The sequence below is a fragment of the Gossypium arboreum genome, chromosome 9 (assembly GCF_025698485.1).
Source record: "Gossypium arboreum isolate Shixiya-1 chromosome 9, ASM2569848v2, whole genome shotgun sequence".
In the NCBI taxonomy this organism is placed as follows: domain Eukaryota; kingdom Viridiplantae; phylum Streptophyta; class Magnoliopsida; order Malvales; family Malvaceae; genus Gossypium; species Gossypium arboreum.
Genome location: NC_069078.1, coordinates 70,330,453 through 70,402,541, shown reverse-complemented (window position 1 = coordinate 70,402,541; position 72,089 = coordinate 70,330,453). Strand labels below are relative to the sequence as shown.

Sequence of the window (72,089 nt, the reverse complement as noted above, 5' to 3'; positions counted from 1 at the left end):
CATAATGGTCCTACAAATTATATGCATATATAAAAACTTTTAAAAATAATTATTTGTAAAAACATAGAAATACAATAAAGATATTTTATGACAAATTATATAATAGTGATTTGAGAGATATATTATGTAAGATTATACAATAAAGAGTGGGAGTAAATTTAAGAAATTATATACGCAAAATAATATAGGATTAGTAAAATGAGCCTTGTTATAATATATATATATATATATATATATACACATATAGAAGAACACTTTAAATGAAAAATTTAAAAGAAAATAAATAAATAGACATATATAGTTACATATGGGTATATATACATATATATATATATAATAATAATTTAAAAGATGTATTTCATAGGATTATATAATAAAGTACAAAAATAAATTTAAGGAATCATATGACAAGAATAATATGAGGTTGATAATAGTATATAAAAAGACTTTAATACAAAGTATATGTGTATACATAATAGCGTACATAAAACAGTTACATGAAACATACAAAATGTGAAGATGACATTACAAAAAAGATTTACAATAAGAACGAAACAATTTCCTAAGTATTTTAAAATATGTAAGTGAATAATTAAGGATAAAAGGCTACAACAAAAAAATAAATAAAGAAATAAAGAAAACGTAACTGGAATTAAACTAAAACTGCAGGGACAATTTGAAAATAAAACAAGAATAATAAAGGGACCGATAATTAAAGCGCACAAATGTAGAGGGACCTAAATTGGAAATATACCGGCTTCCAAGGCGCAGCGTTTAAATATGGGCCAAATTGTAAACGCACACAAATTGTAGAGATGATTTTAAAAAACAATGAAATGCATATATGGGCTCATTAAAGTGCGGCACAAAAGGAAGGGATTTAATGTGCAAATAATCCCTCACCGTAAAAAACACGCGGGTCATCGGGTTTGTAATCGAATCGGGTCGGGCTTAGATGTCAATGCGACACCGTTTAAGGTCTTATAAAACGGCTCAATCAACAGAGTAAGCCAGCCCCCAAACCCTAGCCTCTATTTTTACTCCCCTCAAACGAACCTTGACCCTCCATCTGCCATGCCAATCCACCGCAATGAACGGAGATCAGCCTGTTCGAGCCTCAAGGTGGTTTTCTTTCCGCCTTACACTCCCCTCGGACCCCGATTTCAACGAAGCAGAGGAGATCTCATGGCGTATTCACAAGGTAAGGTTTTATTTCCTCTCTCTTTTGTACAACCCAAAATGCGAAAGAACAAAAAGAAATTCCAGGAAGAATGAAACTAAGTCAAGAAGAAAAGGAAAAATCTCAGAAATTTTGAATCGGAATCACCTTCGAATGCTCGTTGCTTTTTTTTTTTTGTATTTCAAAATGTATCGATTGTGTCTGTATAGCCTATTGTGCGTTTATGTTGCGTTCGTATTGCTTGTGTAAAAAATCCGAAGAAGTTTACAATCGAAAAATACCCAGCTTTATAGCCGAGAAAAGAAGAAAATAAAAATATACAATTTTTTGCTATTTCTCTTACGTCTGTTGTCTCTTTGTCTTTGGTGTGTAGGTACGAGATACGTTGTACAAAGGTGCAGGCGTGGCGTACGAGGGCTATGCGCTGGTCGTACGGTGCTGAAGGCTTGGCGTGGCCGGAGGCACTGAGGGACTCGGACTGCTGCGACTCTAGCAAACAGCTAGGGTTCTGCCTTGATTTAGCTTTTTGGGCTAGGGTATTAGGCCATTGTATTTGGTTTTGGGTCTAAGCAATGGATTTGGGCTGTTGTTTCTGTAGTTGGGCTGTAAGGGCTGTTATAATATTTTTGATTTTCTTGTTTTGTTTGTTTTTTGGTTTTTGGTTTTGTTTGCTCGGGCCGGGCAAATTCGGCCCACTACAAATGCCCATCTTTGCTCATTGTCGTGTAACGAGAATGGAGCAAATACTATCAGTGGGCCAATTTTGCCAGGATCTGTTGAGTCTCAATTTCTTTTGGTGCTCCTTTTCTTCAAGTAGCTTCAATATGCTCTGCTGCAACTTTAAGGAGACATGGTTCATGTGTTTTTTATCATGCTCTATTGCAACTTTAGAAAGATTAAGGTCGTGACTTCAATCTGCCTCACCGCAACTTCAGGAAGACAAGATCTTGCAATCTTCGGCCTGTTGCCCTAACACTTAGGGGGTTAAGGCTCATTTTCTTCGATCTGCTCCATTAGAGATGAGATCTGCAATCTTCGACCTACTCCGCTATAACTTCAGAGAGCTAGGTTAGTGGCTTAAATCTGCTTCACTGCAACTTCAAGAAGTCAAGATTCGCCATCTTCGATTTGCTTCACTGCAACTTCAGGGAAACAAGACCTAAAATTTCAGCCTACTCCACTACAACTTTAGGGAGCTAGGTTGGTGGCTTAGATCTACTTCACTGCAACTTCAGGAAGCCAAGATTCGCCGTCTTCGATCTGCTTCACTGCAACTTCAGAGAAACAAGACCTAAAATTTCAGCCTACTCCACTACAACTTTAGGGAGCTAGGTTGGTGGCTTAAATCTGCTTCACTGCAACTTCAGGAAGCCAAGATTTGCCGTCTTTGATTTGCTTCACTGCAATTTCAGGGAAACAAGACCTAAAATTTCAGCCTACTCCACTACAACTTTAGGGAGCTAGGTTGGTAGCTTAAATCTGCTTCACTGCAACTTCAGGAAGCAAAGATTCGCCGTCTTCGATCTGCTTCACTGCAACTCCAGGGAAACAAGACCTAAAATTTCAGCCTACTCCACTACAACTTTAGAGAGCTAGGTTGGTGGCTTAAATCTACTTCACTGCAACTTCAGGAAGCCAAGATTTGCCGTCTTCGATCTACTTCACTGCATCTTCAGGGGAATAAGATCTGAAATTTCAGCCTACTCCACTACAACTTTAGGGAGCTAGGTTGGTGGCTTAAATCTGCTTCACCGCAACTTCAGGAAGCCAAGATTCACCGTCTTCGATCTGCTTCACTGTAACTTCAGGGAAACAAGACCTAAAATTTCAGCCTACTCTACTACAACTTTAGGGAGCTAGGTTGGTGGCTTAAATATGCTTCACTGTAACTTTAGGAAGTCAAGATCCGCCGTCTTCGATCTACTTCACTGCAACTTCAGGGAAACAAGACCTAAAATTTCAGCCTACTCCACTACAACTTTAGGGAGCTAGGTTTGTGGCTTAAATCTGCTTCATTGCAACTTCAGGAAGCCAAGATTCACCGTCTTCGATCTGCTTCACTGCAACTCTAGGGAAACAAGACATAAAATTTCAGCCTACTTCACTACAACTTTAGGGAGCTAGGTTGGTGGCTTAAATCTGCTTCACTGCAACTTCAGGAAGCCAAGATTCTCCGTATTTGATCTGCTTCACTGTAACTTCAGGGAAACACGATCTGTAGGATTCACCAATATTGCTACACCGTCTTCTAAAGACATGATTTGTAGAATTGGTTTCCTGTATCTGTGTATAACAAATAATTAGGGTGCCATGATAATAATGAATCCAATGCCCCTGACTATACATGGTGTTTATGTCAAGTAATTAGAATGCTATGATCGAAATGAATCAAGTGCTCCTAACTAAATGAATGATTATGAATGTAGAAATGTTATGAGAGTGATTCCTTTTTAAACGCTTAAGGTATCATTGCTCATAATTCGTCCGGGTTCCATCATTGATGTGCTATCGCGTCTTCTTGCTTAGCCGTTATCTCTGACAGAAAATTTGAAGAAATAGTCATAATTTGGACTACTCTTTTCTCAATGTTCTCCAACTTTGAACCTAGTTAGTCCTGACTAGCGGCCCTGTTTTAGGTTCTTGTACTATTTAGAGACTTTCTAGAGTAATATGAATAACATCTTTTGTGTGAATATTACATGTTCAAAAATCGCGATTTCAACAAAAATGCTCGAAGGAGATTATCATAATGGACAAAACAAAATTTTATTGAGTAAAACTCGAAGTGAATACATCAAACAGGATAGCAAATCTGCTAAAGCACAAAAGAAAAATGAGAAAAGAGGTGCCCCAGATATCGCAGCACGAGTTTCACTATTCCAATTTCTTAAAGGCTCCTTCGAACCAAATGTGTATTCAGGAGATCCTGTGTATTTTGTTGATGCTCCAAGGTGTACTGTTCTTCTGTCTTACTGATTTCGAAAGGACAAGACTACCATATGCCCCATATTTAAAATTTGAGCTGCCCGTTTTCGGGTTTTCAACTCAAAAGCCCCTTTGGTCTCAAAGTGCCCTTTGTGGGTTTTCACCTTGGCCTCTCCGTTTTTCCTTTTTTTTTCAGATTTCAGAGCGCCCTTTGCGGGTTTTCACTCTGGCCTCTCTTTTTTCAAGTAAAATACTTCTTGACCAAATTCGAGTTTACAAGATTGGGCAAGTTTCTACCGTCCATCTCGGCTAGAATCAATGCTCCTCCGGAGAAAGCTTTCTTCACCACGTAAGGCCCTTCCCAATTAGGCATCCATTTCCCTCGAAAATCTTTCTGTATGGGAAGGATCTTTTTCAAAACCAGGTCTCTTTCGTGGAATTCTCTAGGGCGAACCTTTTTGTCATAAGCCCGCATCATTCGCTTTTGGTATATCTGACCATGACGGATAGCTCTTAGCCTCTTTTCCTCAGTTAGGTTCAATTGATCATATCGAGACTGGATCCACTCAGCTTCTTCTAACTTTAACTCTGACAACACTTGAAGGGACAGGATCTCGACTTCAATCGGCAACACCGCTTCCATTCCGTACACCAAAGAGAAACGGGTTGCCCCGGTTGAGGTTCTGACTGACGTTAAATAAGCAAAGAGGGCAAACAATAACTTCTCATGCCAATCTCTGTAAGTCTCAGTCATCTTCCCCATGATTTTCTCAATATTTTTATTGGCTGCTTCCACTACCCCATTCATCTTCGGGCGATATGGTGACGAGTTGTGATGTCTGATCTTAAATTGACTGCAGACTTCCACTATTGTACTATTGTTCAAGTTTAATGCGTTGTCAGATATGATCCTCTCCGGCATTTCATATCGACATATGATCTTTTTTTTCAGGAACCTGCTCACTGCTGATTTTATAACACTAGCATAAGAGGCGGCTTCTACCCATTTGGTGAAGTAGTCGATAACCACAAAGAGGAACCGATGCCCATTGGAAGCTTTCGGCGATATTGGTCCAATCACATCCATGCCCTACATAGAGAATGGCCATGGGGAAACCATGACATGCAACGGTGAAGGAAGCACATGAATTTTGTCTCCGTAGATTTGGCACTTATGGAATCTCTTGGCGTAATTGACACAGTCTCCTTCCATGGTGGACCAATAGCACCTGAATCTCATAATTTTCCTAGCCATTGTAAAACCATTAGCATGTGTCCCACAGACGCCTTCATGGACTTCTTCCAAGATTTTCTTAGCCTCTACAGCATTTACACATCTTAGTAGCACTTGATCCTTTATTCTTTTGTATAGGATATCCCGATCTAGAACATACTCGATGGCCAATCTTCTCAGTGTCCTTTTGTCATTCTTGCTTGCCTGGTTGGGGTATTCACGATTCCTCACGTATTGCAATATATCATAATACCAAGGGTGATCATCTTTTTCTTCATCCTCTTTAAAATTATAACAGTGCGCCGGAGTTTCATAAATGCTCATCCAGATGGGTTTGACATCTTCTTGTTTGTTCATATTGATTATGGAAGCTAAGGTAGTCAAAGCATCAGCCATCTGATTTTCGTCTCGTGGAAGGTAGTGGAAGGTAATGTCCTCAAACTCTTTAACCAATTCCAGGACCAGTTTTCGATAATCGATCAACTTGGGGTTTCTGGTCTCCCATTCTCCCTTAAGTTAATAAATCACTAGCGCAGAATCCCCATACACCTCTAGTATTTTAATCTTGCGTTCTATGGCTGCACGGATTCCCATGATGTACGCTTCATATTCTGCCATGTTATTCTGCAATCAAAATCCAATTTACTAGTGAATGGATAATGATCTCCGTTTGGGGACACCAAGACTGCCCCAATTCCATTACCCATGGCGTTTGATGCCCCATCAAAGTTTAGTTTCCAAGGAAGTTCTTCTAGAGCACCTTCTTCAGTGGTAGCAACACTCATTAGGTCTTCATTCGAAAAGTCGAAGTTTAAAGGCTTGTAGTCTTCCAAAGCTCTACTAGCCAGAAAATCTGCTATTGCACTCCTTTTTACTGCCTTCTGATTCACATAAACTATGTCGAATTCGGAGAGCAGAATCTGCCATCGGGCTATCCTTCCATTCAAAGTTGTTGACTCCATCATGTACTTTAAGGGGTCCAATTTTGAGATGAGCCAAGTGGTGTGATACAACATATACTGCCTCAGTCTTCGGGTTGTCCAAATTAAGGCACAATACAACTTCTCTATCGGCGGGTACCTTGCCTCACATTCCGTGAACTTTTTACTGAGATAGTAAATAGCTTTTTCTTTCCTTCCTGACTCGTCATGCTGACCCAGTACGCACCCCATGGAGTTCTCGAATACTGCCAAATACAGTATCAACGGCTTATCAGGGTTAGGTGGCATCAGCACTAGGGCGTTGGACAAGTACTGTTTGACTTTGTCGAAGGCCCTTTGGCATTCTTCATCCCATTCACCTGGGTTATGTTTCTTGAGGAGGCGAAAGACAAGGTCACATTTCTCGGTCAGTTGTGAAATGAACCGAGCAATGTAATTTAACCTTCCTAGAAAGCCTCGAACCTCCTTCTGGGTACGCGGCGGAGATAGCTCTTGTATGGCTTTGACTTTGTCTGGATCAATCTCAATCCTTTTCTCACAAACCACGAATCCGAGTAACTTTTCAGACTTGGCTCCGAAGGTACATTTGGCGGGGTTCAGTTTTAGCTGGAACTTTCTCAATCTCAAAAACAATTTCCTCAGGGCTTGTATGTGCTCTTTCTCTGTTCGAGACTTAGCGATCATATTATCGACATAAACCTTGATTTCTTTATGCATCATGTCGTGAAAAAGGGTTACCATGGCTCTTTAATAAGTTGCCCCCGCATTCTTCAGTCTAAACGGCATCACCTTGTAGCAGAATGTGCCCCACACGGTTACAAATGTGGTCTTCTCTATATCTTCAGGATGCATCTTGATCTGGTTATATCCGGAGAAATCATCCATGAATGAAAACAGTGAGTGTCCTACTGTGTTGTCCACTAGGGTGTCGATATGAGGCAATGGGAAATTGTCTTTCGGACTGGCTTTATTCAAATATCTGTATTCCATACACATTCGAACTTTTCCATCTTTCTTAGGGACGGGGACGATGTTGGCTACCCAATATGAGTATTTTACCACATTCAGGAATCCGGCGTCGAAGTGCTTTCGAACCTCTTCTTTCATTTTTAGGAAGACATCGGGCCTCATTCTTCAGATTTTTTCCTGAACTAGCTTACATTCTTCTTTTATGGGGAGTCGGTGTACTACGATGTCGGTGTCCAACCCGGGCATATCTTGGTATGACCATACGAACACATCTTTGAATTCTTGAAGTAATTCAATGAGGTCTCGCTTCATCTCTGTAGTGATACATGTTCCGATCTTCACCTCTTGTCCTTCTCCTAAGCTCACAATTTCAACTGATTCTTTGTGAGGTAGGATTTGTTTCTCGTCTTGTTCTACCATCCTCAACAAATCAGGAGATAGGTTACAGCCTTGGTCATCTTCAAAATCCTGAGAATCCTCCATTCACACATCTCGATCGAAAGGAAATTCTGAGTCGCTAGCAATGTTACTCGTATCATTAATGTCTGGGGACTTGTTTTGAGGATGAAGGCAGATACAAAGAATCAAAAGAATTCAAAACATTTATTTGCATGGTATGATTATGGATGATGAATGAAAGAATATTTAGAAGAATGTTTCAAGAATAAAAGAATCCGAAAGTAATCATTTGTATGGTTATGAATGAAATTGAAAGGATGAGAGAACATTTGCTCAAAAATGATAATAACCGTGCATTTTATTGAAATAACATTTTTAAACATCGGCCTATTTCACAAAAGATTCTTATTACTCCTAGGCCTAGAGCAATAAGTGTGTTTTGGACATTACTCTGAATCCGTTCTAAAAACTACAGGAATCTCTTCCGCAGTCCAGTTGTCTAGAACACTTCCAGGTGTGTAGGGGCAAATGCCCGACAAATTTTCTCTTCCAGTCTCCTCTTTGTGCATGACGTTGATGTCTAAACTTTCCAGCCTTTCTTCTATAGCTCCCGTCATTGGCGTGTCTTTCTCGGGATGAATGATTCCCCCGGACACAAATGTTCTCGATATATGGGGGAATGTCATTAGTTCCCATTTGATTTCCTCCCCCGATAACCGTGCTCTCCTTCTTTCTTGCTTCTTTTCTAGCTTCCTCCTCTTTTGTTTCACATCCGGCTTAAATCCTAAGCCGAAGCGGTCTTTCTTGTCCTTTAGCATTAGCATTTCAACCCTTCCTTGCAGATGTCTCCCAAGTCCTCTTCCGGGTAGGGCCCATTTTCCAATCGTCAACTGGATGCTCATCCTTGTGGTTTTGGACAATTTTCGCACCAGAATCTTGCTTCCCTTGGCAATGAAGGTCACGTTAAAAAATTCCAAAGATCGAAATGAACATTCGATTGCTTCGTCATATGTCTCCAAATAGGGCACATTATTGCTCACAGTTGCAATGATATCCTCCTCAGCCTTGATCGTTATCAACCTCCCCTCCGATACTAGCTTCAATTTTTGATGCAACGAGGAAGGCACTGCCCCAGCTGAATGTATCTAGGGCCTCCCCAACAAGCAATTGTATGAGGGCTTGATATCTATTACGAGAAAATCCATCTCATACGTGTTTGACCCGATCTGAAGAGGTACCTCGATTCTACCCATCACCTTCCTCTCTGTGCCATCAAATGCTTTCATGATGTTCTGGCACTCCTTCATGTGAGAGCTGTCTATAGGTAACCTATTCAACGTGGTCAATTACAGGACGTTCAAAGCCAACCCATTGTCAATCAGTACGCCTGGCAGCGTATACCCTTTACAGCGCGTGGTGATATACAAAGCTTTAGTAGACCCCATGCCCCCGGGTGGTATCTCATCGTCATTGAAAAAGATATAGTTTTCGGCACTGATGTTGCTAACCAAGCAGTCCAACTTGTTAACGGAGATATCATTGGCAACGTATGTCTCATTCAAGACCTTCATCAGCGCGCTACGATGAACTTACGAGCTTAGACGTAAGGCCAGCACTGAGATACGGGCTGGTTGTTTACGTAGCTGTTCTACCACACTGTATTCGCTATGCTTTAGGAATTTTAAAAACTCCTTGGCCTCCTCTTCGTTAACTGGCTCGTTAACAGGCTTGGTTGCTTTTTCCTTCATTTCTTCGACTATTGGGGCTTTTCTTTTTGTGGGTTGTGCCTCCTCATTTGCTGTATCGTAACGTCTCCTGCTACGTGTATAGGAGCCCCTATCTTGGTCCCCTCTTGAAGCGTCAACCCTCCTTTCCCGGTATCATCACACTGCACTCATAATTCTATGAGACCTTTTTGTTGTCTTTGTTGGGGAAGACTGCAGGTCTTTGGATTATGACACTCGGTGGCATTTGTACTCCAGCTTCATTATTTTTGGGTCTCAAAATGATCACCACGGAATAGTTAGATGTTCGATTCTGTGCCGTCGATTCTCCCTCCGATGCGCATATATCTCCCTCTACGGGGTTTTTGGTCTCTTCATAAAACTCAATTTCCTTATTGTTCATCATGTTTTGCACTAAGGCTTTGAACTCCATGCAATCTTGGATTTCATGCCCCACCTCGTCGTGAAACCCTTAGTAGTTTCTCTTTTCTTCGAATTCTTTTCTCGAATCCAACGCGATCAATCCTCTCTTTACCATCTCCTTCCATACCCACCTCAACGGGGTCCTGATTTCTGCCACCTCATACTTGGTCTTTTTGTTCCTACCTTCACTTATCCCATGCACTCCTTGGTCGGTATGATTGGGGAGTGGGTTTCCTGCTACATTGGGTGTGGCTGGGTCATCAAATCTCACGATCCCCACCTTAATGAGTCTTTCGACTACTTTCTTGAACGTAGTGCAATTTTCAATTGAGTACCCAGTAATTCCTGCATTGTATTCAAATTGGGCGTTTGTGTAATACCATTTAGGATACAGGGGCTGCAGTGGCTCTAGGTAGAAAGGAGACACCACATGAGCATTGAACAAGTTCTAGTACAACTCCCTATACGTCATGGGTATAGGGATGAATTGTGGCCTTTCTGTGTTCTTCCTTGCATTGGATTCTTGTCTTACAGAGCTTTGTTGATTGGTGGTCATCGTTTTGGGTTGATTTACGGTAAATGACTTGGACTGCCCCTTGTTGAATGTGCTCGTGTTGTTCACTTCATTGTCTCTTTTCCTCGGGGCTGACTTCTTAGCACTCTCTCCCGATTCTATCTTGCCGCTCTTTACAGCATTTTCAATCATTTCCCCCGTCATCACTATGTCAGAGAAGCTCTTGGTGGCGCTTCCCAACATATGAGTGATAAAAGGGGCCTTCAAGGTGTTTATAAAGAGTATCGTCGTCTCCTTTTCTAAAAGTGGCGGCTGAACTTGTATGGCCACCTCTCTCCATCTTTGTGCGTACTGTCTGAAACTTTCATTCGATTTCTTCTTCATGTTCTGGAGAGTGATTCTGTCAGGGGCCATGTCCTTCACATGATTGTATTGCTTCATAAAGGCCTGAGCCAGGTCCTTCCATGAGATAATTTTAAAGCGGCTTAATTGGTTGTACCACTTAGACGCTGCCCCGACCAGACTATGTTGAAAGCAGTGGATTAATAGTTGGTCATTGTAAACATATCCCGTCATTCGCCTGCAGAACATAGTGATGTGGGCTTCAGGGCAGCTTGTTCCATTGTATTTCTCGAACTCGGGCATTTTGAATTTGGGGGGAAGAACTAAACCTGGGACCAAACTCAGGTGCTTGGCATCAATCCCTTGATGATGATCCGCGCTCTCTATGGCTTTGAATTTTTCCTCAAGCCATCTACACCATTCTTCCAATTGTTTTTGCGAATCCATCCTCGTATTTTCTTCTTCAGCAACTTCATCCAAATCGGGAACGGGCGGATAGTTCGGGTTGTTGACAAAGTTAAAGCCTAAGACAGTTTGGAAATTCATCAGTACTGAAGCTCCGGCCTGAACCTCCTGGGGCATGATCTTGACCGATGGTTTCGGTAGATTAATCTCGGGCTTCATCGATACATATGTCGGAGTGAAGCCAAGGGGGTGTTGAGGATCGTCATTAGTTTCCTCGACTTTGTCCATAGGGCCCTTTCCCTTATTTGTTTCTCCCAATAGCAATTGGGATAACTGACTCATCATTTCCCTCTAGGACTCCATCATTTGCTCTTTCATCTCTCGCTGAATCTTGGCTACTGCTTTTGCATCTGAGACTGCATTTGTTCTTGCATGTCCTTTTGCATTTGCTCTAATTTCTCGAGTCTCTTATCCAATAATTTTTTTCTTGTATCGTAGGGGTGTGTGGTTGGTTGTTTTTCATTGGTTTCCAGGTTACTAAAATAATTTTTAATTAATTAATTAGAAAACTCTTATGGCCTTTAATGCATAATGGTATGATGTAATGCACATGCCTGAATGCAAAGGAGGCATCAATTTTGATTCAATTGCCCTTAGAAAATTTCACTTGAAAATAAAATCTTTTACATAAAGTTAAGTTATAAATAAAATTTCGCTCTAACACTCAAAGTCCTAATTTTTCTAAACAACGAGGCCAGCTCTTGTCCACGATCCGACTCTAACTCATACTTCATACTCAGTGTGTCCACCTGAACCGCTAAAGTTTTCAAGTAGTCAGCTACCTCCCGAATCTGGGTTATGGCTTCCCCCATAAGGTAATCTCTGTTTCTGACTTGGTCTTGCGCATGGTGAAGCTGCTCTTTCCAACGATCCTCGTTTGCCTCGAAAAACTGGATCCGCATCTCACAGTTTTTTAGTGACGCCTCTAACTCTTATATTTTTCCTTTCATTTCTTCTATCTTGCTCAAGCTTGCCCTCAATTCCATTGTGGTGTTGCGGTTTCGGTACTGATGCAGAGACTTCTCGAGTTCTGCCACTCTAGCCCTTAATCCACCTCGCTCATTTCTGCTCTCCGACAGACTCTTCTCTAAATCTTCATTTCGTGCCTAAGCTTCTCGAAATTTCCTTTCCTACCGGTCAGTATTGGCCTTTTCCTCTCGAATTTCATGGCGCCATTGTTCGGAAGTCTTTCCTAACCCCGCAGTCCTGATAGATAGGCGCAGCTTCTTATAGTCCGTTTTCAAGCTGTCTAGATCTTCTTCGGCCTTAGTTTTTCCTTTTCTCCACTTCTTAGCCTCTGACCTTTGGACATCAGCGTCTAACCTTAGGTACATCTTTTTTTCCTCCAATTGTTTGATCTTCTTCCCAAGCTCCGAACTCTTCTTCTCGAAATCTTGCCTTATAATCTCTAATTCTGACGGGACGACTTGTAATTGTTCCCCGATAGGTCGAGCATTCTCCAAGCTTGGCCTAGGGACATTATCATTAACCCTCTTCTTAAACCACTCGATATACTTAGGCGTTACCATGGAACCGACGGCTAACCTCTTCATCCAACAAGTTTGCTTCCAAGCATCCGATAACTCCCAAACTCTCTTTTTATAGTGAGCACCTTTAAACGAGAACTCACTCTGAGCAAGTCCATAGGTCATGGGTACAAATTGCCTCGATTTATATTATCTCAAGGCTAGCAATGGAGTATACCCGGTAGCTCCCCAAATTCTTAACAACGGCACCCAATCAAAGTTACCACATCGGTACATGATCTCATCAGGAACCATCCAATAAGTTCTCCACTCGATATCCCCCCTTGAAGTTCTGAAGAATGTCTATCCACCTCTCTTCCGAGATATCCTCTCTCCTTTGTTAGCTGCCTCTTCTTTTAACAGGGAATAACCCTCGGAAAAGACCCGATAAGAAACCTTGTCTACCTTCCAAAAGTGCCCGTGAAATCATGCCATCAATAATTGTGCACATCCGATGAACCGTCCTTCGCCCGTCTTCTGACATGAGCTCAAAGATCTGAACATTTCTGCCAATATCACCGGTATAGGTGTGATTCCCTTCTCAAGGCGATCGAATAAATCAATGACTGCTTCGTCCACGTGCCTCAAAGCCTTAGGAAAAATTACCAATCCGTAGATGCTTAAGGAGAAGATGTCGACCCTCTTTCTTTCGTCTGGATGCGTCAAGATCAAATCTCGTAAATTCTCCCAATGGATACATTTGCTATCTCTTTTTTGCTGAATCCGAGCAGTGACCCAAGGCTCGCTCATCCCAAAAATGCTTATCAATTTCTTCACGAAGGTCTGACTACAAAAAACCCGGGAAAAAGTCTTCCGGACTTGAATTTTTGGACACCTGAGCAGAGTAGTGTATTCCTCTATGGTAGGTACTAAATCCACTTCTCCAAAAGTGAAGCACTTGTACGCAGAATTCCAAAACTGAACTATAACCCGGAATAGATGCCTGTCTGCTCTAATGTCTAGCAAGTAGGATATATCACCATAGCTTTGGTAAAACAACTGCTTGATCCCTTCATCCCAACAAGCCCAAGTGTCTCTCAACTCTTGCAGCTCATTCTGTACTACATTGACGCGAGTGAAATCCTGCAGCTCCGATATATACCCTTCTGCCAAGCTATCCCCTCTCTCTGATTGTAGCCTCTTCGACCATGCACGAACGGCCGCATTATCCTCGACTTTACTAAGAAATTCATTCTCCATGTCAAACTTTCTAACTTAGTAATTGAATATGGATTAACACCTCCTTTAGTATGCAATGTCATGCAAAAAAGACAATTAAAACAAAACACCGGTTAGTATCAAATAATAGCGATAAGATACAAGCACATAAACGATAATTATAACGCATATACGGGTAAGTACTAAGGCTCGACGCGGCTCCACCCAAGGATAGCTCCTAAGGTTCACTGTAGCGACGTAAAAATTTTAGTTTCGCTTGGTCGCTAATTGTGGCGATTTATTAAACATTTGAAAACTAACTTTCGATTTTTATTAACAAAGGGAGTCGCCACCGATCCTTTTTATAGGTGTGATCAGACACCTAGTAAATTTATTTTTAAAACAAAAAGAAAGCCAAGTTTAGGTCTACGTGAAAGTCCAGAGAAAAATTAGGATTCGAGAGTCGGTTACGTGCGAGGAAGGTATTAGCACCCTCACGACGCCCAAAAATTGGTATCCCATAAACGTGTTGTCTAGATTTTCAAAAATACGAGTTCAATGTAATGTTTAGTCGTGATCTGATTGAAAAGACAAGAAATTTTAGTTTTTTTGGGTTTTCAGAAGGACATACCGTTTTAACACTAGTCAATGGAGTTTCACCCAACATAGCGATGAAATTCGATGACTTAATGTCAAATCGATACGTTACCTTATTTTTGAAATTAATTAAAACATAGGAAAAAAAATATTCCTAAAGCAAGAATTTAAAATAAATTAATGATGCAAATAATGACATTATGAATGAAAAATATTAGCATCGGATACTAGAACATTCGAATAACAATAACAATGACATTTGCAAAAGAATAAGATTAAAGACAAATCATGAACAAATACAAAATATACTTAGTAATAATAATATAAAATAATAATATGTATATAAGGTAACACAAAAAATATATGTTCAACTAATAACATGAGAAATACATACATAATGTAAAATTAAAATAATGTGCATAAGGTAGTTTAAAAAATATATGTACATATTTATATGATAGTATGTAAAATGTAATATAGCTTGAAAAATATATATGACGATAAAAATACAATAAAAAATATACACATTGAAAATATATATATAGTATAACACTCAAATATTTATATGATACATACATATTGGGAATAAAACCTATTGAAATATTACATAAATGTATACTTATATATACTAGAGATATATACACATATATATATAAAACATGTATTAAGATTAACAACAATAATAAATAAGATAATAGAAAAAATATGTACGTGAAATAATATAAGTATATACTACTAACATAAAATACATACATATTAAAAAGATAATAAAAAAACTATTGACAAGATTTCCCAAATATATAGGTATACACTTAAATGTACATGATTATATTGAGAACACGTGTGTTTAATATTATGTGAAATAATATATAGAATACAATATTAAAATATTTACATAATATACATATTAAAAATAACTAATAATAATATTCCATAAATATATATAAAACACATACGCATACATGTTCATAATACAATATACACCACTACATACATTAAATATAGTAAATATAACAAGAATATAAAGATTATAATTAATAATGATAATTAACGAAAATAAAAACAAATAATTTGAAAATAAAACCGTAATCTAACGAAAAGGACTAAATCGAGCTCAAAACAAAATTTTAGGGCGAAATTTGAAATAAAATAAGCCATGGGACTGAATTGCAACGTGCATGAAACATGGAGGGACTGAAACAGCAATATTTCCACTCTATCAAAACGCAGCGCATTAACAGGGATTAGATTGCAAATCAGTTTAAATCTTAGGGTCGATTTATAAATAAATATAAACCTGATTTAAACAAGAAAAAATACGGAAGGACCGATTGCACAAATATCCCATTGAGTTAAAAACACGCGGATCCTGAAGCGGGTTCGGGTCGAATCTGGTCGGGCCAAGTAAAACGACGTCGTTTTTTAGTCTAAGTTTGGGCACCAAAACGGTGCCGTTTTGGTGGGCTATAAATAGCCTAAAAATTTGAAAAAAAAAAACATTTGGAGAGGGAAAAGAAAAAAAAATGAGGGAGAGGGGAGCACGGGGCGATTTCCGGTGGGGGAGGGAACTGTCCACACGGACTGTCAGCCGTCTTGATGGCGAAAAAGGTAAAATTTATTTTTTGTATTTTTTTTATGTTTTAATATATATATAGGTTAAAAAAAAGCTTAAAACCGAATTTAAAATAGAAAGAAAAAAAAAAGAAATCACCTTAGGGTTTTTTTAAGCTTTTAATCCTTTGACCTTGGTGTTTTTGTATGCCTGAATGCTATTTCTATATTTAAACATTGATTGAATCACTATATTGAATCTGAAATTGAATGTTTCACTTTCTTGTTTTTGTGTTTATTTCTTACTGCCAAAAATGAAAGGAAAAAAAAAGACCGCCTCTATTACATTCGGATCTGGCCTTTATAGCCATTTCTATACAACATTTTTTAAGTTTCTTGCCATTGCTCCTTGTCGTCTACTCTGTCTTGGTGTTTGTTTCATTTTGCAGGGTATGGAGGAGTTGGTGGGAGTGTGTGATGCCTGGGAATGGTGCTGCAGAGGCGTGGGGTGGCAAACATCATGGGGTGGCCAGGGTTCTTTTTCTTTGCTATTTTTTTATTATTGGTCTGGGCTAGGGTTAGTAGTTTGGGCTATTTTGTATTGGGTTTGTTTAGTTTTAGGTTTGGGCCTTTCAATGTGGAAATTGGGCCTGTTTTGATTTTTAGGCTGTTTAACATTGTAAAATGGACTTGAATTTTGGTTATGTGGACTTTATGTTTGCTTAGGCCAAAAATTGGCCATTACATTCACTATATGTGGTTTAGTTCTAGGGATAAGGTACCCGAACTAGCAGATTCCTCAATCCTCACCCATTATAGGCTCATATAGATCGAGTTCGGTTCGGGGGGATACATTTCCCTATGACCATGCGGAGATGAAAATCTCACGAAATCATAGGTACGGATGTACCCAGGAAGCAATCCACTAGCCCATGCGAAGGTGAAAACCTCACGAAATCGTAGTTTCTTACTCCCACTTAAAAGGTGTGACCACAGCGGTCATGCAATGAAATGCAGTACTATTCTACGAGACCTGCACCAAAACAATCATACAATCAAATGCAATCGAAAGATACATAAATTTTCGGTCTTTTAACAAAAGGACAATAAATAATCGATTTTTATGGCTCGACTCTCAAGTTCAATCCCCAGCAGAGTTGCCAAGCTGTCGAAACCACTCTTTTTTATTAAAATTTTAATGAAATAAAAAATGGGGGATCGACTTTTGAAAAATAGAAATGTGGAGTCGCCACCGATCCTTTTATTTTGGTGTGATCGGGTCACCTAGGAATTTGGTTATTTTAATAAAACATTTTTGGTTTACTAAAACAACAATTCTGGTCTACGAAAATATGAGAAAACGGGCTCGGGAGTCGGTTACGTATGAGGAAGGATTAGCACCCTCATTACGCCCAAAATTGGTACCAAATCGATTAAATACTGTCCTTATGTCTAAAATTAAAAATGTTTTTGAAATGTGGTTTTTGAAATGTGGTTCTTGTTAATAACGTTTGAATAACCTGAGTGGGTTGCCAAAATATTCTTGTTTCGACGTCCGAAAGTCTATAATTTGAAATTAACAAAAGGATGCCCAACTATTTGGTCCAAAGAAAAACCGAAACCCAACACAGTAGGGCACGATTCCTTGAATTTCTGAACATCGAACATTGCCTCACCTTAGAAAATACGAGTGAAATTTCGAAGGGATCTTCGATTGTTTTAAGCAAATGAAAAAGCGCAACCCAGCACGATAGGGCTCGATTCTCAAATCGCCAAACATCGAACATCGCCTTCGTTTTAAAAGGTTTTTAATAAACGTGAGTGAAATTTCGAAGGAATCTTCGATTGTTTTGAAAAAAACGAGAAATCACAACCCAACACGTTAGGGCACGATTCCCGAATTATCAAACACTGAGTATTGTCTTTGTTTTGGAAGGTTTTTAATAAACACGAGTGAAAACCTAAAGGAATATTCTATTGTTTTGAACAAACGAGAAATCACAACCCAGCACGATAGGGCATGATTCTCGAATTATCAAACACCGAGTATTGCCTTCGCTTTAAAGGATTTTTAGAAGACCTGAGTGAAATTTTGAAGGGATATTTGATTATTTTAAACAAATGGGAAATTGCAACCTAACACGTTAGGGCACGATTCCACGAATTGCCAAATATCGCATATCGCCTTCGTTTAAGGGATTTTTAAAAGACATGAGTGAAATTTTGAAGTGATATTCGATTATTTTGAGCAAACGCGAAATTGCAACCCAACACGTTAGGGCACGATTCTGCGAATTGCCAAACATCAAATCTCGTCTTCGTTTTGAAGAATTTTTGAATGAATGATTATAAAGCTAGCTTAAGACGTATTAATTCTATTTGAAATAAGACGACATTAATCATAAAATTTGGGTTTTATAGAACCACATTTCAAAAATCAAGTGAAACGATGATATGGGGTAAAAGGCACATATGATGGTACGATGCTTGATGAATAAGAATATTAATCGACTAGCAGAATAAGCAATTAAATATAATTAATCTAAAAATTATGACCCAATTTCAATCACATATGAATAATAATTGACATATCAATAAGATGAATACCATGCGATGATAATGTATATGCCACAATATAGAACAACCAACAAAATACATGTAAAACAAAATAGAATTTAATAGTCAAAGTAGTATAAAATGATGTCGAAACAAAGGCGATCTAACGAACCAATAATTTATACGACATGCAAATTAATGAATTGATGTATTTTAAATCTATTTGTAAAAAGAATTAGGGATATATACTTAATACCTATTATAAAATGAATGTTTTAATCGGATATCATACCAAAACATTAAATAATATTGGTTTTAAAAATGAGGATTTGTGGTATGAAAATTTAAAATATATTACAAATAATAATAATAATAATGTGTAATACGATATAATCTTTAAAAACATAATGGTCCTACAAATTATATGCATATATAAAAAATTTTAAAAATAATTATTTGTAAAAACATAAAAATACATGCATGCTTAAACTAATTTTATAACAAATTATATAATAGTGATTTGAGAGATATATTATGTAAGATTATACAATAAAGAGTGGGAGTAAATTTAAGAAATTATATACGTAAAATAATATAGGATTAGTAAAATGAGCCTTGTTATAATATATATATATATATATATATATATATATAAATAGAAGAACACTTTAAATGAGAAAAATTTAAAAGAAAATAAATAAATAGACATATATAGTTACATATGGGTAGATATACATATGTATATAATAATAATTTAAAAGATGTATTTCATAGGATTATATAATAAAGTACAAAAATAAATTTAAGGAATCATATGACAAGAATAATATGAGGTTGATAATAGTATATAAAAAGACTTTAATACAAAGTATATGTGTATACATAATAGCGTACATAAAACAGTTACATGAAACATACAAAATGTGAAGATGACATTACAAAAAAGATTTACAATAAGAACGAAACAATTTCCTAAGTATTTTAAAATATGTAAGTGAATAATTAAGGATAAAAGGCTACAATAAAAAAATAAATAAAGAAATAACGAAAACTTAACAGGAATTAAACTAAAACTGCAAGGACAATTTGAAAATAAAACAAGAATAATAAAGGGACCGATAATTAAAGCGCGCAAATGTAGAGGGACCTAAACTGGAAATATACCGGCTCCCAAGGCGCAGCGTTTAAATATGGGCCAAATTGTAAACATACACAAATTGCAGAGATAATTTAAAAAAACAATGAAATGCATATATGGGCTCATTAAAGTGCGGCACAAAAGGGAGGGATTTAATGTGCAAATAATCCCTTACCGCAAAAAACACGCGGGTCATCGGGTTTGGAATTGAATCGGGTCGGGCTTGGATGTCAATCAACACCGTTTGAGGTTTTATAAAACGGCTCAATCAGCAGATTAAGCCAGCCCCCAAACCCTAGCCTCCATTTTTACTCCCCTCAAAAGAACCTTGACCCTCCATCTGCCATGCCAATCCACCGCAATGAACGGAGATCAGCCTGTTCGAGCCTCAAGGTGGTTTTCTTTCCGCCTTGCACTCCCCTCGGACCCCGATTTCAACGAAGTAGAGGAGATCTCACAGCGTATTCACGAGGTAAGGTTTCATTTCCTCTCTCTTTTATACAACCCAAAATGCAAAAGAACAAAAAGAAATTCCAGGAAGAATGAAACTAAGCCAAGAAGAAAAGGAAAAATCTCAGAAATTTTGAATCGGAATCACCTTCGAATGCTCGTTGCTTTTTTTTTGCATTTCAAAATGTATCGATTGTGTCTGTATAGCCTATTATGCGTTTATGTTGCATTCATATTGCTTGTGTAAAAAATCCGAAGAATTTTACAATCGAAAAATACCCGGCTTTATAGCCGAGAGAAGAAGAAAATAAAAATATACAATTTTTTGCTATTTCTCTTGCATCTGTTGTCTCTTTGTCTTTGGTGTGCAGGTACGAGATGCGTTGGCCTGTACAAAGGTGCAGGCATGGCGTACGAGGGCTATCTTGTTGGTCGTCACAGGCTTTGAAGGCTTGGCGTGGACGGAGGCGCCGGGACTCGGATCTGCATGCTCCAAAGAAACAGCTAGGGTTCTGCCTTGATTTAGCTTTTTGGGCTAGGGTATTGGGCTATTGTATTTGGTTTTGGGTCTAAGCAATGGATTTGGGCTATTGTTTTTGTAGTTGGGCTGTAAGGGCTGTTATAATATTTTTGATTTTCTTGTTTTGTTTGTTTTTTTGGTTTTTGGTTTTGTTTGCTCGGGCCGGGTGAATTCGGCCCACTACAATGGGCATAGAAACCACTTACATGCACTTGACTAAACCTTGGAAGCTTTAACAATGGCTTCTCATGCTTTAGTTTTGTATTTTTGGTGGTGAAAACAAAGTGGAAGAAGATGACCATGATCTTTTTTTAACCCTAATTTAACATATAATTATATCTAAAATACATTTAAATTGTACACCACAATTTATATTGGCTTAATTGTCATTTAAATCCTTAAAAATTTACCTTTTAAACCCTTTTTAACTAATAAAATTCAATAGCGATTAACTTTTACCACTTTTATAATTTTGTCCTTGTACCATAATTAATCACTAAATCATTAAAATTTCCTATTCAAAATTCAATTCATCCATATAATCACTCGATAAATATTTAATAAAAAAATTTTCAAGCTTGGTTTATGAAAACGAGGTCTCGATACCTCATTTTTCAACATTATTAACTTTAAGGTTAGCACACTTGTACCTTAACTAACTATCTGTAACAGCCCATTTTCAGTGAATTCAGAACAGTAGTTTTGGGACCACAAATTCGAGTTCAGAAGAAAATTTATTTTAATATTATTTTATGGTCTATAGTATGATAAAAATATCGTATAAAAATTTCGCTAAGAAAATTTTACTGATTACATGTCTAACTTGATGTAAAGGACCAAATTGCATAAAGTGCAAAAGTTGAATTCTAGTAGCCAAAGGGATCAAATAGCTATGAAATTCAAAATTTGATGTCCTTACATGGAAAATGGACCATTTAGAAGAGTTAGTAGATAAGTATGATGATTCATCATTGGAAATTTAAGAAAAGAAAATGATTAAATTGGAAAGTAAAAGATAAAAAGATGATAAATAATAAAATAAAATAAAATATCATCATTCTTTCCTAAAATTAAAGACATGGAAACCCTAGCTATGGTGTTGAGTTCTACCAAACTTATTTAGTTTAATTAGGTATGTATTCTTATCTCGGTTTTAATGATTTTTATATTTCCGAGATTGTAATAGCTTAATCTAGCTATCTCAGGGATTAATTTTCAAAGTTATGAACGTGTTAGGGTTTTTTCATTGATGAGTATGTATGAATTATGAAGTTTTGTGGTAGAAAATGAAAGGTTGTTGATAAATAAACAACTTTTGTAAAGTTAATTTTGATGAAATTATAACTTAAAGACTAAATTGAAAATATGTAAAATTTATGAAAAAATTCTCAATTTTGTAAAATACATGGGCTACTATAGTTATATGTAAAATCGGCTAGGCTTAGGATAAGGATTAAATTGCATGAATTTCATTTTCGAGCATAGGGACGAAATTATAATTAATCAAAAGTATAGGGGCAAAATGGTGAATTTTCCTAAGATGTGAATTGGATTGTATTGAATATAAATTGATGTTAAATTCATTCGTATAGATCCAGATAAATCAAATACAAAGTTAGATCGTGAAAAAGATAAAGTAACGGATTAGTAGCTTTTGAGTACACGAACATTGTCGAGGTAAGTTTGTGTAACTAAATTAAGAATTTATGTGTTAATAACATTGTATGTATGTGATTGTATTATTTCCATGTATATGAAATTAATCACATATCCAACGATGACCGGCAAGTATTAAGTTCCATTTGAATAGATGAAATTCGATGGATACAGGGTTCTCGAATTGGTTGTGGTCTTGCATGTGTTGGGGACATACCATAGCTCGCAAGAGCGTCCCGTTATTAGCTCTCATGAGCATCTCGATATTGGCTCTCATGAACTTCTTAATATATGGCTCTTATGAGCTTCTTGTTAATAGCTCTTTTGAGCATCCCGATTGGTTGTGATCCTACATTGTTATGGACACATCTCAACTCTTATAAGCGGCCCAATATATGGCTCTCCGGAGCTTCCCAATATATGGCTTTTTCATGAGCGTCCTGATTAATAGCTCTCTAGAGCTACCCGATAATGGCTCGTATGAGCTTTCCAATTATGGCTCTTATGAGCTTCCTGTTATATGGCTTGAAAGAGCTTCCCGTTTATATGCTCACATAAGCATTCCCGAATATGAATTGACAAATATTATGTAAATTGATGGATAACAGTTTTGTAAACTTAGTGTGTACTACCCGTGTATCTATCAATATTTTAAATGATTCAACAGGTAAAATTCTGAGATGAAACAATATGAGTATGAAATGAATTATTACCCGTATATGCCTGAAATATAGGAAAGTGATGATATTTGACATGTTGAAAAATTGGATGAAAGATACATGTGTATGAAACTTGCTTGATGACTACGTACATTTGTGAATATGAATTATTACATGAATTTCATGACTAACATGCTTAATGAGGATATGTGTTTAGGCATTTGGCCAAATTGATTTGAGCATGTTTTGTGTGCTTATCTTAAATGTGAATTAAATGGTAAGTTAAATTCCATATTATACAAACTTACTAAGCTTTAAAGCTTACTCTGTTTTATTTTTCCTGTTTTATAGCAAGTCAGAAGCTCGTTCGGTTGGAAGCTTGGCAAGATATCTCACACTATCCATCAGCTCATTTTGGTATAAATAACAAACTAAATTTTGGTTATAATGGCATGTATAGGCTAAATTGGGCAAATGATGGCATGTAAATGTTTGGTTGAAATTAACCATTGGTATGACTTGTGATTAGTATAGTTTGATATGTATATTTATATAAGGCCTTAACATGTTTGATGTATGTTTGAAGTGGATGAATGATGGAAGTCACATAGGCATATTGATGAGTGGTTTAAGATAGTATAATTAATAAAATATGCATATATGTGTGTATGATTATTTTGATAAGTTTGGATACTTGAACATATGTATTAATATGTCATGCATAAGACTTAGTTTTGGCTTGGTTTGATTGACTTGTATTGGTTTGTGAATGTGTTAAAGTGTTAATGTAGGTGAAAGACAAATTGGGTGAGAAATGTAGCTTGAAAATGACCTATTTTCGTCCACACGGGTAGAGACATGGGCGTAGGCGTGTGGTTTGGCCGTGTGTCCCCTGTATTTATTAATTTGCAAAAAAGAATACTCATAGTTATTCACACGGCCTAGCACAAGCGCGTGTGGCTTGGCCGTGTGACTTAAGTTAGAGAGCACCTAAGTTTGGACACGGTCTGGGACACAACCGTGTGTCCCTAATTTGAAAGTCTACAAGGCTTGAGACACGGGCGTGTCTCTTGACCGTGTGAGACACATAGCCCAACCACACGAGCATGTGTCTTCTGCATTTTGGAAATTTTTGACATTTTCTAAAAAAATTTTTGAGTACCCAATTTAGTCCCAATTTGTTTCTAATGTATATTTTGGGCCTCGAGGGCTCATATAAGGGACTTTATGATTGATTTTTGATATGAATGTTAAATAATATGAAATATCTGTATTTGATCAGTATATTCTGGTAATGCTCTGTAACCCTATTCTAGTGACAGATATGGGTTATGGTTGTTACACTATCTAATTGACAAATTTCACTAGACCAAAATTGACTAATAATGTAATTAATTTGTAAATATTAATTAATAATATTTATAGACTCAATCATCGGAGAATGGGGTTCCGAAATCACTTTTTGCGGCACCACTGAAAAATGAGTTGTTACAAAAATGTCATATGTATTAAGGTTGGTTTTGAGTTATGAATGGTCAAATTGATAATTTGGATAATAATGTTACACCAATGGTAGGATATGAAGTTTTTCAAGGTGTGTATTATGCTTAAATGGGTTAGATAAGCATTTGATTATTTTGTTAGGTTATTATGAATTGGTACCATCTGGATGTTTTGAAAACAATAGGTGATGTCGCGATAATAATAGTTCAATGTCGCAACGTGAAATAGACAGAAAGTGGCATCAAGTCCTCAGACATACGATGTCACGACGACACTCACTATTTTTTCAAAGTCGCAATGTGATACCCTCAACGTCTTGACACCAACCCAATAGTTTTGAGAATGTTACAACTTAGTCCTCAAACGACCTCGGGTCATTGGAAGAGCTTCCATAAGCTCCTTTAAATTCCGGATATGATTATATAATGTATTATAATTGTGTATTGAACTTAATGACATGTATAAACTGTTGAATTGAATTGAATTGAAATTGAGATTATAGTTGCTCCAAAAACAAATATGGCAGCCTGTAGCTTGAAGCTAATGATTTGATCAGATATGGGGAGTTACAAATCACAAGTTATTGTTTGTTCTTTGGTCATAACCCTATATCCTAGACCCACTGTAGAGGCAAAATATAAAAGTTTTACCTTTGCTACAACTAATATTATGTGGCTAGAGTCCTTTCTTAGTGAGTTACATGTGCAGCTTGATGACAAGTCAGTGATTTGGTGTGATAATTCTAGTGCAGTAGTAGTTCTAGCTAATCTTGTTCAACAGTCTAAGTTCAAACATGTGGAACTTGACTTTTTTTTTTATTTGAGAACGTGTGGTTGTTGGTCAACTGATTGTGTGCCAAGCACCTTCAAATGATCAGATTGCAGATATTCTCACCAAACCATTGTCTGGAATTTTATTTTTTTTGCTAAATGAAAGACCGATTATAAGTAAAGGATGTAATATCCTGATTTTGGGCCTAGTCGGAATAGTGGTTTCGTGACCACAAAATCTGAGATAGAAATAATTATTTTATGATTATTTTAAGGTCTATGATATGATTTCATGATTGTGTGAAAATTTCGTGAAGAAATTTTATGCATAAAGTGCTTAAATTGAAATTAGGGACTAAATCGAATAATTTGTAAAACTTGCATTCTAGAAGTTTCTAGTATGAAATTGTTTTGAAATATTAATTAGGAGGTCTTAAATAGAAATTTTACCAATTTCTAAGTCTATGGACAAAAATTGGACATGGATGGAATTTTGGAAAGTTTAGTAGTAAGGGCATTTTGGTCATTTAGGGTAAAATGAATTAAAATACAAAATTAAAAGCCAATTTTGCTCATCTTCAACCCCATGGCCGAATATAGCAAGGATAAAAAATAGCTAGGGTTTTTCAAGCTTCCAAGCTCGATTGTAAGTCTGTTCTAGCCGCGTTTTTAATGATTTTTACGTTTTTGGAGTCCCGGTAGCTCGATTAAGCTTATGCTAGCAATAATTCAACCTAGGGTTCATATTTGGAAAAATACCCATAGGTGAAATTTGTGTATTTTGGTGTTTTATGATAGAATATGAGGTTTTAAATTATGTTAGACAACTTGTGCTACTCGGTTTTAAGCGAAAACTAGCAAAAAGGCTTAATCGGTAAAAATACCTAATAGTCATAAGTACATGTTAGAGTGAGAATTTGATGTTGCCATAGAAGGGAAAAATGATCAGCATGTCATAAAACATAAGAAAATAGGCTGAAGTTTAATTTACGAGCTTTGGGACAAAAGTGTAAATATCTAAAGTTTAGGGCAAAAGCGTAATTTTTCAAAAATATGATATTGGGTCAATTTGAATAATGTGAGTCCTAATTAGACTATATTTTAAATGATAGAGCAAGGAAAACTGAAATTCGGGCTAAAATGGGGAAAATACCAAGTTGTGGACGAAATGGTAAAAGTAGCCATTTTCGCATACGAGGTAAGTTCATGTGTAAATGTAGTAACATAATTGTCATTTTAAGCAATTTAATGTTGTTTGTGTGATATGATGCTGATTATTATCATGAAATATTATGCTTTGTGGTTATTGTTGAATAATATGTAATTATGTGAATTACTTGATGAGTATGAACTATCACCGAAGTATCGGTTCCGATATTCCATGGAAGACGGAAAATATGAGATCGAGGGAAAAAAATGCCTGTTTGAACCTTAGGAATAGATTAGGATACAAGTGACATGTCACTAGGATGGTTGAGCATCCGAACTCGTTGAGTTGAGTCCGAGTTCACTTATGGATGCAAATGTCCGAACTCGTTGAGTTGAGTCCGAGTTCAAGAGATGTAACTAGGCATCCGAGCTCGTTGAGTTGAGTCCGAGTTCACTTATGGATGCGAACGCCCGAGGTCGTTGAGTTGAGTCCGAGTTCACTTATGGGCGGGTTACATGGTAGCTTGACTACATATGTGGCATTTATGTGCAAACTTTCCATGTATCCGAATTATATTCCGATGTGTTCAACGGATAAAGTTCTACTGAAATGGAGGAATACTCAAGATGAAAGGGACGTATTGTTAAGTGTTGTGAAATGGGTACTTTGAACAGGTATGTACTTAACCCTCGGGTTGAAAAATCGATATAACAACAATATGGTAAGATGATAAATGAAAATGTGATATGAATGTCTCGGTGATGATTATGCAAATGATGTTTTATGTTTGCTTATATAGTTATGTTACTTGCTATTTGCATGTGAACTTACTAAGCATTTATGCTTACTCCCTCCTTTTCATTCCTTGTAGTGTTGACAAGCCAGCTCGGAAATCGGAAACCGTCAGAGGCACGCTCACACTATCCGTATACCATCTTGGCATAATGGCTTGTATATTTTGAGTATGGCATGTATAGTATTATAATCATTTTGTGTATATAGTCTTATGATATGGTTATTGAGTGGTATGGAAATGCTTGGTAATGATTAGCCATTGGAATGGCTAATCATGATCATATTTGGTGTTATGTATGCTAAATTGCCAGCTAATCCATGGAAACCATGAAATAGGTAAAATTTACCATAAAATAGATTCAGTCAACAGCAGTGACGTGAGTTTGAAAAATCACTAAAAATATTAGAGATACAATTAGATGATGAATAATATATGGAATTGAAGAATTATGAGTCTATTTTCATATGGAAGAAGCGAAACAGGTATATGAGCTATATTTTATGAGATGTTTAAATTTTTGTGAAACAGGGACAGAGCAATTTCTAGATCCCCTGTTTTGACTTTGGAAATTCACCATAAATTTTACAAAGATATTTAGAAGTCATGATTTATATTTACAGATTCCTTATTGAGTCTAGTTTTATTAGAGATAAACGGCATAGTCATTGAAGTTCTGTACAGGGAGATATCTGATTCGTAATACTTAGAGGTCAGAGTAGTCAAACCCTGAAATAGGGGAGACTTTAACTAATAAACTGTACTAATTGGCCCAACCAAAAATTCTATAAAAATATTAGTAAATAGATATATGAGTCTAGATTTAGGAAAAATTTACGGATCTTGATTTCGAGTTTCGTAACTCGAGATATGATTTTTCTTGTAACTGTGACGCGAGTAGCTAGAAAGCTGTGAATGTAGAAACAAAAGATTTGAAGTTCTTAATTTGATAAATTATGTTCGGTAACTCCTCAAGCTCGACTCCGGCGATGGTTTTGGGCATGGGAGCATTACATTTAGTGGTATCAAAGCAGGTTTAGTCGGTTCTCGGACTAACCTAGCATGTGTAAAAGTTTAGCTATACATGCCACTGATCTGTGATAGTGTGATGTCTTCCGACGCGTATGAGTACCTTCTTATTTAGACAGGGTACTCTCCAACCGAGCTGCGCCGAACATGTTCAATGTTATGTGAAGGTATTTGAGTAAAATTATGATTATGATAAGTCTCGGTTTAGAAAAGTATGAATAAAAGTTTATGATACATATGTGATAAATATCCATATTTGCTTCATGCTCATATGATGTAGTGTATATGGCTTACTTGATAAGATGAACGGAATAAATAGAAAGTAGTAGAGGTATGAATAACGGTCATAATATTATGATACGAGTGAAAATGTCCTTGTCTTGATTTGGACGTCGAATGTTGATAAATGTTAATGATATATAATTTTTATGAGATAAAGGATTATAATGAAATGAACTTATCTATGTTAAATTGTTGGACCTAATTATATGATTGTAATGATATGTACATGATGATGCACGAAATGAAAGTTGTGATTGTGATGCAAATATCTATGTTTGTTTGGTCTTATATGATGTCATGAGCATGACTTAATTTAATTAAATGAATGGATAAGTAAAGCTGTCTAGAAAACATAGAATGTATGCATAAGTATATTGTCTAAATGGGACAATAGGAAAATTGGTGTAAGCCAACATGAAGGAATGACATGATTTTGATGATGTTACTATGATGATGGAAGTTGTGTCATATATGTATGTATAAGAAAGTCGAGTCAGAGGTCCTACAACCCTCCCCTTACCAAGTGGTACTTATAATGGAATTTCATGAGATTTGTATTGAATAAGTTTCAGTTGAGAACCCAAAGAGTTTAGTGATAGAATAATTATAAGTATGATCGAGATTGAAAATGAGCTGATAAGTAAAGTCAGAGCCAATAAAGTATCGGATTGACGTAAAGATTATTGGAGTTATGCACTATCCCAATTAGAGAAGGAATTCTCTTTGGTAAATCGAATTACTCAGGTGCAAGGTCGAGAAAAGTGTAAATTGAAATTTATTCAGAACTGGCATTCTTTAGTGAATGGTTTAATATGAAATTTGTGACGGCAGAACTAGTTGGGGAAATGATATTTGAAATGTGAACTATCTGAGTGTGACAGTTATGACTGGACAGATTTAGCAATCTCTTTTGAGATGTTCTATGTGTTTACCCGTTCTCAGAAATATTTCTATGGCTATTGATCTTCTGAAGAAATTCTTGTTATATGGGAATGTCTTTTAATCTTGGTGTTGGATGAAAGCATTGGTAGTCTGACTGGTTTATAATTTATATTGCTCTATTTCATCGGGTATTCTATTTCATTTCGTCTGATAAGAATTGATGAGAGAATACATATGATATTATGATTCTGTTTCTTCTACTTGATGCTTCATCTGATATATATGTATGGGAAGATATATTGTTCTTGTTATATTTGATTCCAGTGGGATTAAATGATGTTTTCTTTTGGACTTTCTTTCTTTGAAGAATTATCGGGGTATTCTGTATTTTCTCTATGAGTTTGGTTTTCGATTCTCTCGGCATAGTATCGTATCTTTGGTTTCTTTATCCTGGATCTCTTTATTCTGGATTTCTTTATTCGGTTTTCTTGTTATCTTTGTTCCATAATTTGTCAATTATGACTCATGTTCGAAGTACGTTCTTCAGCTCGTGATAATCATGTCAAATATGACTATACTTCTAATTTGATCTTGGTAATGTGGTGATTTTAGTATTGGGATTTTTTCTAATTTCTATATAAGGATTTGACATCGAGAAAGGCATAGGTGATAAAAGCGCGAGTTTCATCGGTATGGTGAATTATTTATTTGAAAGATTTCATGTGACAATTATGTCAGGATTATTTTTTTTCAAGTCTGATAATATAATTTCATTTTTGTACGGATACAAGAGTAAGTAGTCTGAACGATAAGTGTATATTTATTAGAAAGAGTTGGATATTAGTTAAAATCACTACGAATGATAAGGTTTTCGTCTTGTGAAAGCTGAAAAGTTTATTACATGTTGACAGAGTTCGGATAGATGAGAATATTGGTAACCGAAGCGTCTGAACTAGACTAGTCTACATTGAGCAAAGACTTCCTGACTTTCAGTAATGTATTGTTGTATGAATTGTGATGTGTTTCAAGACAGTGAGGTAATGTGATAGTTTAGAGCATCTGATGTTACATAAAATTGGAGTTGTTAAAGGGGTTAAAGCCAAGCATTGGGATCTATCAAAATTATCCTTGTCAGTGTTGATATTGGGATGGAAATGAGAAGGATTATTCTTGAGGCCATATCAGAATTATTTCTATGGCGGAAAGAGGAAAATGTGATGTATCCTATTATTAAATGTTTGGCGAGATCTATAAATCATATCTGTATTGAATGAATTCCTACTCATTAGATTCATGGAATTTCAGGTCTCTTTGATTGTTGGATTTCTTGGAATTCTAGTCTCCATTAAATCAACTTAAGATCCGAGTTTTATGTCATGATATCATGGGAAACTGAGAAGGGTTGAAAATTTAAGAACAGTTGAGAGTTGAGACTGTAAGCTTTTAGATCATATGAGAAATTAAAGAGATGTATTGGAGGTACAGCCTAAGTGAAAGTTCTTTGACACTGAATATGAGATTAAAAGTGAAGACCACTTTTCTGGTAAGATTTTCGAGGACGAAAATCCCTGAAGGGGGGGAGAGTTGTAATATCCTGATTTTGGGCCTAGTCGGAATAGTGGTTTCGTGACCACAAAATCTGAGATAGAAATAATTATTTTATGATTATTTTAAGGTCTATGATATGATTTCATGATTGTGTGAAAATTTCGTGAAGAAATTTTATGCATAAAGTGCTTAAATTGAAATTAGGGACTAAATCGAATAATTTGTAAAACTTGCATTCTAGAAGTTTCTAGTATGAAATTGTTTTGAAATATTAATTAGGAGGTCTTAAATAGAAATTTTACCAATTTCTAAGTCTATGGACAAAAATTGGACATGGATGGAATTTTTGGAAAGTTTAGTAGTAAGGGCATTTTGGTCATTTAGGGGTAAAATGAATTAAAATACAAAATTAAAAGCCAATTTTGCTCATCTTCAACCCCATGGCCGAATATAGCAAGGATAAACCATGGCTAGGGTTTTTCAAGCTTCCAAGCTCGATTGTAAGTCTGTTCTAGCCGCGTTTTTAATGATTTTTACGTTTTTGGAGTCCCGGTAGCTCGATTAAGCTTATGCTAGCAATAATTCAACCTAGGGTTCATATTTGGAAAAATACCCATAGGTGAAATTTGTGTATTTTGGTGTTTTATGATAGAATATGAGGTTTTAAATTATGTTAGACAACTTGTGCTACTCGGTTTTAAGCGAAAACTAGCAAAAAGGCTTAATCGGTAAAAATACCTAATAGTCATAAGTACATGTTAGAGTGAGAATTTGATGTTGCCATAGAAGGGAAAAATGATCAGCATGTCATAAAACATAAGAAAATAGGCTGAAGTTTAATTTACGAGCTTTGGGACAAAAGTGTAAATATGCGAAAGTTTAGGGCAAAACTGTAATTTTTCAAAAATATGATATTGGGTCAATTTGAATAATGTGAGTCCTAATTAGACTATATTTTAAATGATAGAGCAAGGAAAACTGAAATTCGGGCTAAAATGGGGAAAATACCAAGTTGTGGACGAAATGGTAAAAGTAGCCATTTTCGCATACGAGGTAAGTTCATGTGTAAATGTAGTAACATAATTGTCATTTTAAGCAATTTAATGTTGTTTGTGTGATATGATGCTGATTATTATCATGAAATATTATGCTTTGTGGTTATTGTTGAATAATATGTAATTATGTGAATTACTTGATGAGTATGAACTATCACCGAAGTATCGGTTCCGATATTCCATGGAAGACGGAAAATGTGAGATCGAGGGAAAAAAAAGCCTGTTTGAACCTTAGGAATAGATTAGGATACAAGTGACATGTCACTAGGATGGTTGAGCATCCGAACTCGTTGAGTTGAGTCCGAGTTCACTTATGGATGCAAATGTCCGAACTCGTTGAGTTGAGTCCGAGTTCGAGAGATGTAACTAGGCATCCGAGCTCGTTGAGTTGAGTCCGAGTTCACTTATGGATGCGAACGCCCGAGGTCGTTGAGTTGAGTCCGAGTTCACTTATGGGCGGGTTACATGGTAGCTTGACTACATATGTGGCATTTATGTGCAAACTTTCCATGTATCCGAATTATATTCCGATGTGTTCAACGGGTAAAGTTCTACTGAAATGGAGGAATACTCAAGGTGAAAGGGACGTATTGTTAAGTGTTGTGAAATGGGTACTTTGAACAGGTATGTACTTAACCCTCGGATTGAAAAATCGATATAACAACAATATGGTAAGATGATAAATGAAAATGTGATATGAATGTCTCGGTGATGATTATGCAAATGATGTTTTATGTTTGCTTATATAGTTATGTTACTTGCTATTTGCATGTGAACTTACTAAGCATTTATGCTTACTCCCTCCTTTTCATTCCTTGTAGTGTTGACAAGCCAGCTCGGAAATCAGAAACGGTCGGAGGCACGCTCACACTATCCGTATACCATCTTGGCATAATGGCTTGTATATTTTGAGTATGGCATGTATAGTATTATAATCATTTTGTGTATATAGTCTTATGATATGGTTATTGAGTGGTATGGAAATGCTTGGTAATGATTAGCCATTGGAATGGCTAATCATGATCATATTTGGTGTTATGTATGCTAAATTGCTAGCTAATCCATGGAAACCATGAAATAGGTAAAATTTACCATAAAATAGATTCAGTCAACAGCAGTGACGTGAGTTTGAAAAATCACTAAAAATATTAGAGATACAATTAGATGATGAATAATATATGGAATTGAAGAATTATGAGTCTATTTTCATATGGAAGAAGCAAAACAGGTATATGAGCTATATTTTATGAGATGTTTAAATTTTTGTGAAACAGGGACAGAGCGATTTCTAGATCCCCTATTCTGACTTTGGAAATTCACCATAAATTTTACAAAGATATTTAGAAGTCATGATTTATATTTACAGATTCCTTATTGAGTCTAGTTTTATTAGAGATAAACGGCATAGTCATTGAAGCTCTGTACAGGGAGATATCTGATTCGTAATACACAGGTCAGAGTAGTCAAACCCTGAAATAGGGGAGACTTTAACTAATAAACTGTACTAATTGGCCCGACCAAAAATTCTATAAAAATTTTAGTAAATATATATATGAGTCTAGATTTAGGGAAAATTTACGGATCTTGATTTCGAGTTTCGTAACTCGAGATATGATTTTTCTTGTAACTGTGACGCGAGTAGCTAGAAAGCTGTGAATGTAGAAACAAAAGATTTGAAGTTCTTAATTTGATAAATTATGTTCGGTAACTCCTCAAGCTCGACTCCGGCGAAGGTTTCGGGCATGGGGGCGTTACAAAGGAAGTTCATGATGGGTGAATGTTGGAGTTCACGAAAACATAAATATAACGGATCAATCGTTATAGTTAGTTTCGGTTTGTTATATCTAAAATGGTATGTATAAATACTCAATGATGTAAAGAGAGTTGAAATCAATGTATCAATTTTATTTGTTCTTCAAAGTTCTTCCTATGAGTTCTGAGTTTCATTTTGTGTTTGTATATTTGTTATCTTTGAATCTTCACACATCCAGAGGAGAGTGAGAATAAAAATAATTACGTAAGTAATTACACTTGAATTCAATTAATCTTTGACTTTCCAAACATGTCTATACATTATTTAAGTTTTACAAAATAGTTTTATAAAATATTTTTAGGACATACTTTATTTTTAAAATATAACTATATTTATTTTACTAATCTCATTTAAATAATTTGAAATTTTTATTGATGACTATACATTTTAACCTACTAAACAATTAAATAAATTACATAATATTTATTATAAATTATTTGTAATGATTTTAATAAATTATATAATATTTATTTTTAATTATTTATACTTAACCCGAACCAATCAATGATGATAAAGACTATATACTTAATGGTAGAGAGAGAACAACCTAACAAATATGTATTGCTAGAGTAATTAGATAAAATTGTATAAGATGTTTATTTTTCTTGTTAATTTTAATAGTAATTGTATTATTTATATACGATGATTTGATTTTTAAATTTTGTAAATTGTTTAGAAAATTTTCTTCAAAGTATTATCTATAATTTTGATAATAAATAATATGTTTTATAATTCAAAATTATGTAATTGTGCAATTATAATTTATATTACTAAATGCGAATTGAAAATTGCGATGTAATTATTCTACGTGAACAAAGCATGTTTAGGGAACTAAAATTCCTTATAATTATAAAAAAGGTAGACCTGATCATAAGGGCCACTCCCAGTCCAAAGTTTGCTTAAAAGTGGAAGGGTTTGAATAAAATTATAGGCCCGAAAAATGAGCTTGGACAAAAAATAATACTTGTTTTCTAAATGAGTTGGGCATTGAGTAATTTTTTTTGCTCGGGCCCAGCCCAACTTGAATTTTTCTAAAAACAATTTCCCTATTGTTGTTTTGTTGTTTTGTTGTTTTTTACTATTGTTTTGCTGCCGTTTTGCTGTTATTTTGCTATTATATTGATAATATGTTGTTGTTATTGTATGGATATTATATAACTCGTGTTAATTTTGTTACTATTTTAGAGGTATTTACTTGCTAAGTTGCAACTATCTTACTGTTATTTAAGTATAAAGATTTTTTTAATGTATTTTCAATTTGTTGGGAAATATTTATTTTAATGTTTTAGTGTATTTGATGTATTATATATATTTTAAATTTTTTTATATAAAAATTATATAAAAATGTTAATATGGGCAGGTCGGGCTCGGGTTTAGCATTTTTTATTTGAGTCGAGCTTGATCAAAATTTTAGACCCGCTTTTTAAGTTAGGATAAGCTCGGGCCTAAAAAAACGGACCTAAAATTTTGCATCGGCCCAACCTAACCCAACCCATGATTAGGTTTATAAGAAGGTATAATTAATATGTTAATAATTACACTTTTATCCAATTAGTATGTGGTGTTCAAACCTATCCTCGTTGTCACTCCTAAAATAGAAAAAAGACATAATGGCTTTTTGGCCCTCTAGCTTAAAAAAAAAAAGCATTTTAGCCCTCCATTTAATGTTCTACTTCTTTTAACTCTTGACCTTGCATTGTTTGTTGAAAAATATTTTTAAAAATTATAATTTTATACTTTTTATAATAAGTTGGTAATTTTAAAATATTTTAAATTTAAAAATTAATTAATTTATGATGTGGCATCTACATATATACAAGTCAAAAAAGCTAATAAACATGATTTTTTCATTCATTGGAGGGTTATTTCACAAACAACATAAATTTTAAAACTAAAACAAAAAGTGCAAAATTAAATTAACAAATAAAATGAATTTATGTAAAGTGATTTTGCCAAAAAAGAACACCCATGCCATACGCGGGGGTCTTTGATTTCTTAGGCTATTTAAAGGACGTACAAATGTCTCCGATGTCTCTCACGGTCTTCACTTGGCCTTCCAATACGAATTAGTCATTTTAATCAGCAAAGTGGTTCTACTGTTATAATAATGTTGCATCCCCACAGCTGTTCAACCGCCTCCATTACCTCCTTTAACATAACACCATCTTCTGCATCTTCATCATCACCTTCACGATCAAAACGTTCCCTCTTCGTTCGCCGTCTGATTCGGACCCTAGTTTTGTTGTTTGTCTTCCTCAAGGTCGTCTCCTTCATTGCATGGCGTGACCTTAACCCAACCCCACCTGTTTTTGAACTCAACTCCTTTAACATTTCAGACACCAATTACACCACTGCATTCACCATTACAAACCCCAACAAGAAGCTGACCTTGCTTCTCGACAAATTTGAAGTCGTTATGTTTCAAGGAAACAGGAAAAATGTGGCTTCAAGAGATCAATGGATGCCTACAGATAAATCTTTGTGCTTAAACAACAATGCAATGGTCTTTTTTTCTGTGAAGGGAAGGGTGTTTAAGAAGATAAGTTTTCTTGGGAATACTTTTAACGTCCAAGTGAGTTTAAGGACAAAATTCTTGGCTTGGAATTGGTTGTCCAAGAGGGAATTCATGATATGGTTTGTTGCAGAGATTTGAGTTTAAGGTTTTTATCTGAAAAAAAGACTGGGAATTATAGTGGTGAAAAAGGGAAATGCTCAGTTCAAGTTGTGTAGATTAATTGCTAATTATCCATGGGATACCAATATCTGTTTTTAGGCACCATTTCTTTGGTTTCTTTTTTTTCTTCTTCTTCTATGTGTTTAAGTTGCTTCAGTTTCATCTCATCTTTTCAAAGATCTTCTGTTTTCTGTTGTTCTAATATATAAACGCAATTATTTTGGTATAGAGTTAAACAATAGTAATAAATAACCATATGTGATATATGGAGTTAAAAAATTACAGCTTTAACGTACCAAATTTTAGTTGTGAAGAAGTACGTGGTATAAGGAAATTCGTCTCTCTAAAAAATAATTAGATGCCCTGTTAATTTCAAAAGTAAGCAACTAAAGACAATTAATCACAATATTAATGTCTTCTGTCAATTGTACATAATTTTGATTAGTATAATAACAAATTTAGCTTGTTATGTTTACATATTTTGTCATTTTGACCTTAATTTAAAAAAAAAATCAATAAATTCAGCCTCAACATTTACACATGTACACAAATGTTGCATGATAATTTTGCTAAATTAGAACTAACTTGATAGAATATGTAAACTTTGAGCGTTAAATTCATTATTAAACCAATCAAAATCATGTATAATTAATGAAAAGCATTAACATTATGATTAATTATCCTTAGTTACTCACATTTGAAATTGTTTCAATATAAAAATTGAAAAAACCGAAAAAGTCATATATATTCTTCGGTAATTGTTTAATGTTGTTTTAGAGTCAATATTTTTGCCACAATTTTATCATTTCTTTATAATTTTGAAGAATAAATTAAATTTTATTATTTTTAAGAGATTAAAATATAATTTTAAGATTACTAATTTAAAGTATTATAATTACTAATTTAAAGTATTATAAATTATAAAAATAAAAAATAGAAAATTTTCTATTTTAAGGGTGGGTGGGACCCTTGACTCAACGATTGATTATTGCTTACTACTTTTAAAGACCTGGGCATATTGCATTAGATTTGAATACATACAGAAAAAGGAAAGCATTATAACTTAATTATTTGTAGGATTTAATAAAGGGATTTCAAAGGAATAAACCTTTTGTTGTTGCTGATGTTGACGTAAAGAATGTTCATGCAATCTAGTATTGGTTTCTTTAACCTGCAGCGTATAAAGGAGGTGATTGCCACACGTTTTACATGCAGTAGATAAATAATCAGAGCGGCTGCTGTTGTAATTTAGGGAGGAGTTGGGTTAAATTACTTCGCTACAAATAACTTTATGAACTGAATTTGAGATACAAAATCCACCCTCTAAAACTTAAAACCAATTTAGTCCCTAAAAATAATTCTATATCTAATTAATGTCAGTTATAATTGTCAGCTATAACATTAATTGCAATTCATAGAAAAGTTAATCCCACATTACAACTTGAACTATTTAATTGGCATATTTTAATTAAATAAATTTAGATTCATATTTGTTGATTTTTGAAGTCTTTTAGTAACGCGTTAGTGATGATTTTATGTGCAAAAATTAGGTCAATTAATGATTGAATTCAGTCTTTCAGTATAATCAATATTCTCTTAAATAGAATATACAAAATCTTTTAAATGGCTTGATTATACTTTTACCAAGCCTTTATACATTGGACGACATGTTAAGTTAAATGTACGAGAGTTAGTACACTTATTTGTTCAATTAAGAATTAGGAAAATCTTAAAGGTTGCAAATTGGTGAGTTAATAAATTTAAATAACAATTTGTACTTGTTAACTATATGATAAATCAAGGTATATAGACAAAAAAAAAAAATTCCAAACTACGTAAACAAATTAATTGTATATTTCTATGTTTTTACAATTAGTAGTAACTATATACAATTGCAACTGAGACATGAAAAAATCAACTTTCATATCTTATTCAAAATAAAAATAAAAATAAAAGTTTTGATTCTTAGATCAAATTTTGAAGAAAAATTAAAGAGTAAATAAAGTCTTATAAACTAATGTAAGAAAACATAACATGATTAAATGTAAGACAAGATAGTAACTAAAAGAAACACTCATCAAATAAATTTCAATAATTGGGACCTTTTTCAAATTATCCATGCATGATATTTTTTTTTTTAAGTTAGAAATCACTCAATCACAATGTTGTATGAATTGAATTGGATAATTAAGATTTAGTTGAGAAAACTGTCTTATTAATTAGTCTAAAGAGGGGTTTTGAACTAGTTGATTTGAGAATTGGTACGAAATGGTTGAACCGGACAATTGAACAGAATTTTTTAATTTTTTTAATTTTTTTTATTGTGCGAATATGATAAAAGAGAGTAAATTATTATATTAAAAACCCACACTAAGTTTAATTTCCAAGAAAGATTGGAAAAGTCACAAATGGTTCTACTTAAAACTTAATATCTTAAACAAAATCTCCTTACAATGTAATTTAATAGCACATATCACTATAATTGTACCCTACAAAATATTGAAAGATAAATAAAAACAATAAAGAACACTAAAAATTTAACGAGGTTCGACAAATTATGCTTACATCCTCGGGCACTTCTAAATATATTTCACTACAAAAGATTCAAGTGAAAAGTTACAAATAAGAAAAAAAAAATTGTCTTACAAAAAAAAATTACAAATTTTTAAATAATTTAATACTATAATAATACAAACACTCCACAATCTTATTTTTTGAGACGTGAGATTATACTATTTAACATTTTCAAACTGAATCAGTGAAACCAATTAAACTAATCCAACTATTCAGCAACTTCAATGTTTAGAACACATTATTCAAGTATCACATTTTGGATATCTACTCATTTAACTGGTTGTTATATTTTTCTAAGTAGGCTTTCTTTTAAATATTCTATTTTCAATCTTATTAAATATTTATAATAAATTAATCTAAACCTTAATCACACAAAAAGCTTTATGAACTGAACATGCAATTTTAGTGTCATCTTATATACTTGACTGCAAAGGGATGCCATTTTCAGAACTTGTAAATCATATATTATCGGTCTGTGTAACACATGGCTGTAATAGGTATTAGGGGTAAGTAAAGTTTAATTTGATTTAAAGAAATTGAAAAAAATTTCGATTTTTAAATTAATTGAATTAAGTTATTCGAATTATTTGAGTCAACTCGAATAACTCAGTTCGAGTTCAAGTCAAGTTGAATTTCACAGTTCAAATAACTCGAATAATTTTAATAACAGATTAATATAAATACCCTTTTAGTCCCTATCAATTTTGAAAATAAACAAATTAGTCTCTCTCTCAACAAAATTACAAAAAAATTAAAATAATTTTAAAAATTCAAAATATTTATAAAAATTCAAATTTTATATTTAAAAATATAAAAAAATTCTAAATATATATAAAAGTCAAAATTTTAAAATTTTCAAAAATAATAATTTTAGGACCTAATTAATGATTCAAATTTATCATACTCAAGTATGTTTTTTTTATTTTTTGTTTTGAATTTTTAAAAATATATATGGTTTCAAATTTATGTGCTCTAACATGTAATTAGCCACATGAAAAAATATTTTTATTTGACATGTTTAATTTTTTAATTTAACTAAAACGATTTCACTCAATTCGACTCGACTCAAATTTCATTTCACTCAACTTGATTCGAAAAAATTTTAAATTGAGTTAGGATGATAAAATAGGACTAATGAACTCAATTAACTCAAATTTATTTATTCGATTTGATCAAACGCTCACCTTTAGTAGATAGCAGTAAAGTAATATTTGAAAAAAAAAATGTAGAGAACATAGAGATAAAAAGTATTTTAAAAGAGGGCAAACTACATCCAAGGTCATTAAACTATTAGTAAGTTTATGTTTTGGTCACTCAATTTCAAAAAGTTATAAAATGGTCACTAAACTATTTAAAAGTTTTCATTTAAGTTCTTGAACTATTCGAAAGTTTTTATTTAAGTCACTTGGTTGTTAAGTTTTTGTTTTTTAAAAATTGGACTAGCGAGTTTCAAGCGACAATTTGATGATCGATACATTGGATCAATAACCATCAATGAGTAAAAGAACATAGCTTAGATCCAAGTCAATCTAACGGTCAGTGTCGAAAATAAATAAAACTATTTGGATTTTGATTTGTAGATTCACAATGTTCAAAGTTGTTTCATGAAAAAAAATTGAACTGTAGAAGAGAAAGAGGATAAAAGCTTATTTTGTACAAGCAATGTGGATAGAAAAGGCTATACAAGAATGAGTTGATAGCCCAATTACTTAAATAAAAACTTTCAAATATTTTAATAATTACTTAATAAATTTTTAAAAGTGAATGATAAAATATAAATTTACTAATAATCTAACAATATTAAGAAGGGTTGGAAAAAACACAACTAAAAAGTTATAAAGGGATGGATGAATATACAATGTTAAGAGAAAATTATAAAGATACAACATAATAAAAAAACGTAAAATTTAGGCTTTAAAATCTTGGTCCTCCAAAGTTTATGTTTCTGTAAATTATTTTAGATTTTTTGAGTTAAAATCATTTTTATAGATTTTATATAAAATATAAAAATATTATCATAATAATACTTATTACTTTTTAAAATTTTTAAGTATTTTTTATTTAAGCTAAATTGATATCCGATTAATTTATGATACTAACTCAATTAAAGACTTAATAATAGTATAAGTGTGAAGAATTTGTATAGTCTATGTTATATATAAAATTTTTATTGGGATTGTGTCATTAATCAAGTCACACCAACATGAAAAGGAAAAACATTGAAGGTATGCTTGTTTACATATAAAAGATTTTATAGAAAACATTTTCTGCATTTTCCTGTGTTTGTTTCACAGAAAACAGTTTGGTTAACGGAAAATAACGTATAGGTTAACGTAAAATAAACTCTTTTTTTTTCCTTATAAAATAACTTACCTTTTTTTAAAAGTATAAGTCATTTTTCAGAAAAAAGATCCTCTATAGGTAATTTTATTTTTATAGAAAAATTAACTTAAATCAAGCTTAATATTATTATTGTAACATCCCGAAATAGGGCCTAAACGGAATAGTGGTTGCGAAACCACAAATTCGAGGTAGAAAAATTTATTTTATTATTATTTTGAGGTTCATGGTATGATTGCATGATTGTGTGAAAATTTCGTGATGAAATTCTATGCATAAAGTGCTTAAGTTGAGGTTAGGGACTAAATCGAATAATTTGCAAAACTTGCATTCTAGAAGTTTTTAGTATGAAATTACTTTGGAATATTAATTAGGAGGGTTTAAATAAAATTTGACCAATTTTAAGTTCATGGACAAAAATTAAGACATGGAAGGAATTTTTGAAAGTTTAGTAAAGAGGGGTAATTTGATCATTTGGATATTAAATGAATTAAAAAGGGAAAAACAACACAAAAATGGTTATCTTCTCAATTAGTTTCTGCCGATTTTTGCTCTCCTCCATAGCTGGGGTTTCTTCAACTTTCAAGCTTCATAGTAAGTGATTCCAAGCCCCGTTTTTAATGATCTTTACGTTTTTGGAGTCCCGGTAACTTGATTAAGCTTATTCTAGCAATAATTCAACCTAGGGTTCGTATTTGGAAAAATACCCATGGCTGAAATTTGTGTATTTTGGTGTTTTATGATAGAATATGAGGTTTTAAATTATGTTAAACAACTTATGCTACTCGGTTTTAAGTGAAAACGAGTAAAATGGCTTAAATTGGAAAAAAATACCAATAGTCATAAGTATATGTTAGAGTGTGATTTTGATATTGCCATAGAAGGGAAAAATGATCAGCATGTCATAAAACATAAGAAATAGGATGAAGTTTAATTTACGAGCCTTGGGGCAAAAGTGCAAATATGTGAAAGTTTAGGGGTAAAAATATAATTTTGAAAAAGTTGGGTCAAGGACTGTTTTAATAAATGTGAATATTAAATAAGTTAAATTTGCTATTATAGATCAAGAAGAACGTAATTCGGGGAAAAGAAAAAGTAAAGGACTAAATTGTAAAGTTTAGTCACATTTTGTATCAAGGTAAGTTACAGTAAATAAATGCAATATTCTTTTATTTTACATTATTATTGTCAATTTTCAGCATTTATATATTATGTTATGAAAATATTTGAAGTCGAATTTAAGGTGAAGTGACAGAGGAAAAGTGTTAGAAAGCCCCGGATGAACCCTAAGAATGTTAGGATATTAGGGTTGACGGATGAAACGAAATGAGCCATGTAAGTCCATATTAGAAATATGGCTTTGGAGACAGGATTGAGCCATGTAAGTCTATATTATATATGGCATTGGAGACAGGAATAATTCATGTAAGTCCATGTCAAATATATGGCATTGGCAGGATATTGATAGACAGGAACGACCCTAGTATCCTTAGTATTCTGAGTGGTTCAACGGGTCAGGATACGAGTTAAATTATAGTGAATTAACAGCAAAATAAAAGTAGATTATACTCATGAAAAAGGAAAGGTCAGGTAAGAAAGAAGGTAAGGGAATAAAGAAGAAGATAGAAATTGAGAAGTAAAGAAATTTATGATGTTAGATGATATTATGCATAATTATCCATTATGTTGAATGTTGTGATTTATTTGCTTGTAAGCTTACTAAGCCTAGTGCTTAATCTCTTTATTTTCTTCTTCTTATAGTACTTATCTAGTCACTCGGGGATCGAAGGAAACGTCAGAGGCCGATCACCCTATCAAAGAAATAACTCGGTATAACTAGACGTTTTGTTTTGGGTATGGCATGTATAGAAACTTAGCTACTTTTGGTATAATATGAACAATGAATGATGTGTAAATACTTGCTAGTGATTAGCTAATAAAATAGCCGATGATATACATGTTTATTAATATGTATGATTGAATGATGATTATCACATGAAAATTATGAAAAATGTGAAAGTAACCTAAAAACAGATTCAAGTAACAGAAATGACGTAACTTTGAAAAATCACTAAAAATTGTAGAAACATAGTTTGAAGATGAATAATATATGAAATTAAAGCTTATTATTTATATTTTCTTATGGAATAAGCAAAATATCTAAAGGTATTATATTTTATGAGATATCTGAGTTTTAGTGAAACAGGGTCAGAGCGATTTCTGGATCTCCTATTTCAACTTTGGAAATTCACCATAAATTGTAAAAAACTAATTAGAAGGTGTAATTTATATGGTTAGAATCCTTGTTAAATCTAGTTTTGATAGAAACAAACGGCTTAGTCATATGAATTTTTTACAGGAAGAAACATGGTTCGTAGTAAGAAGAGTTCAGTGCAGTCGAGTTTTGAAACAGGGGAAAATTTAACTAATAAACTGTACTAATTGGCCAAGTCAAAAATTCTAGAAAAAAATTAGTAGATATATATATGAGTCTAGTTTCAGGAAAAATTTACGGATCTAAATTTTAAGTTTTGAAACTCGAGAAATGGATTTTTAAGCAACCATGACGCAGAAAAACAGTTTATTCCAAAAATTAAAATAAGTGGTTTAGAGTTGTTTAAAAGGTAAGATAAGTTTAGTAACACCTCAAGCTTGACTCCGGTGACGGTTTTGGGCATGGGGTGTTACAATTATATTATAATAATTTTTATTTTTATTTTTAAAATATTTAAAATATTAATATATAATATTATATTTTCAATATTATTAAACATACATATTTAATTATTTACATTTAGTCATATAATAAACTATTAATATAAATTATTATTTTAATAAATTAATTTTATTTTAATAATAATTTTAAAATAATAATTTTAAATAATATTCTTCACCTATTATTAAAAATTCAATATTAATATTTTAATAATAAATATTTATTACAATTATAAATATATTAATAATAAATGCTTTGTAGTATAAAGGTTAAAATATGCCATAAGTCTATGTACTCTCCACGAATTTGCAATTTAGTCTCTGCACTTTCAATTTCAAGAATTTAATCCTTCTACTTTTTAGATTTGAAAACCAAACCCAATTGTTAGTTTTTTTTTTTTTTGTCAATTTTATTGATGTCACATTTTAAATAAAAATACTCACTTGCTAGTTATTTAACTAAAAAAATGGCATTATAATGAACTTGAATTTAATAAAATATTTTTAATATATACAAAAATAATGTAAAATATAAATTTATAGATATAAAATAAACTCAATTAAATAATGAAAAGATAAGAAAATTTTAAATGTATATTTGTTTCATTGAAAATAACTTTTATGAAATATTTTAAGAAATTTGTCAAACCTAACAGAAAATATTTTACATGATTGATCTAAACACCAAAAATATTAACTTTTTAGAAATTATTTTTCAGAAGCCATTTTCAATGAAATAAACAGACACTAAATATATAAAAATAAAGATATAAATGAATAAAGTCTCATGTTTTGAAAAACAAATTCAAACAAGAATTCATCAGTGGTGCTAGAAAGAAACAAAACTGATATTAAGGTATTACCTTTTGTTCCATTTTTCTTTATATGAAATAAACCTGAAGCGTAATTACTTCATGTTACTTTCGTGCTGCCTGGGCCTTCCTTCATTGCAAAATAAATCTACTCTTTAATTTCACTTTTCATTTTACTCCAATCAAGTGAAAGAAAAAGCATTGACATAAGACCAACATTCAGCACTGACATCATGTTTTTGGTATTCAAACTTAACACACTCTGAGATTTTAACCATCATAATCGTATTCATACTTTCTGTAATAGCAAAATACAAGTGATGGTGCTGTAACTTGGTTCGGCAAAAGAATTTTTATCCTTTTTGAGGATTAATTTTTGAGAAATCTATACACCGACGACGACAAAGATTCATTTTTAGAAATCTGTAAACCCGACGCGCAGCATGGCTGCACACTAGTGTATATATATATATACGCACAACATTATAGCATACTTATTTAAACAAATTGTATATATATATATGATTTAAAAGCTAAACGAGACTTTATTTGAAATAGTAAAGATGAAGTAGTAAAGAATATGCATGTCTTGCACAATATATGTATTAATTTTTTAGATTTATTAAAATAAAAAAAAGCATAAATATCCCAAATTAATATCCTTACTTTGTAAATGAAAGGGCTCATACAAATAAATTTATAATTTTATAAAATATGCACATATCATTTGTGCTTAAATATTACTCGACTGCCTGATTAAAACTATAATAACAATCGATCGAGATCATCAAAATGCTTAAATGGGTACAAAAATTGTTTCCATGACTTGCATGCCAAGGAAGATTATATTTATATATATGGGGTATAGAAAAAACTCATCCTGCAAAAATCTTCACAGCAAAATTTGGCCTCTAACAAAGCACTCCATGTGTACTTTACATCTCCAATTCCAGGTTTACCGTTGTAGGTGACCATCAGTACTGATCAGGGAGCTCCCTCCAGCAACGCTCTCAAAAACCAGCATCAGCACCTAACTTATCCATTAAACAGCAAGAAAAAAAAGGCAAATCTATCTGCAAAGTTCTATATTGCATGAGCAGTTTTCAGCTCATACCATGCCATCAATGGGATCAGAAAAACCAGAAAGAGTCAATCCTCCTCCATAGGCACATCTGGAATATCAAACCTGTCTTCCTCTATAGTTCTATTGATCACAGAAACAGGTGATCGTAATATCATGTCAAGGAAACAACAAAATTGACTCCGACAAACCAAAGAAAAAAACCTGGATAAGTCCAATATGATCTTCCAGGTCAAAATATTGCATTATACATTATCTAATATTGGAGGCATGTTTAGATGCATAATGGAAACATATAGGAATGAAAAAACAACATTAGTTTTTGCTACCATTGTTAAATTTTAAAAGAACAACTGGTTTTCAACATTGTACAGTTTCTTCCTCTAGAATTGAACTTATGCATGTAATTCTTAGTTCTTCCTTCCTAGTTTTAAGTTTTACATTTTTAAAAACTTCACAGCCTACATAACAATCTTCATACCTACTCCAACTGACCCATTCTTTCCACATTACAACATACAACATGTATAAAAACCTAAGAGAAAACAAGTAGTTCATAGATAATCACTAATACCTCATCAAAGGAACAAAAAGACGTAAGGAAATTCTTATATCCAAAATCATGAAAAAATTAATGAATACTTGAAAAGAAAAGGATATCTAATACCATAAGATCACCCTCCTTCTCACCACGGTTGCAGCTGTTATCTAGCTCCCTTATAATTTCAGGAGTAACCTATAGTAAGAAGGGCACAAGATACATTAATTGTCAAAAAGGGACATAAGGGAGAAATTTAGAAGTTTCTATTCAGTTACTTTGCCAGTGTTAGGAAGTGTTCATGTGTGTGTGTGTGACAAAGAGAGAAAGGGGAGTCTTACTAATTTATGCTTTTGTGTATCAAGTAAAATTCTAAGGTTATTTTTATCTTCCTTGCGGAGTTTATTTTTGTACCTGCAAGAGATATAGACATAATTTAGATGACTGTAAATATGGGACAAACCAACTGCAAATCATTTTAATGCAACTCTTATATAAAAGCATATTAAGCGTCTGTTGACTCCTTTTTACACATCTCTAAAGGTTAATCCTTTCATCTTCCTTAATTATAAAAGAGATGCTAAAAACTTGTTCAGAAAAAAAAACAACGTTTTATAACCCTTAATTCCTGCAACACCTAAACTCTCATGTAACCTTATATTTGCATCAGAAAAATAGAGGTCTGCATAGAAATTCATTCATTACGAAGGACCAAAATACATACATATCTGCATGCATGTATGTATGTATGTATGTATGTATGTATGTATGTATGTATGTATGTATGTATGTATGTATGTATGTTTGTGTGTGTGTATGTATGTATGTATGTATGTATCACTTGTACTCTCTTTTTCTACATTTACTAAATTACAAAAGATAATCTTTAACTAAACTACAAAAAGCACAAACACAATAACCTAAAAGGAAAACGTAAAGTTAAAAAATGTGGACGAGCAACAATCAAATCGTTAACAAGGAAAATGACGACTGAAACGATATCTTGACCTTTGCTTTCAATATACCTCAATGCTCTTCCTCAATGAAGAGATACACTAATGAAGTGTCTCCTAAGTTTCTTAAACGAACAGACGTCTCCTTCCAAATACTTTATAAAACCATTTAAAAAAAAAGACTGTTCAAGAAATTTTAAAGATCACCTGCAAAATAAAAAACAAAAATACAATACAACAAATATGAATGTCAAGTATAACAGAGCTGGGAGTTCCATTATAGTTGAGAACAGAGGAGAAGGGGAATATACTCCCATTACTAACACTATTTTGTCTCATGCAACTTAACAATTCTTCTTCTTAATTTTCTTCAATCAGAAAAGCAAAACTCAGAATAAATAAACTAATGCTTGACATAAATTTTACCTCATCAAAGCTTATAATCTCACATATCAAAGTAGGAAATTTTATGCATATTAAATAGAAGGTTAAATAAGTGATATGCTCAAGAGGCAAAACAATTCTAACAAATTTTACCAACCTTTGTACAAATGCCAAAAGAGAGTGATGCCATATTACAGGCATTATCCTTGTATCCTCAAGAAATCTCATAAAATGATCAACAACAGCATCAATCACACGATAAGGCAGAGCATATTTCTTCTCCAAAAGAAGCTTTATAAAATAACTGCAATGATTTACCAACAAATATCAAATGATATTTAAGGCATTACATGAAAAATCAATTTCTGTTCTCTAGATTAACAATCCTTACAAGATGCAAGAAAAAATATATACAAAAAGAGAACCAGATCATGGGAAAAAATGAGCAAGAAATATAACGTGTTAAATCTTTCCTTTTAGCACCACCAACTCTTGCTTCTAAAAGAGGGAGAGAGAGTGCATGTGTGTGTGTGCATGTGTGTGTGTGCGTGTGTGTATGAGAGAGAGAGAGAGAACTAGAACACCTTGTTGTGCCACAATATTCCATTTCCACAAGCTTCATTAATGCAACACTGCAACAGCATTTATAAATTAGAAGTCCAAATAATCATCTCAACTAAACAATTTGAATGAAAAATCTAGCCACCTTAGAGACAAAAAGAAACATGTTCAGATCACTAATTCCATTGAAAATATTAAATATGTAACTTTTAAAGATTCACGGGCTCACAGACAATCCTTTTTATTAGGATTCCTTTCATGAAAATAAAAATAAAAACTACGATGGTAAGTACTAATTTTAAATGATTCTTGCTGCAAAGAATAGATTAATAGAATTTGATTTTCACCAAAGTGCAGCAGGTTATCCACAGTTTTTTTGCCAAAGCCAGCTTCATGATCCTCACTAGCAAACTCCAACTCAGTGTGCTTCTCATATTGTGATTCTTATTTACACATTGCTATACCAAGCAACTTAAAGCAAAAACTGTGATAACATGTTATGCAATAGGCTACTGAAAGCTATCAAATACAATAGGCATTTCTCTGAGTAGTTTAAAATGAATAACATATCTTCATTTTTACAACTTGACTCAACATACCTCCAACTTTTAACATTAAAATAGACCTCCCAAAATATCATATAATCAAAAGCACCATTAAAATACCTTGAGTGAAGCATAGGAATGGACACTTTTTGAAGAACACTCCCAACGATAACCACCTCCCTAAGATTGCATGTCTCTGACTGAAAAAGAGCAGCAGAACAAGAAGATTTTTATGATAAAATTCGTACATCCTGACAAACTTATTAAGACCAACTTACATACAATACAAGTGGAGCATTAATCATAACATTAAAAAGTAAACTGATACGAATAAGAATTTAACAAAAATGGGGCAAAATCACGGGGCTGCAGTATCTATCTGAAAGAGCACAACTTGATGCTAAAAAGCTCAGAACAGTTCAACCAATAATGAAAACTTGGACTGTTAGATTCATCAAGTAGAAAAATACTCATGATTCACTATGCTAGGCAGGAAGTTGTATACCTTGCACAATGGAAACAATATTCCCTTGTTGAATGCAGCAGGTTTATAAAGAGCCTTCTTCAAGGATTGATATAGGGCAAAATGAAGTCGCTTATTCTTCTGAACATCATCTCTAATGCATCGAAGTAAGACTAGCCTATAAAAACGCTCTGCCTTCTTAGCACCCAAATTAGAAGCAAATATTCTTGTGGCTTGGAACATTGCATTCGGAGACCACTGCTCAGGTTCAGTCAAGTACAAAACATCCTCCCAGAGTTGCATTGAAGGAATGTGTTTAAAGGCTTTGGGCATTTACCCAGCTGTGTATTTGTTCAGAAACTTGGCAACATTGCATATTTAATCCACATCCAGAGTTTTAAGGTTTCTGCACATCCTTGATATAAGCAAAAGAACCATACATATAAAAAGATACGAAAATTACCCTTTATACAAATCTATGAGGGCGTCCTCCTACTTGGGCAAAGGTCGTGTTTCTGCAATTAAACAAATTGAACAATCAAGCACCACTACTAGTCTACTAGTACGTAAAATTCTTGCTAACGTCATTAAATTAGCAAAGAAAAACTAATTTTAACATTTACCTGAAGCAACATTTCCATCATTCTCCTTGATCTTTTGAATTATAATGTCAGCAAGTGTCCTTTGCGGACCAGCATCCTTCGATAAGAATGCCTCAAGCAATTTCTCATATTCCTCATCAATCTCATCCTATAACATAAAAGTCCAATAGTTTGCAAATTGTAAATTAACAGAACTACGGTTTTCCCAATAAACTAAGGCTCCATTTGATTATTACTGTTGCAGTTTTTCCAGTTCCTTTCTACTGTTTGCTAATTTACTTGAAAATTACTCAACAGAAAAATCATGCTACAATTAGATTAAAAATGAGAAAATAGTTAAATTGTCACAAAATCACCCATCTTTCCAGCATAAGGATCATCTCTAACAATTTAACATCAAAAAGCAACCTGAAAAGATATATGATCACATAAAATAAACTTACTTCGTAGTTGCCAAATTGACTTTGGGTCTCAAAAAAATCCACCAAAATTGTCAATATCCTCTTCTTCTTCTTCTTCGTGCTTATTATGCTCTTCTTTAACCGAACCAAATGCGTTCCTAACGTTCCCTCCTGAGGCTTCATCTTCTATTTCCTTCTGCTGAAGAAGCGCCTCTTTCAAGAATTTCGAGCTTATTCCCGTCGAAAGCATCTGCACCGAAAACAAACAAATAAAACGAGAACACAAATTTAGATAAAAATTAAAAAACGAAAGAAGAAATAAGAAAAACAAAAAGAAGGGAAACGGCTCAGTATTACTTTGTCTTTCTTTTGGTGGTGTTTAGGAGCTTTGGAGCGTTTCTTTGAGGAGGCAACGGAATCGCCATCTGCCAGAAAAGGTTGCGAATTTCTGTTTCGTTCTCTTTTGTTCTTCACCATTGAAGAAGGGCTGCAATTTTTGAATCAAGGATTGAGAGGAAGAATAATGGAACGAGATTTTAGTACCTGGAAACTGTCAGGGTTTTAAGACGTGGCAAATTCGTAATTCAAGACACATAAGAGCTTTCATATTTCAGTGCACAAATTCTTCTGGGACTGTTTGGCCCATAAGAAAATGATGAAATTTTTCATTAATTAAAGCATAAATAAACACGTAGAAAATTAATAAGAGAAGATATAAAAGAAAATGATGTCGAAGTCTTTCCCTCTTCTGGCTAGCTTGGAACGGCCGAGCTCTCCAATGCTGCCAGAGATTCATTCAACAAGCCACCAAAAGGGTGAAGTATAAAGAGGTTTAGAATGGGGACGACATGGAGTTGAAGGATGTGGGTGGTGCCAAGCTATCTTTTAAGTATACGTGGCTGGCTCATACTAAGCAAGTGGGAGAAGTTGTTTCATGAAATGATGGTTTGAAGAGCTAGTTTTTCGAAGGTGATGTGGTGGTCTCCCAGGAGCGGCAATATCCTGAGATACGTTTCTAGGAAAGCGTGCATGATATGATAGACAAAAGCATGGGTTTACTAATTTTGTAGGAATGTTATAAAAGATATTAACCATGTGCTACACCAATATTTTGCGACTAAATCACTGTGGTGTGAACTGGTACTTAGATGAGTTTTTGTCAATGGAGATCAAGGAATGGGAATTTTGCTCTTTGGTTTTGTTTGTTAGAATATTTGGTTGAAGAGGATTCGATCCCAACTATGTTGATACTGAAAGGGTGATTGAGAAAAGTTTTAGAATGCGGGATGAGGCGCGACTTACCTTGACATTTGTAAACCAGCTATAAGATAGTAGAGGTCAGCAAACAAGTCGAATAATTAGATGGGAGAAGCTTCTAGGTGGATGGCATAAAATGAACGCAAATGGTGCACTAAGGGCTGCTGCGGGCTTGGCTTACTCTGGTGGGTTCATATGGGATAGCAATAGCCAATGGCTATTGGGTTTTGCATGAAGGTGTGGAACATGTCCGGTTTAATGCTGAGTTGTAGGGAATCTATGATAGCTTATGTTGTGCATGTGATATGAGAAAAGTTATACTAGTGGTAGATAACTTGGATGTGGTTCATTTATCGGGAAAGAAAGCATGTATGGCATCTCCTAATGCATTGGTGTGTTTGATCACAAATCTACTTTGATGAGAACAGGACCTGCAAGTGGTCCATTCCTACCGTGAATGTAATCGAGTAGCGGATGGGATGGCAACATTAGCTTTGGTTAGGCTGCATGGGATATGTGTGATACATAAGTCTCCTTAGGAATTAGTGCAACTATTACAAGATGATGACAGTGGAGTGGGAAGGAGAATAATGGTCTCCGCTTAGTTTGTTGTCTTACTTTTTCTACCCAAAAAAACATAAATAAACACAAGTTATAGTTACTAATGTAATAATATAAAGAAAAAATTTATTATATATATCTTAAAATAGTTAGTATAAATTTAAATTTGAAATTAAAAGGGTGAGTGGAAATTATTGTAAAAAATAAGACATTCAAAATAAGCTAAAATTTTCTTCTCTTTACCACAAATAAGTTATATGAGTGGCTAAAAATGACAGACTGTGATTAGTTTATGGCTAACTTATGACTTAAATATGTGGAAAAAATAATACTTGTGGCATAATGATTAAACTTAATTCATAAAAGAATCAACTCAATTATGGAACACCCAAATTGTTGTTGGTGTCACGAGTCAACTTGACACCAATATAATCAAAAAATTACTAAAATAACCTTACATATTTTAAATAAATTATATTATTACGAGTGTACGTTTGTCTTTTTCTCATTTTAAAAACAACAAAGAATTTACAAATGTTGATATTTGAACTCATACCACTAGCATTTATAAAATTTTTCTTTTACCACTTCAACCAAAACTTTGTTTTATTATTCTTTTACATTTCAATATATCATTTATTTAACTTGATGTCACAAGTCAACTAACAAGAAAAATAATAATATCATGATAAACAATTAGAGTGCATTTAATATTTTTAATTTGATGTATTTACCTATTTAATAACATGTAGATGTGTGTAGTAGAAATTTTCTAAATTATATTTTCTATTTAAATGCAGATCGCAATTATGGATATTATGGGTGGACATTTTGTGCGTGACCTATATCTTAGGTATGTTGGTGGGAGTAAGCTTAAGATAAAAGAGGATCCTAATACCATATCCTACTTTGAGTTATGTAATATCGTACAAAAAAGGTCTGCAGTTCCATATTGTGAAAATTATTTACTTTTATGTACCTGATAGTGGGAGTTTGGTTGGCAGGCTTAGAATAGTATGGGATGATAGCAGCACCATAGATATGTTGAATTATTGGTACAAGCATTTTGCTATTAACTTATACATTGTGTATGAAATAGATAGTTTTTTTTTTTTTAAATAATCAATCTTTATTATTAACTGAGCCCCTTGTAAAACAAGACAAAACAATGCATCATATGTTTCTAAGAATGATTATGTAGGAGCTCTTGAAAGGGTTGTTTTGGGAGCTACTGAAGGGACTAACGAGGGGGATGGTAAGGGTGTTGGTCAAGGGACTTTTGAGGTGGATGGTGAGCGGGGAGGTTGTTGACTAGCAAGATGATGATGAAGTTTGTATGATTAATGTTAAATACCTTTTAGATGGTGAAGGGGATGAGGAGTTGCAAGTTGCTAGGGATAAGCTGAAAAGTTTTAGAAGAAAATATGTAAGAAATTATAATATTAATGCTAATAGGGAGAGGACAGTATGCGAACTTGAAAATGATGTCTGGGATGATGTAGAAGCCCAAGAAGCGCATGATGAAGGTATGCGAGAGGCAAATGGTCATGAGACAGATTACTATGACTCTGATAACCATGGTAGCATAGTAGTGTTTAGTTCTAAGGATGAACATGAACATGGTGCAAGGAGAAAAAAGAAGTTTCCAGTATACAATCCAAACCATGAAAATCCAAAATTATGTTTAAAGATGCTCTTTAGAGATGGAAAAGATTTCAAAGATACCATTCGAAATTATTTAAAGGTTTCAAGAAGGGAGTTGAAGATTGTCACAAATGAACTAACATTATTTAAGGTTAAGTGCATTGCCTTAGTGAAATGTCCTTGGAGAATATCTATTAGCTATAATATAAGTCAAGGTGTCTTGTAAGTGACCAACTTTTAGGAGGAGCATAATTGTTGTGTGAGTTTCAAGAAAAAAAAGGGTCAATGTTGCTATAATCGCATGCTATTTTAAATCAATTATAAGAAACCATCCAAAAATGAAGTTGAAGGAGACTCAACAAAGGTAACTTCAGAGTTTCAAGTGAATGTGACTTTTATGCAACGTAGAAGAGCAAAAAAAGAGTGAAATGGTCCTTTAGTGAAGAAAAATTTTGATCAATATAAAAGAGATGGTGTTGAATGGCAGATGGTATGGGATGGTAATAATGGCTATAAGGTGAAAAAAAAGAAAGAAAACAATACACAACAAACTTTGAAAAGAAAGCTTGTAGTTGTAGGAGTTGGCTTACCTAGTCCACATGGTTGTGCTGCCATATGGCATATGGGTGGTGAACCAAATGACTACTTGAATTGATGCTACTATAAAAAAACCTAAGAGAAAGCATATGCATATCCTTTGTAGCCTATCAATGGAGTACATGAATGGGTCAAGTCTGGAATTGAGCCTGCTTTCCCACCAATTGACAAAAAGATGCCTAAAAAGGTAAAGAAAAATAGGAGGAAGACAAAAGATGAACCAAAGAAAAAAAAGCCTAGACAACTTAGTAGGATTGGGTTGATAATGACATGTAGAGTCTTTGAGGGTCATAATAAATGAAGATGTTTGTAGCAAGTAACTATTATTTAAGGTTTATAATACTGATTTTATGTGTTATTTAATAAATAGAAAAATTGATTGATTAAATATGCTCTTCTTTTGTTTATTTCAAACCCAGCCTCAAGAAGCAAATAATTTAGTAATTATTAAATCTATTAATATGATTTTAGTTGATACTTGATCTATGTCATATTGGTCGATTAAATGTTCTTTTTTTATTTGTTGCGACTCATCCGTCGCAAAATATAGAACCTCAAGTTGCAAATAATATAGTAAATATTAAACTTATAATTATGATTTTATTGATATTTGATTGTGTTATAATTGAGTGACTCAATTCTTATTTAAATAAAATACAGTGGTAAAATAAAATAAAAGTAAAATCCATATAGAATTACACTTTCTTTTTTTTTAGAATAAGGTTTTTTAAACCTTATTAAACTCCATCTATTTGATATTGATTAGAATAAAGTGTTTCAATCTTATTACACTCCTATTAGAATATAGTTTTACAGGCCTATAAATAGACATAGTCTACTCCTCTTATAATCATTCGAATTCGACATAGTGAATTTTCTTCTCCTTTGCCCGTGGTTTTTTTTCTCGAAAGGGTTTCCACGTAAAAATCTGTGTTCTTTATTTTTTCTTTCTATTTTTTTTACGATATATGGTCATTACCAACATTCTATTTTTTACAAACTGGTATTAAAGCTTCCGGGTTGTTCATCTTAATCACGGTAATGGCAGATTTGAAGTATGAAATTCCGCTGTTGGATCGCAACACTAGATTCACATTGTGGCAGATAAAGATGTAGGCAGTTCTTGTATAGATAGACTTAGAGAAAGCCCTGCTAGGGGTAGATAAGATGCCTTCAACATTGACGGAGGAAGAGAAGAAGCGCAAGGATCAGAAGGCGTTAACACAGTTACATCTATATTTGTCTAATGAAATTTTGCAGGATGTGATGAAGGAAAAGACCACCGCTGGATTATGGAAGAAGCTGGAACAAATATGTATGTCAAAAACTCTAACCAGCAAGCTGCATATAAAGCAACTTCTTTATATTCATCATTTGGAGGAAGGTGCGTCTGTGCACAAACACTTAACAGTGTTTAAAGAAATTCTCTCAAAATTGGAGGCCATGAAGGTTCAGTATGATAAAGAAGATCTAAAGTTGATTCTACTTTGTTCGTTGCCCGTCGTCTTATTCAACATTTAGAGACACAATTTTATATAGCTGCGAGTCTCTCACAGTTGATAAGGTTTATGATTCTTTGACCTCGTATGATAAGATGAAGCATCTTGTAGTTAAAAGAGACTCTCAGGGAGAGGGTCTCATTATTCGCAGGAGACAAGATTGGAATATTGATGATGATCATGGAAGGACACAGGAACGGAATCCTCACGGTAAATCTAAAGGTAGATCGAAGTCTTCAAATAGAGGTAAAACTTGTAACTTCTACAAGAAGAAATGACACATTAAATCTGAGTGCTATAAGCTATAGAATAAGATCAAAAGGGAGGTTGCAAATCAAAAGGGAAAACAACCAGAAAATTCTGATGAAGCTGATGTTGTAGAAGACTACAGCGATAGTGAACTTCTAGTCATTTCTGCCAACAATTCTAAAGTGAGCGAGGAGTAGATCATTGATTCAGGTTACACCTTCCACATGAGTCCCAATTGAGATTGGTTTACAACTTACGAAATAGTGTTTGAAGGTGTTATTTTGATGAGAAATAATGCTTCTTGTAAAATCGCAGATGTTGGAACTGTAATAACCCGAACTTTACAGTTATCGAAAAAGTGTATTTTTTGGTCTCCGTTTCTGAAAAATGGATTCGTAAATATTTATTAAAAATATTTACAAGTAAAATGAGTGGTTAATTAGAGTTTAATTAAGTGGATTTAATTTAATTAAGAATAATTGGATAAAAGGATTAAATTGAATGAAGTGTGAAAGTTTAATTATAGAATAAAAAAATTGAAAGGACTAAATAAGTAAATAATCTAAAAAGAGTGCCAAGTGTATGGCAAAAATAAAATACAAGTGTAATAAATATAATACACACATTTGTAATTAATGTATGTATTTGCTTACTATTTAAGTAAATATTAATGTATTTATTATTATTAAATTGATATCATATGCTAAATAAATAAAAAGTTGACAAATGTATGGTATGATAGTGACATGTGTGATACTAATATACATACATTTGTAAAATACATGTATATTTACTTATTATATAAGCATATTATTAAATTATATATTATTATTAAGTAAAAGATATTTATATAATAAATAGATTAGTGAAAGACAAGTGTGATATTATAAATGGATACAAATGTTAAAAGAATATTTGTTATTAAATAGATTTTATAATAGATATTTATTAAGTTATTATATTATATATATATATATATATATATAATGGTTTAATGAAATAAAGAAAGAAAAAAATAGAAATAGAAACAAAATAGGCAAAACGAAAAGCAGGAAAGAAAGAAAGAAAGAAAGGAGAAAAGAAAGAAGAAAGGGAAAATTGAAGGTTCGAAGCTTGAGGTTTAAATAGGTATGTTAATTTAGCCCTTTTCACTTAATTTTAATGTTTTAGAAGCTTTGGAATAAGGTTTTGATGAAATTAAGTTGATATTTTGAAAGTTATTAGATTTTTAGATATTGTTCTTGTTGAATAAATTGAAGAATTAAGGGTTAAATTGATAGAAATTCAAGTTATGAGTGAAATAAGGATTGAATTGTAAAGTAATTCATAAGTTTTAAATAGTAGGGACTAAATTGAAAGAATTTTGAAATTATGGTTTTATGTTGAAATTAGAGTATTGAAATTAGTCTAAAGTGGAAATTGAATGAAAATATTGAGTTAAATGTGAAGAATAAAACTTAGTCTCGGTTTAAGGACTAAATTGAAATTTAGGCAAAAGATGGATAGAAATTGAAATATTCAATATGAAAATTGAATGGTAATGTATTGATAATATTTAATTGATTTTCGTAGCTAGTGTTGTGCCGAAAAATCTCGGCTAGACCAGGAAAAGACAAAGTCGACGAGGGATAGCTCGGAAATTACGGTTTGTATCTCTATAATCCAAAACTTATTTATTAGTTGTTGCATTTATTATTTCATGTGCAAGACATGTGAAATGAGGTGAGTATGTAATATGAAAATGTTGAATTGAATATGTGATTATTGGAAATGAATTGAAAGATATATTGTCTTTAATTGAATTGTTTTATAAATGAATTAAAAGTAACATTGAATTCAGAAGGTGAACCGAAAACCCTATTAACAGTATCGGGCTAGTCAGATATAGTTGGCATGCCATAGGATTGGAAGTGTTCAGGGATATTCTGACTGTGTGTCGATGAGACACTTTATGTGTCGACTACAGTAACTGTTCCGGATTCGTTCCGAAGAGGTACGTCATACCTATCTGTTACTGTTACTGTTCTGGATTTCTTCCGATGAGGTACTTTGTGTACCGCCATCTTATCTTATATCATTTCTTTATCTTTATCAGCATTACCCTTACAGTGTATTTCGGCTTCGCCGATGAAACATCAGATACTATCCCCGTGTGTGGGTGGATCCGTATCCGCCGTGTCCGAGTCATGTTAATAGGGGTAATGAAAAGTATCAAAGACTGTCTGATACTGAATAATTGACTGTTATACAACTGATACTGAATAAATGAATATTACTGATTAACCGATTATTACTGTTGACTGACTGATACGAAATGATAAGGATCAATTGGTTGTTACCAAAGAATATTGACTTTTATTGAAATGAGATAGTACAAAATATTGAATGAAAGGTGAATAATATTATTACTCAAATGAATTGTAAATAAAAGTACTGAAAAACTAATTGTTATTGAATAATGGACTGCCACTGAATGTCTGAATGATACTGAATACAGGTTATTACTGAACAAATATGAAAAATCGACGGATAATGAATAAACATTGAAACTGCATACATTTCATCGAAAGCGATTAACAAGATCTTAGCATTATATATATCAAAAACAAATGATTGAATTATTAGGAGTAATAGATTGAATTCTCAAGGTTCATTGATATATGAGTTGTTATTGACTTAAGTATCGGTTTACAGAAATACCACTGAGTTCATACTCAGCGTATGGTTTTTTTTTGTGCGCAGGTTAGGTTAAAGACAGATCATAGAATCAGCATCATAAGTCGATCCCGAACTCAAAAAGGTAATGCATGTTAATTATTGGTAATGGCATGTACCTAGAATGTCTTAAGTGTGTTATATTGGATTGTGATTATAATAGTGAAATAAGTAAATTGATAATTGATAATGATACATGATAAATGTTTAAAGTTAAATATTAGATAATATATAAAATGCGTTTGAATTGGTTTAATATTGGTATTTGTATTGGTTATGGATTGAAATTTACAGGATTAGTAAATTTTTAAAATACAAGGTTCATTTTGAGTTCACATAGTTTGTCACACGGGCGTGTGCCTTGGTTGCCACGGCCATGTCTTAAAGTCAGTATAGTACACGGGCAGGCCATACAGACGTGTGTCATGGTCGTGTTTAAAAGTCAGTGTTGCACGCGGGTTGAGGACACGGGCGTGTCCCATGCCGCACGGGCATGTTAAATTAGCCACACGGGCGTGTGGTGCTGTTCAAAAGAAGAAAATTTAAAATTTCACGAAAAATTTACTAAGCTTTAAGATCGAATCTCGGTTTGTTTTAATTACACTTGTAAAGTACTGTGGACCCATTAAAATTATATTTAGATGGATATATTGCATTTATACTAGTTTATGTGCAAATGTACTGAATGACTGGTAATACTCTGTAATCTTGTTCCGGTAACGGGACGGGGTTAAAGGTGTTACAGGAACAATTAAAGTTAAGATGTTTGATGGAGTTGCTAGAACACTTAGTGACGTACGACATGTTTCAAAATTAAAGAGAAATTTAATTTCGTTGAGTACTCTTATTTCAAAAGGGTACAAATACACAGCTGAAAGTGGGGTTTTGAAGATTTCCAAAGGTTCTCTCGTTGTGATGAAAAGGCAGAAAAAGACTGTCAAGTTATATGTTCAGCAGGGTTCTACTGTTACTGGTGATGCAGCTATCATTTCTTCTTCCTTATCAGATGATGATATTACTAAAATTTGGCATATGCGCCTAGGGCATATGAATGAGAATAGCATGGCAAAATTGAGCAAAAGAAGACTTCTTGATGGGCAAAGAATTTGCAAACTGAAATTATAAAAGCACTGCGTTTTTGGAAAGCAAAAGAGAGTTCAATTCACTAGAGGAGTCCCTAACATAAAGAGAACGTTGGAGTATATTCATTCTGATCTGTGGGGGGACATCTAGAGTGCCTTCAAGAAGTAAAGCTAATTATATGCTAATTTTTATTGATGATTTTTCCAGAAAAGTTTAGGCGTTCTTCTTGAAGCAAAAAAACGATGTGTTTTCCATATATAAGTCTTGGAAAACTATTATTGAAAAATAAATGGGAAAACAAATAAAATACCTCTGTACAAATAATGGCTTAGAGTTCTGTTCTGATGAGTTTAATAAACTGTGCAATTCAGAAAAGATCGTGAGACACTTGACAGTTCGTCATACTCTACAGCAAAACGGCATTGTAGAACGAATGAACAGAACGATTATAGAGAAGGTTCGATGTATGTTGCCAAATGCCAACTTACCAAAGTCGTTTTGGGCCAAAGTAGCCTCTACTGCATTTTTTTTATCAACTGATCTCCAATCCATTACCATTGAGAAAAAGACTCCACAAGAGGTATGGTCTGATAACCTGCTGACTATTCTGATTTAAAGATCTTTAGGTGTCCTGTGTATGCTTATATTGATAATGGAAAATTGGAACTGAGATTCATTAAATGTGTTTTTCTTGGTTATAAAGCTGGTGTAAAAGGGTTTAAGTTATGGTGTCCTGAAAATAGAAAAGTTGTGATTAGCAGAGATATTGTTATTGATGAAACTGCTATGCTACCTAACTTATCTCTTAAAGACTCTTCCAATAAGGGAAATCAAAATTAAATGGAGCATCAGATTAATCCAGAATCTACAATAGAGTCGACTCCTCAAGCTAGAATAAAAATTCAGAATAGAGTTGCTTATTCATCACAATACTCTATCGCCAAAAACAGAACTACAAGAGAAATTAAACCTCCAAAGAAGTATGCCAAGGCTGATCTAGTTGCTTATACTTTAAATGTGGCTGAAGATATAGATGCAAACCAAAAGCCATCTAATTATTTTGAGGTGGTTAACTGTGAAAACTCAGAAAAGTAAATGTTTGCTATGCAAGAGGAGATGTAGAGTGCTAAGCCTGTTAGTACTCTTTTAGCAACCCATTTCAAATTTTCATCATCTTTATCTCCATAATCAGATGATGAGATTGAGTACATATCATATGTTCCATACTCTAGTGCACTGGGATCTCTCATATATGCTATGGTTTGTTCACGTCCAGATTGATCATATGTAGTCAATGCAGTTAGCAGATACATGGCAAATCCTGATAAAGAACATTAGAAAATAGTTCAGTGGATTTTAATATACTTATAAGGTATTGCTGATGTTTGCTTACAGTTTGGAAGAACTAGAGATAGAGTCATTGGGTATATTGATGTTGATTTTGCTGGAGACCTTGATAGAAGAAGATCTCTCACAGGTTATGTTTTTACAATCGGAAGTTGTACAATCAGTTGGAAAGCCACTTTACAAAATACAGTCGCTTTGTCTACCACTAAAGCTGGGCACATGGTGATTATTGAGGCTTGTAAATAAGCCATTTGGTTGAAGGGACTCTTTAGTGAACTCAATGAATACCTTCAAATCAGTACAGTATTTTCTGATAGTTAGAGTGCCATCTTCCTTACAAAAGATCAAATGTTTCATGAGAGAACAAAACATATTGATGTTTGGTATCATTTTGTTCGTGATATTATTGCTCATGGTGATATTGTTGTGAGCAAAATTAGCACTCATGAAAATCCTGCAGATTTGATGACTAAGTCACTTTCTATAACCAAGTTTGAGCATTGCTTAGACTTGGTTGGTGTTCATTGTTGAAGTTAAACCCTTAAGGGGTTTTATGGAAGAGGTGGAGAACTTGTTCATTAAGAGTTCGCAATGAAGAACTTGTTTATTGAGAATTCGTGTCAAGGTAGAAATTGTTAGAATTGAGTGACCCAAATTCTTATTTAAATAAAATACAAGGGTAAAATAAAATAAAAGTAAAATCTATATAGAATTACACTTCTTTTATTTTATTTTAGTATAAGGTTTTTTAAACCTTATTAAACTCCATCTATTTGATATTAATTAGAATAAGGTGTTTCAATCTTACTACACTTCTATTAGAATATGGTTTTACAAGCCTATAAATAGACATAGTCTACTCCTCTTGTAATCATTCGAATTCGACATGGTGAATTTTCTTTTTCTCTGGCCGTGGTTTTTTTCCCGAAAGGTTTTCCACGTAAAAATCTGCGTGTTCTTTATTTTTTCTTTCTATTTTCTTTGCGATATATTGTCATTACTGACATTCTATTTTTTACAGATTGATTAAATTTGTTTTTGTTTATTTGTTGCAGAAGATCAATTAGTTAAAAATTGTCGATGCCGAAGCAACAACACCTTCGGTAATGATAATTTTAAAATTTTATTTGATGTCATTAAATAAATATGAGACCAAGGCAAAGGCCACCACAAGTTACAATACATGCATGCACGTCATAGAAGTCGAAATATATCTAGGAAACCATCACATGCCCAACACATTATCATAAAAACATGTCAAATTTTTCATCATTCCACATTTCATTCACAAGATAGAGGATGTTAAATGCATACCTTTTGACATGGTCTAACTTGTCGAAAATGTACTCCTCTTGGATTATCCTTGTGAACAACCATCAATAGAGACATTATATAAATTTAGGATCTGTATTCTTAATCAATATCAGTAATACCATATTCAATTTTGAATTTCAAAATTTGGGGTTTCAAAATCCTAAATTCAATTCAACAAATACCGCTATAAAAAAATTAAGTTAAACACCAAATTTCATAAGCCTAAACCCAAAATATTAGAATACCCAATCAATTAGTAAGGAAACACTAACTTTTGCTTCACCTGAAGTTGTTGGTTTAAAATACACTCAATGCCTCTTCAAAGCTTAGTAATAGAGAAAGGTTTTGGGTTTCTCTTTCCTCTTGATTGGATATTTCAGTTTGATTTCAATACTCAATTAAATTTCTATTGATTAAAGGTTTCAATCTTTCTTTCTTTTTTGATAAGGTTTCAATCTTTTATACTTTTGTTTACTATGAAAGTTTTTTTTTTTATTTGGTGAGTTTTACTAGTTTTTAGTTATTACATTTATTCTATTTTAATTAAGAGTATTTTTTAATTTCATGTATTATCCATTTATTTTTATTATTTTCCACATGTAATTATCCTATTGGCTTATCTAAGTAATAAATTACACCATATTTAAAATATTCCACATATGAAATTCAACATCATCCATGTTAACTTCTTTGACAGTGCATTTATCAAACTTATTAAAATTATTTGGAAAAAAAAATGGTTAATAATAAAAATAATAACTAAAAAATACAATTAGGGTCATTTTAACATAATATACAAATATTAGTGACCAAATTTATCATTACGCCAATTAAAAAATACAAATGCCTTATTCTATTGACTAATAATTTATTAAAAATATTTCAAAATTAAAAAAATAGTTTTTGAATAATTTTAAATTAAACCACACCAAATTCAATCAATTAAACTATAAGTTGAATAATAAAGGATATATATTTTTAAATCATTAATTCCAAGGAGGTCAAATTCGAATTGTTGTTCAACTTTTTTTTCAATTTGGTGTAATTTTCGACCCAACAAGAGTAGAATCACACTATGTAGGATTTGAACCTACAACATTGGATTTTGGAGACCCACGTTCTACCGAATTGAACTAAGAGCGCTTTCTTATCATAATAAATAAGACAGTAAAAACGATAATTCTTTTATTTTATAACCGCAATACATCGCGCACACCTATACTATCGTATATCATATATAATATGAGAAAATGATAGATTACGTATGCTTAATTTTAACCAATCTAAAACGACTCTCTTGTTACTGCTCAAAAGAGAAGTAATAGGTAGGGATAACAAGATTTGAACCCGTAACATGTTGTACCCAAAACAAACGCACTGCCAAGCTGCACTACATCCCTGTCAATTGGCTACAATGTCATTGTAGAAAATCCATGTCTTGTTTTCCACACCCTTATTTCATCTATTTATATACAAAAATGATATTTTCATTTCCTCTTTTTTGTCTCATATCATATAATAATCATATAATGAATAATAAATGAATATTTTTAATGGGAATTCTAAGGGGAAAAATGACCTATTTAGTTTTTTTGTTTTAAGAAAGGGAAAATCTTATCTATTGAATCATTGTACATTTAAATTTGAATTTTGAATTAGGAATTTCGGGTACAAATAGACAAATCCAAGTGGTCTTTAACCACACATACATGCGATTATATATGTATTACCATAATGTAATACGATAAAGAAGAAGGGATTTAAATGCGAGATCTAAAAACATATTTTTCCGTAACACTGGTACTAAGTACTCTCTGATTCGGTTCTCTAGAGGGTTTATTGATAGAGATCAATTGTTTCTTCCCAGATGCGTTAACATTCTCGGTTTTTTTTTAAAATCTAGTTATTGCCGTGAGACGAGGCGAAAAAGATTAGATCGAGATATAATCAAAATTCAATCAAGTAGAGTCTTAAGTGAAATTATTTTGTTTGTAGTAAAAAAGATAGTTAGTTAATTTATCAGAATCAAAGTCAAAGCCCATTTTTGTGACAAAAAATGAAATTGTCGAAAAATAAATTATATGGATAATTATTATTATCGATATTACTAATAAGTAAACCTCTAGCAACAAGATAAAAAGTGATTTTTTTCTTCTGTGAAATGAAATTTGAATTTGGGAAGACAAATAAAACGAATTTTATCTTCTTCTATTACGTATGTATATATAATTTAAATTGAGAAAAAATAAAATAGAAAATTCTATTTTTACTAATAATGCCTGAACAACAAACGCGACTGACGCAACTCAAACCCAAGCCACACCTAGAGCAATGAAAACCCTTAACTATCATGCCATCACGTGGTATCTCTTTATTGTTCTATTATAGATAGAATATGTGCACTTATTTTTCTATACTTGGAATTTATTTAATAAATAGATATCAAATTTTATTTTATACATAGGTATCAATATATATAAGGATATTCTCATTAACTAATTAGTAAATAACAATACTGATAAATACAATTCCATAAGTTTGATTAAAATATGACATAAATTCCTATACTATTTAAAATTTAGAATTTAGTCCCTTTACTTTTTAGATTTTAAAATTTAGGTCTAATTGTTAACAAAGTTAAATTATTAAAGAATATTCACTTAGTAGCCATGTAACTGAAAAAATGATATTATAATAAACTTGGATTTAACAAAGTAATTTTAGCATTGTTAAAAATTGTACTTGAATTATGAAATCTGAAAAATAAAAAGACTAAACTTTAAATTTTCAAATAGGATAGGACTTATGGCAAAATATAACCTAATTAAAATGTGAAAATATTTAGAAAATGGTATTTTCTATTCCGCGTATTTTCCATGGAAATTGAAGACATAAGCATGAATTTCAACGTCACTTCTTCCCAAATTCATAAGATCTTTACTTTCTTTTTACCTAAAGTCCATTTTTTTTCAATGTTCTACCTCGTTGATTTCACTCAATCTCTACATTAAGTAATTTCTTGTTAATACCCATTAAGTTTAACCCACTAATTTAGTTTTTCCTAAAGTCTTGATTTTTTATTTTTTATATATAAAAAAATGCAAGATTCTTCCAGGCCTGTAACCGGCTACCCAGTTCACAACGTTAATGGCTGCGCTCCGCCACCACCCGCCCCCTCCGCTACTGCCTGCCCTTACGTTCACTCCAACCCATACCCTTACTACCAACCGCCTCCGCCTCAAAACCAACGTTCCACCTTCTTCCGCCTCTTCTTTATCGCCATGGCCATCCTCTTGTTCATATTCGGCATAATACTCCTCATATTCTGGCTCGTCCTCCGCCCTCACCTCCCCGATTTCTCAATACAATCCCTTTCCCTCTCCAACTTCGATGCCTCCAACCAGCGCGTGACTGCCACCTGGAACGCTCAGTTCCAAGTCTTCAATCCCAACAAGAAACTCTCCATCACCTATGCGGATGTCGTTTCGTCAGTTTTCCATAAGGACTACTTCTTGACCGAGACGACGATCGTGCCCTTCTTGCAGGGCACGGGCGACATGAGAACGTTGGACGCGAGCTTTTCCCTGGCGGATTCTTTCGTGGAGGGGAAAGTGGTGGATGCGATGAATGGGGAGAGGAGTCGCGGCGAGGTCAAGTTCAACGTCGGGATGGTTGCGGACGTGGCGTTTCGATACTCTGGGTGCGGTGACGTAACGCTGGCTGGTTCGTCAGGAAGGATGACCGGTGGACCCAAAAGATGCCTCGTTGGTTGATTTACGGTGTGTTTTTACGTTTAGTTTAATTTGATTTGAATATTATGGTACTAGAGCGTTGTATGTGTAGTGTTTTGAACCTTTAACCATTTCATTGCTTTGAGAGTGACCAAAATCCCACCAAATTGGTTGCTAATGCCCGATTCTTGTCTGACTTGTTTCCGATTGTAGAAGCCAATATTTGTAGGGGTCCTTGTTGATAATGAACTGATGTTACCCTTGATCTTGGATGGCCAAAAAGCTGAGATATTTGGAAGGATTTAGTTAAAAATATTGGATGAACTCAGACTTGGTATTTTTGCTCTTTCTCATGCATAAATTCGAGCAAATCTAGTCAACCCAGTCATTGATTTAGTGTTCTTGTTGTCAAGTCTCTGATTGACACTTGGTCTCAGTGCAAATACTGGACAACCCCTGCCTCTTCCAGATAGTTTGGGTAACATTTTTACATACTGGATTGGGTTTGGGCACTCATAACTTACATGATTCTAGTAGTTTTATTCTTTTTTCTTTGCTTGTTTGTCATTTTTTTAGTAAGGAGAAGGGGATAGGGGTTGTTGAGGGATGATTAAAGACTTAATATCAGGTCGTTTGCCGCTCCATCTTTCAGTCGATTGTTAGAGCTTGTCTTGATTTCCATATTTACCAAGAAAACCATATTCCGATCATATTTGAACATTAATACTAATAAAAAAGTTGCTATTCTTTCTCTGTTTTACTAGTGTATGTTGTCTTAGATATGTCTCTCTAGGCTTGTTACCTTGTTTAAAATCTTTCATAGGCAATTCAATTTTCAATACTAGGAACACTTTGCTTCTTTCTACTATTTTTAGCTATACTTTCTTGGTTTTATCTTCCTCTGGTTTATGTTTTTAGCTTTAACTCCCTATCATGGTAGTTTAGTTTGTAAAACTTATAGACAGGACTTCAAAATTTTGGGTTTGGATTGTGAAGGAGAATGCTGGTACAGTCATACAAACTATACCTAAACCCTACCGCAGATACTTGTTGAGAGAAGGAAGAAATAGTAGTTAGAAACTGAAGCAATTGATTTGGGCAGATATTACTAATCTGCACTCTCCATACTCTTCTAAGTTTTCTTATGAGTGGATTTGAATAAGCGATTTGTTTATAATGAAAAAGCTATCTATTTTTTTACACAAATGAAATGGTAACCTTTTATTAATCTATCCTTTGTTTTGACATTAATTTTACTACTCTTCCATTAAACACACAATTGCACTGGATGATTTTGAGAAACTGAACCAAAAGACCTATGTTAAGGCTTGCTGAACTTTATCAGAATATTGTAAATCAACAACACAAGAAAAAATTTATTCTGTGGAATCAATTCATCATCTACATTGTCGTAACCATTTTTTTGTAAAACGGTAATCGACTTGGATTTTGAAAATGAAAACGAAAAAACTGGAGTCGCCACCAATCTTTTTTGATGAGGTGTGATCAGATCACCTTTGATTAATCATTTTAATAAAGTTTAAGATTTACTAAAACGATGATTTTTGGTCTGCGAAAATCAAAAAATGAGTTCGGGAGTCGGTTACACACGAGGAAGGGTTAGCACGCCCGATACGCCCAAAATTGGTACCTAGTTGATTAATTAATGTCTCAATGTCGAAAATCTGAAAACTTGAAAGAATTTAAAATACGATCTCTCTTTGCATTAATACTATTTAAAAAATGATTGAATAAGTTAAAATGGATGTTAAAGACTTCCTCATCTCGAAGTAATAAAACGTCATGCCCAGTAAGTTAGGACACGACACCTCGAACTTTGAGGATGAGCTTGCCTTCACTAATTAATGTATTTTGACCTCTTTCAAAAGGATATTCGGTTAGTTAGAATGAACGAAGGAAATCGAAACCCAGTAAGTTAGGGCACATTTCCTCGAGTTTTCAAACTCCGAACATTGCCTTTATTTGTAGAAACTCTTATTTCGAGGTGTCAAGATGTTATACCTGGTAAGTTAGGGCACCACACTTCGTATCCCCGTAAATAAGTATTTTTAAAGACTCGTATTGTGATTTAAAAAGAATATTCCGTTGTTTAGGTTAAATGAGAAAAGTCGAAACCTAGTAAGTTAGGGCACGATTGTCTCGAATTACCAAAATACGAAACATTACTTTTATGAAAGAATTATTTTAAGGTGATGAACGAAAAATGTGATGTAAAATATAAAAGCAATTTTAACACGTATATTAACATGATGATAGGTGCTATAACATCAAACGCAATAGTATGAGCAAAAAGATGAAATAAGAGCAAGGCTAAAAAACAAATACGTAGGAAAAATGAAATAAGCAAATACTTAAATAAATGAGCAATTATAAAACATGACAGGATAAAAGTGGCGACGATAATGAAAATGATAATGATAGTAAAAACATAAATAATAATAGTATAAAACGATACGTAAATGTACATAAATGTATTAATACATACGTAATAATAGAAATAAAATATATATGTAGTAGTAAAAATATATACATAATATACATATATATATAAATTATGATATCAAAATGTATTTACACGATATATATATATGAAACAAGTGCGTAATAGTTATAAAATATACATAATAGAATGTATGGACAATATGATATTTATAATATATATATGTACATAATATGTGTAAAAATGTAATGACAAGCATAATATGATATCAATATACACGTGCATAATATGGAATATTATATATTAAAAGGATGTATATATGGCATACGAATGCATTAATCAAAATAATAATGTCAAAAAAGAACGAATAATAATATATAAATATAATGAAAATACATACTACTATATAATAATAATAATATAAAATACAAAAAGCAAGTATAATAATAATAATAATGAAAATATTAAATTAAAGTAATAAACAAATAATGCTATATACAAATATATATATATAAATGCAAAGAGCAAATAAAATGTAATGGAAATATTAAAGTAAAGTAATTAATATAGTGCTATATAAAATGTATATACATACATATGTAAATAAACATACATTAATATGTATTAATATGAATAATAGTAATATTAATGGATAAAGAAAACGGAATAATAATGGTACAATAAAAAATAATGATAATATGTTACTAAATATAATAGTAATAGTAATAATAAGAATAGTAAATATAATAATAAATAATGTTATAAGTAAAAATAAGGTAGAAATAATATAGAAATCAAATTAAATCTAAAAAAGGGACCAAATTTGAAACAAAAACAAAGTTTTGGGGCCAATTTGAAAGGAGATATAAAGAGAGGACCCATTTGAATATGCGCGCAACCTCGGAGGGCCAAAAGAGAAATTTCCCCGAGTCCTTAAAACGGCGTCGCTGAAGGGAGGACCAAATCACAAAGCTCGATAAACTTCAGGGCTAATTTAAAAGAAATGAAAACTTGATTGCAAAATGTATAAAAAACGGAAGGACCGCGCGCGCAATTAGACCATTATATAAAAACACGCGGATCCTCAGGCGTCGGGTCGGGTCGCGCGCAGGTCACGTGAAACGGCGTCGTTTTGGTGCCATGAGTTAAGGCCCAAAACGGCGCCGTATTGTGCCCCTGTATAAGCCCAAAATCTTTTTAAAAAAAATCAGTTTTCTTCTTTCAAAAAAAAAATAAAAAAACAGTTCTCAATTCTCTCTCACTGGTCTCCATCACGGACGACCAACCCATACCACACGTCTAAGACTGTGGATTTCGAAAAATAAAAAAACAGTTCTCAATTTCGAAAAAGGTAATTTTTTTTAATATTTTTTTTATGGTTATGATATATATATATGTATGTGAATAAATAGGTTAAAAAAGAAAGAAAATAATGATGGTAATCGAATGAAATCACCTTGGATTATTAGGTTTCGATTCTTTGCTTGGACTGTTTCTTTTGCCTTTTGATATTGCTGTGGTCTCTGTTCTTGCTATTGTTTAAAATCAAAAATTGCTTTTTATTTTTCACCCAAAAAAAATCCCCCTGTACAATGGTTATTGTTTGGCTGTTTATAGCCCTATTTCTCTACAACTTGCTTCTCAATTAATTACTCTGTTCTTCTTGCAGGTAAACGGGCAGTGAGGGGACAGTGGCGGTGGACATGACCCTTGGCGGTGGCCAGGCTGCGGTGCAGAGGTGTCAGAAGGCTAGGGTTTTCTTTCTGATTTTAAGTTGTGTTTGGGCTTGTAGTTTTAGTGGATATTGGGCTCGTTTGGGGTTTGGGTAGGTTTTGTTGAGTTTTAGGCTTAGTGGGTTTAGGGGTTTTGGGCCCAAAATTGGGCTTGTACATACATCATCTACAAGAACATCTCAACATGTATCCTTTCATGAATTGATCAGTCAACTAATTTTATTCTACCTTATAAACCATCACATTGGGCTGTGCTTAGTGTACCTTTCCACATTCTTCTGTCTACACTTTCCAAGCATCAAGAGACAAATCAAACAACATGAATATGCACGTACCTTACTTTCCATTCAATTTCCTAGTTTTCATCTGTCGAAACCAACAAGCCTGCCATTTTTCCAATCACCTATGTTTGTTTTTTTCGTCTTCCTTTTTGTGACTCCTTACCCCATTACTGGAATCAATTACATTGAAATTCAAAATCTGGCCCAATCTTTGAATTGCATGTAAAATACATCATTATTCAAGGAGAGACTTTTTATAAATATTGATGCAAACCCTCAAGAGCAGGTTTGAAAACAAAATTAGATTATTTATTTGTTGCTGATAGAAAAGCAAAAACCAATAATATCAATTGTTTTGGAATATTGGAATCAATTTTGCATATGAATTATTGACAAAATATTTTTTCTACATCCTCAAAATTCATGTTCAAACTGCACATCATAATTACTAATTAATCATCATGCCTACTCCAGATTGTTATTTAATGTGCCCCGCGAGCCAAGATTTTTTTATTAAAAAAATTGAGAGTGAAAACTATCTTACCACAGTAGAAATCAGCATATTTCTGCTTCCAAGAGTTGGATTCACGATGGGTCCTAATGGGACAATTGCCTTGAAGTAGTAGAAAGAGTCATGCACCCACCAAGATAAGGTACACACTCTCATATCCCTCATTTTGCACCACCCATCATATCCCCATTTCACTTTAATGTCCAATTCCCAATCATACACATAGCCCAAATATATTTGCTACCACATTAAATTAGCGTCACTCCATCAAAACCCATACCTTAACACCTATCTAACGTCCATTTTACTTTTATTTCCCTCTCTTGCTAAAGCTTTCTTCAGCCGCTGCGAGTACCACCGGAAACCATGGCTGATGACTGCGGCCGCCACGACGACAAGCAGCAGCTCGCAAAGCGTGTAGCGGTAGCCATTTTCGGGTTCTTAATCATCTTTGCCATTGTTGTTTTCCTTGTATGGGCAATTCTCCACCCTACCAAACCCCATTTCATTCTCCAAGATGTAACCATCTATGCTTTCAACCTTACAGCTCCCAACTACCTCACTTCAAACATGCAGATCACTTTAGTTTCGAGGAACCCCAACGAAAGGATCGGCATTTACTACCACAAACTCGATGTCTTGGCATCATACCGTAACCAGCAGATAACTTTACCGACATTGATCCCCAGAACCTACCAGGGCCACCAGGAC

At 33.4% G+C, this 72,089-nt stretch overlaps 2 protein-coding genes, 2 long non-coding RNA genes, 1 other non-coding gene and 1 pseudogene across 5 annotated transcripts in view; 4 read left to right on the top strand and 2 right to left on the bottom strand.

Annotated features, from left to right (window-relative positions):
• Window positions 1-35,859: 35,859 nt before the first annotated feature.
• LOC108455318 (uncharacterized) lies at window positions 35,860-36,405 on the top strand. Its single transcript, XM_017753897.1, has one exon. It carries the CDS (start codon window positions 35,860-35,862, stop codon window positions 36,403-36,405), a length of 546 nt encoding a protein of 181 aa, XP_017609386.1.
• A 6,010-nt stretch (window positions 36,406-42,415) lies between these two features.
• LOC128280666 (uncharacterized) lies at window positions 42,416-43,352 on the top strand. The gene is made up of 2 exons (XR_008270767.1): window positions 42,416-42,478; window positions 43,102-43,352. It is a non-coding gene; the product is annotated as an uncharacterized LOC128280666 (long non-coding RNA).
• Window positions 43,353-45,509: 2,157 nt separating this feature from the next.
• Window positions 45,510-51,625, bottom strand: LOC108457264 (bystin-like; annotated as a pseudogene).
• LOC128281331 (small nucleolar RNA snoR111) lies at window positions 47,433-47,567 on the bottom strand. Its single transcript, XR_008271543.1, has one exon. It is a non-coding gene; the product is annotated as a small nucleolar RNA snoR111 (small nucleolar RNA).
• Window positions 51,626-70,253: 18,628 nt separating the features above from the next.
• On the top strand, window positions 70,254-70,813 carry LOC128280665 (uncharacterized). The gene is made up of 2 exons (XR_008270766.1): window positions 70,254-70,291; window positions 70,523-70,813. It is a non-coding gene; the product is annotated as an uncharacterized LOC128280665 (long non-coding RNA).
• Window positions 70,814-71,501: 688 nt separating this feature from the next.
• LOC108456141 (NDR1/HIN1-like protein 12) overlaps window positions 71,502-72,089 on the top strand; it is a 934-nt gene continuing 346 nt past the window's right edge. Inside the window, exon 1 of the mRNA XM_017754738.2 lies at window positions 71,502-72,089. This exon is cut by the window's right edge and continues 346 nt beyond it. Within this exon, the coding sequence (XP_017610227.1) occupies window positions 71,745-72,089 (345 nt within the window). The 5' untranslated portion in view covers window positions 71,502-71,744.

Bases quoted from the DNA above. Each gene is read 5' to 3' on its own strand.
- LOC108455318 (XM_017753897.1), top strand. From the start codon at position 35,860: ATGTTGCATCCCCACAGCTGTTCAACCGCCTCCATTACCTCCTTTAAC.